Consider the following 71,637-nt stretch of genomic DNA (forward strand, 5'->3'; position numbering starts at 1 on the left):
TTCCCACCACCAGTGTACAAGACTTTCTTTTTTTCTCAACCTCACTAACATTTCCTGGTTTTTGAATTTTTGTTGATAGCCATTCTTTGTGGAATGAGATGGAATCTCAGTGTTATTTTGATTCGCATTTCTCTAATGGTCAAAGATGCTATATTTTCATGTGTCTATTGGCCATTTGCATTTCTTCCTTGGACAAGTGTCTATTCATTTCACTTGTCCAGCCTTTGATTGCTTCTGTCCACTTTCACCACTCCTGTTAAATATAGTACTTACATTATTTATTTTGTAACAATTTAATATTTTGTGGTGCTAACTGTGGAACTCAGAGCATTGCACATGCAAGGCAAGTGTTCTACCACTGAGCTATACCCCAGCTCCCCCATTTAACTTTTGAAATATAAAAACATCGTATAATTTAAGGTATACAACTTGATGTTCCGATAGATGTAGTGAAATGATGTCACATTCTAGCTAAATAAAACATCTCACCCCTGTGTAGTTAACATTTCTCTACCCTGTGAGTAGCATCATCCTATTCCTTCTCCCAGGCCCTGGCAAACATCATTCTACTTTCTACTTCTACAAAGGTTACACATTTGACATTTTTGATACAACATATAAATGAGAACATGTATATTTGTAATATTTTATTAGGAAAATTTTCAAATACATAAAAACGTACCTCTAGTCCACCTTCACTAGCTCATGGTCAATATTAGCTCACTTATCTTTTCTTCCACCCCTCATTGTACTGAAACATATTCTTTGTACATATCACAAATGTTTTAATGTCTATCTCTAAGGGATAAAGATTCTTTTTTCTACTAATAATTTCAATGATTTTATCATGCCTAAAGACTAATTCCTTCACAGTTTTGTAGTGCCAGGGAGTGAGCGCTTGCATTTTCTGTTCTCATAGATCAGTTTGTGTTCTGTTGGTGTTTATTACTGTTTTCATATTTTCATTCAATGAATACAGGCAATGGATACCACAGTGACAGGGCATACTTTCTCTGCCTTCATCCAGTGGAGAACAGGTACTAAGAAGGAAAATAAATATTTAAGTAATATTATTTCAAATGGGGAAAGGCCGTTTGCAACACTAGAGAAAGCAGCTTTATCCAAAGATACTTTTGAGCTATGTCTCAATAGTTTGCTCACCAGGAAAACTATTCCAGGCAGAGAGAACAGCATGGGCAAAGGTCCTAAGGTGAGAATAAATTTGTTTTTAGTGAACAGCAAAGAGGGTGGTGTGACTGGAGCAGAGAATGCAAGAGGGAATGAGAGATTTGAGATATCTACAAACAAAGTCTGTTCCATCTTGGAGGTTTCTCTTGTCTTGTAATTGTGATAAAATACACATAATTTACCACCTGTATTATTCATCTTCTCATTACCATGATGAAATACCTGAGGCAATTAATTTACAAAGGAAAAAAATTTATTTCAGCTTGTGGTTCTGGAGGGTCCAGTCCAAAATGTCAGCCGCATTGATTTGGGCACATCATGGTAGGAGTGTGTAGTGGAGCAGATCACTTACATCAATGTCAGAAAACAAAATAAGATGACCGGTGTGATCTCAACATCCCCTCTTGTGACTTAAGGACTTCCCGTGAGGCCCTCCTCCTAAAGGTCCTTCGCTTCACCCAATTGTGCCACCTTGGAGACCAAGCCTTTCACACATGAACAATGGACAGACTCTAATCCAAGTCTTAGTACCATCTTAACTACTTTTAGGTATACAGATCAATAGTGTTAAGTATCTTTACACGGTTGTGCAATTATTACCACTATCAACCCCCAGAACTTTTATCTTCTGAAACTCTAAATCCCAAACTCAGTTCTCGCTCAATACTAATGCCCTATTCCTCCTCCCCAGCCCCCGCTACCCACCATTCTGTTTCCTGTAGCTAGTAACTTGGTTCTAGGAACCTCCTGTGTGTAGAAAAATACTGTATTTGTCTTTTTGTAACTGGCTAATTTCACTTAACATGTGGAGATTCCTCAAAAAACTAAAATTAGAAATTCTATTTGACCCAACTATTCCCTAAGTGTCTTCCTGAAAGAGTTAAAGACATCATATTACAGTGATATATGAATACCCATGTTTATAGCACCACAATTCATAAAAACAAAATCTTGGAAGTGACCTATGTGTCCATCAACAGATGAATGAGTAAAGAAAATGTGGTATTTACACACAATGGAGTGCTACTCTGCCACAAAGAAAAATAAAGTTGAGTCACTTGTAGGAAAAGGGATGCACCTTGAAACCATAATGTTAAGTGAAATAAATCAGACACACAAGCTTAAATATCACATTATTTCTCTTATGTGTTATACCTAAAGTTTAAACAAAGAGCAAAATAAATGATAGCTAACCAGAAGTAGGGAGATAGATTGTTCACAAATGGGATTGGGATCAAGAGATAGGAGGTGGAAGGCAGGGAGAAGGGAAGGGGATGAAAAAAGAAACTCCACAGAAGGCATGTAAACGTTATGTGCTGCAAACGTGTACTAATAAAATTTTAATATACCCCCAAATCATTATCTCCTCAAGGTTTATCCATTTTGTAGCACATCATAATTTTCTCCCTTTTCAGACTGAATAATAGTTCATTTGTATGATAATAATACCACATTTTCTTATTCACTTATTGGGTCTTTGATTTTTGCATGGAGTATGCAAATGTGCCAGGTGGCAGGGGTTTGATATAACAACAGTGAACTAGACTGGTCCACTTCCTGCCTTCGTGTTCTGGATGGAACAAAAACAAATCATTTATGATTTCATAGAAAGTGACCAGTGTTGTGATAGGAGGAGGATGGGAAACAGTGGGGTTCAGAGGAGTCCCCTGACCCAGCATGGCAAGGTTCTTTGAGAAAGTGAAAAAGGAGGAGAAAGAGGATGTGAAGGAAGACGAAGTGGAGGAGGGGGAAGAAGAGGATGAGGAAAAAAAGGAGGAGGCGGAAGAGGAGGATGAGGAAGAGGAAGAAGGGGAGGAGGGAGAGAAAGAAAAAAGGAGGAAGAGGAGGAGGAGGAGGAGGAAGGGGGATGTCAGCCAAGCTGAGATCTAAAGTGCCTGGGAAGCAGCCCCAAAGGGAGGAAGGAGAGAAACTTCCAGACAGAAGACCTGAGATAAACAGTTTGATGAGGGCCGGGGATTTAGCTCCGTGGTTTCGCCACCTACTGCGCAAGCGCAAGGACCCAAGTTCGATCCCCGGTACCAAAAAAAAAAAAAAAGTATGATTAGATGGGGATGCAGCGCATGGTTCAACAAGACCAGAAGGCAGGCTATAAGGCACAGAGATGCCAGGTGGCCTCCATTCCCCAGGAGTACCGCTCTCCCTCTCCAGGTCTGTGAATAATGGTGCCCAGACACAGGTGGACATCCTCTGCACCTACCAACGGTCCCGCAGCAGCCCAGGCCTGTCTGTCAAGCAGGTGTTCCATGAGCTGAGCAGGCAGACCCAGGGCATCACCCGACTGGGTCCCTACTCTCTAGACAAAGACAGCCTCTACCTCAACAGTGAGTAACCCTCAGCCCTAGTTCCCCAGACCCGTGCAGCCCGTGAGTGTGCCCAGTTACCAGTTCTTTAGGGGTAGATTTGAAATTCACATCCTGCCTCCACCTACCCAGCTCTCTCAGCCATCACTCAAGGCTAGTCCTTGGTGAATCCCATTTTACAGATGAAGAAACTGAGGCTGAGATAAGGTAAGCAGTTTTCCCAGGTGGGTGCAGCATGAGCCTCCATTTCACCCTCCATTATCAGACTCTATTCTATGCCTTTAACTCACAGAAGACTTCCTAGAGAGCCCTCAGGGGGAAAAGACAGCTGTACCCACATTCTGACTTCTTCTCACTCCTTATGATGGATACTCTTGGGTGGGTTCCCTGTGCTGGGAAGGAATGAAACTCTAGGTGTCTGAGCTTCAGAATCACTGGGCACTAGCATCCATGTTGGATCAGGGAAAGCCAGCAGTTCCCAAATTGCTACCCTTCCCTTCTGTTGTCCCCAACCTGCAGTGGAACTCATATTCTCATCACAGCTGCCCCACGAAGTAGGCAGGGAGACATTCTGGGCCTTCATTACTCCTACTTTTTAGAAAAGAGGGAAACTGAGTCACAAGGTGGAAAGGGCACTTCCCCACATTCACAATAACTTTGTGGCCAATCTGGATCTTGATGTTGACTTTTTTTTTAATCTGGTTCCTTTGACTTGGCCAGCAGAAGGGGTGGTGTAGGATCTTCCACATCATAAACTGCACACATTATGTGATTCATTCTGTTTTAAGATCAGCTTTTATCAAGCATGTACTGTAATCCAGGCCTTGTACCTGGCATCAATGACAGGGGTAACTTACATATGTGTCCTGTCCTAATATAAATGCCAGTGGGGCAAAGACTGATTTGTTCAACACTACCCTAAATATAAATGAAGCCCTGCAAATAAATAAACAAACAAACAAATAAATAAATAAATCTAAATGAAGCCCTGAACCTAACAAATGTTTATTAAACATGCATTGGATAGAGAGATAGATTGGAGGGAGTGTGGAAAGACAGATGAATATATATGTAAAGGGAGAGAGGCGTAGGCCTCTCTCATAAATATTATGATAGCTTCTTGTTGGGGGCATCTTGTAGATGTGGGTAAGGAAGAGACAGACCTAATATCAGGACATTAGTTTTCATGGTGACATTGAAGACAGATCCTAGAAAGTGAGTTGACACTCACTAAGTACACACAGGGAAAGTAATCCAGGCAGAATCACGCACGTGAGTGAAGCATGGTGTATGGGACTGTTCTTCCCCCTTACTTTATGTGTGACTTTTGTTTTTCAGGTTATAATGAACCTGGTCCAAAGGAGCCTCCCACAAGTACGTGTCCACATCCAGTGCCCTTTGCAGCCTCTGTAGGTCTTGGGCCAATTCTTCTCTTCATTCATAGAGTTTGCCCCAAACTCAGACCATCTCCAGAGTCAAGCTAAGGTTTCAGTGAGAGGAAGAATGCTGAGTCCTTGGGCTGCTTTTGAATCTTCAGCCATGGTGTTGAATTTCTAAATTTTTCCATGCTCCTCTGGGATAGAAGTTTGAAAATAAATTTCCTATGAGGTTAAGGTTTGGAGTCAGATGATATCAAGTAACTTATGCCTCCTTTCAGCAAAAGCTACCAGAGTCCCACCAGGGGCTTCATTGTCAACCTGAAAACTAGTGACTACTCAAGTGGTTTTGACTAAAATTGCCCATTTTCTCATCTGCTGAGCCACTCAACTATTTTTGCAAGCCATCAGTTCGTCCGTATCTCCAGTGTTGGCTTTCCCCAAATATTATCTTTCCACCTATCCATTCATCTATATGCCCACCCATCCATCTACTCATCCATCCATCCACTCATCCATCCATCCACCCAGCCTTATACCCTCTTACCTATTTATCCTTTCTACCTTCCATCTGTCCATCCAGCCAACCACCCATTCGGTTGCCCACCCACCATCATGCCCATTCACCTTCTCGTCCTTCCTTACTTCTCTTCTTCCATCTCTTCAACTTTTCTTCCTTGTTTTTATTAATTCTGCCTTTTCTTTTGACCCTTCATTTATCCATTCTTCCTTCTGTCTATTCCTTTAACCTTTCAATTTCCTGCCAATTCATTCATCTGTCCTCTTTATTCTGCCTCACTTGTTCATCCACTTTCATTCTCTTGAGTTAATTTCATTCAAATGCTTGATTGTGCCTCTACTCACACATCACCCTTCCACTCAGTCTTGTTTATGTACCACTTATGAATGGTTGTTCTGGCTGGGACCACTGATGAGGACCTAAGTGAGATTAAAGGGGCTTCTCTTGCTTTGCGGGGTCTCTGTCCTTCCCTGATGACAATGCTTTCCACAGCTCCTGAGCCAAACACCACATTCATGCCATTGTCAACATCTGTGCAGCCAGAAACCACAACAGGTACCAAGGGACCCCTTTTCCTCCCATAAAATAATATTCCTCTGGAGAAGATGTCTTAGTTACTTTTTCTCATTGTTAAGCCAATGAGAAAGTTAAAGGAAGAAAGGTTTGTTGTAGCTCAGAGTTTATAGAGGTTTTAGTACATAACTGACTGGCTCCAAGGCAGTGTGGCATGACAGGGTCATCGCAGAAGAGAAACAGTTCATGGCAGGCAGAAGGCAGGAAAAGCAGCAAGTGATAGCAGTAGCCCTCTTTCTGTCCCTTATATTCTATCCAGGCTACATGCCCTTAGGGAGGGTAGCACTCACACCCAGGGAGAGCCTTCGCATTATCCACACCCGGAACTATGCCAAACCAATCAGTGGACTAATTTAGTAACCATACACCCTTAATCCCAGCATCACACACTCTAGATCCAGTCACCTCCAAAAATCCCCACCTATGACCCTATGAGAATTGGGGGGGACATCTAGACACAAGTCATACCAGAGGTGAAAGAGAGGGAGAAGAGGAGGGAGAGGAAAAAGAAATGGAAGAGGGGGATAAAGAGGAAGAGGAAATAGGGGAGGGGGAAGAGGAGGATCAGGAAGAAGAAAAATGAGAGGATCTGTCACATAAGAGCTAGGAAACCAGGATGCAAAGATCATAGTGTCAGCATGATTGTTACAATCACAGATTGGCCTAGCAATTTGGTCATATGCCTGCCCTCATAGAAAGGTCATCTTATAAGATAAACAGACCATTATAATGAAATGTGAGATTATGGGTACTCTGGCACAATCTGAAGAGGGGAGGATTTTCTGGAGAAAATTCCCCCTGAACTGAGTCTTTCAGTATGAGTAGAAGTGATTCCAACAGATGGGACATGAAAAGGGTTCCCCACAGAAGGGGTTGCATGAGCAAAGCTTCAACAGCATAGTGTGTGGGGAGGTTTGATAGAACTTTGGTTTGCCTGGAGCATAAGTCTCAGCTCAGAGTGCGTGGATACATGAGACTGAAAGGCCAAAGGATCCATATTGGGAAGGACATGCAATGCTAAGAAGCTTGAACTTAACGCTGAAGGCCATGGGGAATGGTGGGTGGTACTACAGCAGAGTCACCCCTAGTGAAATTTCCATTTCAGAAAGATTCTTGAGTGTTCCATGTAGAGAATTCCTCTAAATAGAGCATCCAGGGACTGCTGTGGTGTTCGTCTGGGTCAGAGGTGATAAGATCTGAGCTGGGATGAGGAAGGAGTGAGGATATACATAAAGAACATTTAGCCAGTAGAGTGCTATTCCATGGAGGTGAAGAAACAGGCAGGTTCTAATGTGAATGGTCACACTGGTGAGGAATGGTGCTGCTGGGGGAGAAGATAACAGATGATGAGCGCAGGATTCCACCTGCTGTCAGGTCAGCTCTCAGTCTCAGGCGTCTTCTCCCTTCCTGCAGCCATGGGCCACCACCTGAAGACCCTCACCCTCAACTTCACCATCTCCAACCTCAAGTATTCACCAGACATGAGCAATGGATCAGCCAAGTTCAACTCCACTGACAGGGTCCTGCAGTACCTGGTGAGACCTTGGTCCTGCAACTGCTGGGGGGATAAATCCCACCCAGCTCCTCCATAAACTCCTGTCTTCCTGACCTTCCTTTTCCTTCCTCCCAGCTTGAATCCTTATTCCAGAAGACCGTCCTGGGCCCTTTCTACTCAGGTTGCAGGCTAACCTCCCTCAGGTGAGCTCGCAACCTGGCCACTCACTGGCAATGACCGTCCCTTTGTGTGATCACTGCTTTTGCCATTTTTGCACAGCCCTTTTTCTGGCTGCTTCTTCCTTCTGGTTCCTATCCCCAATCAGAGCTCTCAGAACTTTGCTAGAGCCCCCATGTCCTTTTCTCCCAGGCCTGAGAAGGACAGAGAAGCCACTGGTGTGGATGTAATCTGCACCTATGGCCCTGACCCCATGGGTTCCGGGCTGGACAGCAAGCAGCTGTACTGGGAGCTGAGCCAGCTGACCCATGGCATCACTCAGCTGGGCAAGTACTCCCTAGACCAGGACAGCCTCTACATCAATGGTGAGCAGCAGCTCTCTGCGCTGGACTCATTGTAGAGCCCGCATTCTACCCTTCCAGGGCTCCTTGATTTCTTCTCCACCTCCCAATATCTCTTTCCTTCCCTTGCTCTATCTCTCTCTGCAGGTTACACACACCGGACTGCAGTAACAACCTCCAGTGGTGAGTATTCATTGACATCCCCTGCTCCCCAAGGACTGCCCCTACATGCAGGTAAGGAAGCATCAAGATGCCCACATCTCTAGCCATGGGGAAAAGAAGGAGTTAAAGACACAGGCTGAGAAGTTGTTGACATACAATCAGCTATGAATCATCTCCATGTTGTTGGCTGGACACAGAGAAATAGCCATTAAATATTGGTTGAGTGACTAGGTGTGGAGGCATGCAAGAGTATCACTTGAGCCCAGGAGTTTGAGACCACCATGGGCAACATAGCAAGACCCCCCCCCAAAAAAATATTGCTTGGGTGGATGCACAGAAGAAAATAAGTGAACAATTGAGTAGAAACACTGTACAAGAATTTTAGGCCTCTGTGCCTTTGTGTTTGCCCTAACTCTGTGTGGACAGGGGTGGCTTCTTTGTTAATGATGAGTGGTTGTGCTGAACATGGATTTAGAGTGACCATTACGTGCCCTTATTCTGTTTCCTGTCCTCTGTAAAACAGTCTGCCCAGGGCCTGAATGGGAGGCTCCCTTTCCCAAAATGCTGTGGGGACTGTCTTTCCCATTGTATCAGACAAATAGCATGGACTTCTTTGACCAAATTAATGTGTCATCAATTTTAATTTTTTTAATCAATTTTAATTTTTTAAGTCTTTGTCTCTCATTCACTTTCCTCCAGTGTTATTGAGGCGTAATTGGCAAATGAAATTGTAAATTTTTAAGATAAACAATGCAATAATTTGATATATGTATAACTTTTGGAATGATGACCACAATCAAATTATTCAATGTGTTCATCACCTCATATGACTATCGTCCATGTGATATATATGTATATATATTTTATATATATATATTATATATATATATATATATGGAGAGAGAGAAGTAAGATCCCTTCTCAGAAAATTTCAAGTATAGAATATGATATTATTAACTATAACCACTATGCTTTACAACATGGTGGTTATAGACTTCCATAACTTTTTCATCTGATGGAAACATTTTACCTTTTTAAACATTTTGCTTTATTTTTTAAAATTAATTTTATTTTAGCTATTAATAGGGTACCATGCAATGTTGCATGGTATACCTTTTGTAATGCTTGAATCATGCTAAACTTATCTCTTCACAAAGGTATAATTTATGGTAAAACTTCAAAATTTTTTCTTCTAGATGTTTTAAATATACAGTACACTGGTTGGTGTCAATAGTTGCCCAACTATGCAATACAGCACGTGAGAACTTCTTGCTCCTAACATAACACCCATTAATCAGCCTTCCCCCGTCATTCCCTCTTCATCTCCTCAGCCTTGGTTTTACCCTCAGTCTGCTCTCCACTTCTATGAGATTGACTCTTTTAGATTCCACATGGGTGAGGTCACATGGTACTTGTCTTTCTGTGCCTGGTTTATTTTCTTAATCTAATAATCTCCAGTTCTGTCCCTGTTACTGTAAATGTCAAGATTTTCTCCTGCATTGGACTTTCAGTTCTATATTGGGTAAAAGTGGTGAAAATGGACATCCTTGTTGTGCTCCATATCTTAAAGGAAATGATCTCAACTTTTCTCTGTTCATATGATGTTAGTGGTGAATTTGTCATAAATGGTTTTCATGGTGTTTAATCACAGTAAATACAGCACAGGTACTATTAACAGGATGCCATGAGTACTCGCTTATAGAAAGGGTATAATCAAGGTGGGCTTCCTATGTTCCCAGAATAGTACAAAGCACCAGAATAAGACATAAACAAGTAAGACACAAGCCCCTTCTTTCCTGGGGCTCCATTTCATTGGGTCCTGAAATTAAAAAGAAAGTAGAAGAGTATTCCAGAAAGCGAGGACTCTATAAGCAAAAGGAGGAAATCTCAGACCACAAGAACCCCTGTAAAATTGTTTTCACCCTCTTGGGGTAACTCTCCACTTGGGAGCCCCCTGCATTCCCCGCATGCAGGTTTCATTTTGGTGGATTCTGACAGTGTGAAGAGGTCTCTTAGGGTGCTAGGACTCTGTGCAGAAAACTAAGAGTCCCCATCTGTCTTTCCCTCCTCTCTGTGGTCGCAGGCTATGTAACCCAGAATGGAACCATCTGGAGTGAGTACCAGCTAAGTTTCCGCATCCTCAACTGGAACCTCAGCAACCCAGGCCCCACATCCTCAGAGTACACTGCCTTGCTGAGAGATATTGAGGACAAGGTGAGTCTCCCCCCTCTCCCATTTCTCTTGGGGTCCCCCTCATCCTCATTGTGCCGTCTGACTCACATCTATTAAGTGATTGTTTCAACTCTTCTCTTTACCTATGTGTCCTGGCTTCCCAGAGTTCTCAAGGGTGGCACCCCTGGCTGCCTTCCTCATTTCCTAGATGGTCAAACTGAGGCTCAGAGTGGGTATGCTATGCCTAAGGTCAGGCAGCAAGTTAGGGGAAGAGCCAGGATTTGAACTTCAGTCTCCTTTCTTCCAAGGCCTGTGTTCTTTCTGTAGGTTCCAAAGGCCCCTCCACCCTAAGAGACTTTCACCTCACCCATCCTCCCTACTCTTTTCCAGGTCACCACACTCTTTACAGGCAGCCAGCTACAAGATGCCTTCCAATCCTGCCTGGTTACCAATTTGACGTAAGTTTTGAAGGTTGGAAGCATTGTCTGAACTGGTGACTTATGACTCTAAACTTCTGTGGCATAGCCTTAGACTGCAAGTCCCCAAAATGTTTCCCATTCCTCGCCACATTCCTGTCAGCTACTCCTACTATCTATTTCTATAAATTTCATGGTAGGAAATGGGGATTCTCCATATGGAACCATCAAGTCCCAGCATCCACCTTTCTCCTCTTCTGGAAATGTGGGAGAACCAAATTTTTGAAGTACAACTCAAAATAGCAGCCCAGTAATAATATTTACCATTGATCAAGCTCCTCAATGAGTACTTCCATGCATGATTGTCTTGTTTCATTCTCACAATAGCTCTATAAGGTGGGTACAATGATCATCTCTTGTTTAGATGGCAAAACTGAGTGTATTAGTCAGCTCTTCATGGCTGAAACAAAATATCTCAAATACACAACTTAAAGGAGAAGTTTATATTTAATTCACAGATTCAGAGGGTTCAGTCAATGGTCAGGATGGAGGATCCAAGGCAGATACATGGTGGAAGGGCATGGTGGAGGAATGATGCTCACCTCATGGCAGCCAGGAAGTAGAGAGAGAGCCAAGAGAGAGAGACCAGGGATAAGAATACCCTTCTAAGTCATGTTCCCATCGATCCACCTTCTCCAAGAAGACCCCATCTCTTACTAAGCATTCAGCTATGAATTCATCAATAGATTAATCCAATGATGAGTTTAGCACTCCCATGATCCAATCACCTCCAAAAAGCCCTACCTCTGAGCACATGATACTTTGGGGAGGTATTTTAGATTTAACCTAATACTGAGTCACAGAGAAATGAATTCCTTGGGACTGTCAGAGTTGAGATTTGAACCCACATCTCTAAGAGCTAGGGGAAGGAGCTAAGACATGAATACAGAAGACGAGGATCATTGAATACAGTCCTGACAATATTTCCAAACTTCAGTTTCTTTGTCTTTAACATGAGGATCGTTATAAGAATACCTCCCTCCTCAGTGATGCCAAGGGAATATGTAAATCACTTCTCAGGAGGTTCTGATACATAGGAAGTGCTTAATACATCTTCATTATTGTTATTATCTTTATTACTTGTAGCTTGAATTTTTGGAAGTCTTCTCATTTTGATCAGTCTCTTCTATAGACTGAGTGCAGAGGCACCTAGACAACTTCCACTTCCTGCCCCTAGGCCACTGGCTCCTTAAAAATGACAACTTGATTATTGGGTTTTTTGAGGGCGTTGGGGGTTTTTTGTTTGTTTTTGTACCAGGGATCGAACTCAGGACCTTGCGCTTTCGAGGCAAGTGGCGGAACCACTGAGCTAATTCCCCCACCAAAAGATTGCAACTTGAGGAAAGCAATTTTCTGATTAAGTTGCTGGTGGTATTAACTAAGTGCTGTCTGGATTCTTGTGGTTTCTATTTCTAGGTTAGACTCCAAGTTGGTCACTATCAAGTTATTTTTCTCCACCTATCTGAATGCCAACCTTGTGAAGCAAGTTTTTCTAAATAAGACTTTGAATGCTTCGACCCACTGGCTGGGTGCCACCTACCAGTTGACGGACCTACATGTAATGGGTATGAAGTGAGATGGCTGGTTTTGTAGCTGGAAGAGCTGGGGCTATGAGGAAGGATGGGTCTTTTATAGAAGCAGTTAGATGGATGGAGGTTCAAGAAGGGAAAGAGGGATTTCTAGAATCCTGCATTGATAACCCCTGGCAATGGGACCTCCAGAAGAAGCAAGAAGAGAAAGGAAATGCAGCCCTTGCAACCCAAATGAGTGGTTATTTTTGCATGCAAATTTTTCAAGCCCAAAATGTGGAGGATTGAGAATTGCCTCTTTAGGCAACTGGTTATAAATACCTTGATTAGTTCATTCATTTAACAAATACTTAGTGAAAGTAAACAGGCGCTGATGATGCAGTGTGACATTTGCTACAGTAAGAGAATTTCCAGAGCCTCTAGGAACTCCCAGAGGGGACACACAGCTCTATTTTGGAAAATTCCCTGTAGGAAATGACAATGAAGAAGCTGAGATCTGGTGGATAAAAAGACTTAGCCAGGCAGACAGAAACAAAGAAGAATTGTATTCCATGTGTCCATAACCTAGCAAGAAGAGTAAGAATATGGAATATTTCAGGGGGATTTGTATGAAGTTTGGGGTGGCTGGAGTATGCACTTTGATATTATAAAATCTCTACAGTTGAAGCTAAACATATGGTTAGGGATCTTGTTGGGCTCTGGAATGGTTTGAGCAGGGACATCACATACTTGGAGTTCTGCTTTAGAAATTTCATCCTTTGGGTGCTGTGTGAAGGATGGGTGAGAAGGAGGCGGAAGACCAGAGGGAGGAAGACCCATCCATTAAGTATTTAGGGCATTAATCAGAATCTCTTTAAAAAGTAAGTGACAGATGCCCAGTGGGATAGTCAGCAACTCATTTGATGACCACACTCTAAAGAGAGGCATTCTCCTCTTCTCTACCCACAGTGAATTCATATTGCTTGGTGGGAAAAAAAAATGAGCAAGTAGATGGATGGGATGGATACAAAGTGGATGTGCTGATAAGGGGTCTTCTGTAGCCCACTTTCAAAACCTCAGCTTAGGTTTCATTGCCAGGAATAAGTAGAATGGCTTGAACTTTCTTTAAATTCCTTTGATGTTGGATTTTAATGACTGTTACATAATTTTTCTTTTAATTCTAGAAGTGAAGCCATCCATTCCTCTACCAACAGAAATGCCACCAGACACTTCCAGTTCCCAACAATTTCAGTTGAATTTCACCATCACCAACCTACCCTATTCCCAGGACACAGCCCACCCAGACACTACCCAATATCATCATAACAAAAGAAGCATTGAGAATGCGGTGAGCACGGGGTTGTATCAGCCTGTTCTCAGGCAGAGGCTGACTTGTGACACTGGATAGTTAGAGGATGACTTTTTACAACAGTTCCTGAAGAGTTTTTAGTTTGCATGCATTAGTAATACATAATATTCATGTATCACTGTAGTATGCTGCTGAAGACAGACTCTTGTTCCCATTTTGCCAATTAAGAAACAGGTACAGAGAAGTTCAGTCGAGTCCAGCTATGTCATACCTTGGAATGGAACATCCTTTGATACATACACCTGAGCTAGTGTTTGTAAAAGAAAATAGAAAAGATAGGGGTGTGTAATCAGTGACTGAAAATTCTCTTAGCAATTGGACTTGGAGTGCTGGCCTGAAAACTATTGCCCTGTCTTTCAGCTCAACCAGCTTTTCCGAAACAGCAGCATCAAGAGCTATTTTTCAGACTGTCAAGTTTTAGCATTCAGGTGAGTTCCAACTCATGACCTATTGACTCTAGGAGCTCCTGCTGTACCTGAAATAAAAGTGTCTCTTGCCGTAGTATTTCAAGTCCTGGCTATTATGGAAGACAGCCTTGGGATAGAGATCTATAACCTAAAATCCAGTTTCTTCCTAGACTGGTGAGCCCAGCTGGCTGAGAAACTTAAGAGATCTCATGTATCCTCTGTAGCCCAATGCTGGGAGCCATTGAGTGTAGAATCCTTGTCTTAAGAAATCAGCTACTGGAGTAGATACATGTATACACTAAAAGTAACGATATCAAACTAGTTATCTTTTATTTTACTTCAAATTTGATTTAGGAAAAAACGTGAATTGATTTGTACCTGTCCTCACCAAGAAGGAGGAAAACTTTCAAGAACCATCATAAAAGATATGACGCAAATATACGATGAATGTTTAAATAAATTTTTAAAATCACAGTAAAAGACACATTGCTGTTAATCCCTGTCAAAATATTCTCCCTCATTTTGAACACACTTATCGCATTGTTCATGCCACTTTCACAAGTGTCCTTACAACATTTAATCAAAAACTCAGTGAATGTTGCTGCTGAGTGTTGCCCAATAGAAAGCCAGCCTTGTAGAATTATTATGGTATGTCCTCATCCACCTTATTCATCAGATCTGACACCATGTAACTTCTGGCTCTTCCTCAAAGTTAAAATGACCATGAAGGGTAAATGTTTTGAATCAATTCAGAATATAGAGGCAATTGAAGAATATAGAGGTGATTAAAGAGACACTCATGAAAGAGGACTTCCAGAAGTGCTTCTGGAAGTGAAAAGAACAATGGGATAAATAGACGGGAATATTTCGAAGGAGATTAATGGCAGTGTGTCCTTTACTATAATACATTTTTTAAATTTAAACATTCACTGTATTTTTAGATAGCACCTCATATGTCCAAAAGTTTTGTTCCCTCATCAGATTAAAATAAAGTACCTTCAAAATGGCAGCATTTCACAAGAAAGGCAATGCAGCAGCTCAGGGGTGACCTGAATCCCAAGTGATTTCTTGTCACTAGCTGTTGACTACATTTCCCCTGAAATTAGATCTCCAAGTTTCTAAATTACTGTCTAACTGGATCTTTTTGCCATGCCCTTGTCTCTTTTGCATTATTAAACTATCTGCTCTATTTGCTAAATTTCAGGTTGTATAAAAGTGAAGAAAAATGATCTGGAGTATTTAAAAGTTTAATCAACTAAATGGTCCAAGAACACTGGAAACTATTAGGCTAGGAAAAGAAATATTTATTTAGTGTCAGTTAATGATGCTTTGCATAAGTAGTGATCCTGAATCATCAGTGCACATCAGCCTCACCCAAAGAGCTTTTATAAAATGTTCGTGCCTGGGTTACATTGAATATTCTTATTTAATATATTCTTGGATGAAGCCTAAGCAAGGATACTTTGTAAAAGCTCCCCAAGCAGTTCTGTGTTGAAGCCAGGGCTAAAATATTATTTCAAATAAAAAGATGTAGACAAGATGTATAGACTGGTAGAAAAACATCAACAACTAAAGTCAGGTCCATGGAAAATGGAAGGCTAGAGCCAGATGACTCAGAATCCTGCAATCCACCTCTGCTGTCCAGCAGGGTAACCATTGATCACATGAAGCAATTTAAATTTTTATACAGCTTTTGAGGTATAATTCATATACTATACAATTCATTCTTTGAAGTGTAACACTTAGTGGTATAGAGTAGTACAACCATCCTCATCATCTAATTTTCATCATCTACCAAAGAAATCCAGTACTCATTAGCAGTCAATCACTTCTCTTTGTCCTTGGCAACCCCCAATCTACTTTCTGTCCTGTGGATTTGGCTACTCTGAACATTTTAGATAAGTGGAATCATGTGGTAACGCTATCTGGCTGGCTTTGTTCATTGAACATAATACTTTCAAGGTTCATTCATGTTGCAGCATGTATCAGTACTTCATTCTTTTTTCAGACCAAACAGTGTTTTATTGTATGGGTTTAAGAGCATTTATTTATCTGTTTGCTGATGGACATTTGGGCTGTCTCCTCTATTTGGCTGATATGAACAGAGCTGCTGTGATCATTCCTGAATACAGTTTTTTGAGCCAACTTATGTTTTCAATTAGTTTGGACATATTGTAGTATGTGGTATTGTGGTTTCATATGATAACTTTGCATTGAAATCTTGAGAAGCTACCAAGCTCTTTTCCTCCGAGGCTGCGAAATTTCATATCTCCACCAACAATGTCTCAGAGCTCCTTTCAAATTCCCCACCCACTGACTATTGTCCTCTAGTATAATATTTAATTATATTTAATTAGTACAATATATGTAATTAGTACAGTGTTTAAATAATCATCCAAATACATGGGAAGTGATTTCACTTCCTGCTGGTTTTCACAGCTACTGAGGTTCTGAGATTGCTGGTTTCCATAATTACTGACCATCTTGGTTGAACAGTATGGGAACAATGCAAGTTCAAATGCTACAAAGCATGTTCTCTTTGTCATGGTCCAACTACTATTCCTAACTAAACCCTTCTTAGACCTTTGCAAGACCTTGGTTAATTTCTGGGCTTCTGAAAAACCTTGATTTTGACCATTGTGCCAGTGTTCTCATTGGTTTTTTGGAGATTCCACAAGTCCATTCTCCAATATTCCAGAAATGTTGCTTCTGTGGCTATGATTACATGTATTAAATTTAAATTAAATTGGGTCATTCCATCCCTCACTCATTCTAGTCACACTTTAAGTGCTGAATCCCAACACAGGGCTAATAATTACTGTGTTGCAGACATGCAGTAGATTTCTTGAAGACACAGAGTGTTTACATCATTGCACAGAGTTCTCCTGGACAGAGCCTGGCCACAGGGAGTCTGGAATCAGCATGGAGTTTCAGATGTGTTTGCTCTTCCTTTGTGTCCATGTAGATCTGTCTCTCACATCAACCACACTGGGGTTGACTCCATATGCAACTTCTCACCCTTGGCTCGGAGTCTGGACAGAGTTGCCATCTATGAGGAATTCCTGCGATTGACCCAGAATGGTACCCAGTTGCAGAACTTCACTCTAGACAAGAACAGTGTCTTTGTGGATGGTAAGACATTCTGGGCTGTGGGGCTGGAGCAGGGGCTCCACATTCCTTACTTAGACTCCCCAGGGAATCTCGAGCCCTAGGCCTGGGGCATCATTGAACTTCCCCAGATGTATACCAGGTAGCGTGGTTCCTCCAGGCTTTACTCACCATCAAGAGATAAAACAAGTTACCCTGTGTGGCACAGGAGGCTTTCTGCCTCTCCTGGCAAGCTCTGTGAACTCAGACTACTTTTCCTCTCTGGACGTTTTCCTTGTGTCTCACTGCAAGCCACTTATTTGGTGAGATACTCATTGAAAGCCTCCAGCTTGAAGTTATGTATGATCTAATCTCAATAAACATGACAGGATGGACATGTTTCCTGACAGCCCAGGTCCCTCCAAGGTAGCTGAACCTTGCACATCCAAATGTACTAATTCGAATATCGTATTGTGCACCAAGAATATCCCTGGACAGAGTGGCTTTGTGTGCTTGGTCACTCTGAAATTCTAAGAACTTTAGATTCTTTCTGGCACACAATAAATATTCAACATATTTATAGAAGGAATACTGAACTTCATATGACATCTCTTTTAGGTCCAGTGTGAATAGCAGAGGGGACCACTCCACTATCTTGTGTGTGCTGTCCTTGGTTCTGAATTGTACAAGACAGCACTGCTGATTTTTTATGTCAGAAATCAGCAGACCTTTTCTGTAAAGGTCTAGATAATAAATAAGTATGTTGGGCTTTGTGGGATCTAGATGACCTCCACTGTGTTATAAATTCTTTTGAAGTACAGAAACAACTTCCAGATCAAATCCTGTCAGCCATGGGCCTGAAGCTTGCCAACCCTACTCTAAATCAGTACTACCCAATAGAACTTTCCAGTGATGTTCAAAATCAGCACTACCCAATAGGACCTTCTGCAGTGATGGGAGTTTTCTATATTTGTGTGTGTTAGTCTATTTCCTGTTGCTATAACATAATAACTGAGTCTAGGTAATTTATAAAGAAATGAGGTTTATTTTGTCCACAGTGTTGGAGGCCGATGCAGCCTCGTTTGTTTAGTCTCTGATGAGGTGTTAGGCTGGAGGCATCACAATGGCAGGAGTACATGTGAAAGAAATCACACAGTGAAACGGGATACCAGATGGATTCAGGAGCCAGACCTGCTCTTCTCATAACAGCCCACTCTCATGCAAACTAGCCAGGGTCCTATAAGAACCACATTAGTCCCTTCTGAGGGCAGCCCACCAAGGATCTAATCTGCTCCCCTAGGTTCTACATATTAAAGTTCCACCACCTCAGCATCTCCACACTGGAGACTAATCCTCCAGCACATGAACCTTTGGTGGACATCTCACGTAAGCCATACCCAAACCACATAGCACTATGCTGTCTAGTACAATAGCCACAGGTACCTAGTACTATGACTTAGGTGCTGGAGTTTTAACTTAATTTAAATTTATAGAACTATTTTCTGTTGGTCCTGCTTGTATTGCACAGCACATCTTTAAGAATTTGGCTGGGGTGGGGTTGCGGAAGTAGGGAGCCCATCTACCTTTACCTCTATGCCTGAGGGTTGCTATACACCCCAACTCTGACAAAGTCTGTGCTGTAATTTCCTAACAAGAATAGACTCTGTAGCCAGGCACAGTGGCACATGCCTGGAATGCTAAATACAGCTAACTCAAGCCCAGTCTGAACAACTTAGTGAGACCCCATCTGAAAATAAAATCTAAAACACTGCAAATATGACTCGATGTTAGAGAACTTGCCTAGCATGTTGAGTCCCCAGCACTGGAAAAAAAAATAGGTAATTGCTGATGATGCATTATATAATGAGAATCTATCTATACTTGAAAGTGGTCATCAGCGAAGGCTTTCTGGAGGAAATTACATAGAAGGTGAACCCTGAAAGGTGAGACTGAAACATTAGGGGAAAGGGGAGGAGTCGAGTGTGTTTCTAGGTAGAAAAAAAAACCTTCTGGAGTAAAAATTTACAAATTTAGAGAGACCTTATGGTTTTACAACTGTGATGATCCATGAATTACACCACTACCATGACACAATTCCATCCCATTTAGGTATTCCATCCCCAGAGATATGGATTTCATTTGCTATATTCTTGTGGTATGGTAATGGTTCCATGATTATGTAACAAAATTTACTTCTTCTTGAAATGCAAACTAAAGTATTCAGGGCAAAATGTTGTGAGGTATACTTGATTTTAAAATTTCAGTGAAAATATCAGATGGTGTAAGTGAGGACAGTGTCACTTATTCAGAAATCAAATGAAATATTGTTTAAGTGGCATGGAACATGGATGGTTAAATCTAAGTGGTGAATGGTGACTTTACTATTCTCTCATCTTTTCTGTGTATTTGGAACATTTTATTAAATGGGTGAGTGTGTAGGTCAAGAGCTCAGAGCACGTGCCTAGCATGCTCAAGATCCTGGGCTCAATCCTCAATACCACCAAAGAGAAAAAAAAGTCCTATTCACATGCCCTTTCTATTTCATTCATTTTCAGGGTATTCTCCACACAAAAATGACGCTGTGATTAGAAACTCCGGTAAGCCTCAAACAAGTCTGGGCAGGGAGGGGACAACCTGATGCTATGCATACTCAAAGAGCACCATGAACAGAGGGCTTTGGATCACAGTGACAGTCAGCCCCCCCCACCGTGACAAAGACTGTTGAGACACAGTGGAAAGAAGCAGGAGTCCTGGCCTATAGGAGCCCTATGTTTAGGGGGTGGTACTTCAGAGCCATGAGGTGTTGAGGCTAAGCTCCCCTCTCCAAGTTCAGGCTCATCCTCTGGCCAGACAGGGTCCAAGAAAGAGCCCTGGATGTGGTAAGATGTGGCTCACCCCAGCATTTATTTCCCCAGATCTCCCTTTCTGGGCCATCATCCTCATCTGCTTGGCGGGACTCCTGGCCCTCATCACCTGCCTGCTCTGCTGCTATCTGGTGAGTAGAGAAGGGTTGCTTGTCTTCTTACTCTTGAGTTATAAAAATCATTAATACAGTTACACCATGCAATGTTTTGGACATAGATGATGTGGTCTGTGGTCATCGATCCCATAAGACTATTGCCTAGTGATATCATGGCCATCTCGGTTTCTGTAAGTCCAATCTGCAATGTTTGTACAATGACAGAATCGCCATAACTATGCATTTCTCAGACTTAGCCCTGTCAATAAATATTGTATGTCTGTACACTATCAATACCAGTCCTTTGCTGAGTATATGTTTTGCAAAAATATTCTCCTGGATTGTGTGTGGCTTGCCTTCTTTTTTTCTTTAATTTTATTTTTAACAAATCATAAATGTATATGTACATGGACTACCAGGTGATGCTTCGATATATGTATACATAATGAAATAAATCAGGTTAATTGTTATATCCATCATACTTTTGTGATATGAACATTTAAAATCCACTCTCAGCAATTTTGAAATAGACATCACATCATTATTGACTACGGTCACCCTGTTGTGCAATAGATCTCAAAACCTTAACATTAGTCATTAGCATAAAATTGTCCATGGAAATGACAAAGATATAGAACAACCAGAATTCTTGTGAAGAGCTTGCAGAACGTAGCTCAGCCGTTTCCTGGAGAGTTACATACACTTGCTATGGAACCTAACATCCCATTCCCAGTAATTTATCTAAGAGAAAGAATAGCATATATTCACAAAAAGACTTGTATGCAAATGTTGGTTACAGATTTGTTCACTATAGCCCCAAACTGAAAACATCCCCAGTGTCTGTCAACAGGTATATCCCAACACTGGAATATACTATCCAGCAATGAACAAGGAAAGAATTATTAATACAGGCGATTGCAAAATAATTATGCTGAGTGAAAGAGACTGGGCAAAGAAAAGATTGCAAACTCTGTGATTCCATTTATAGCTGTAGAAAACATTAACTAATCTGTTAATGATAGAAATCCAATCAGCAGTTGCCTGGGAATGGAAATGTGTGTGCAAGTGACAGGGAAAGAATATAAAGAAGAGGAAGTAAACTTTAAGGAATGATGACTGGGGTGTTCCTTATCTTTATAGGAGTGATGGTTCAATAAGTTATAATCAAAGCCTATCAGCTCACTCATTTTAAATGTGTGCAATTTATTGTATAGCAGTTATTCCTTGGTTAAGCTGAAGTAATGTGGAGGAGGGAAGTAATGAGGGAGAAAGATAAGTGATAGACAAGGTAGATAAGATAGAAGATAGTTACTAGATAGAAAGCTATACATGATTAAAATAGATATATAATTCATTAATAGGAGATAGCAGATAGACAGTAGATGATAGTAAGATGATATATGAATAAACAATTAATGCACAGATGATAGTCAATTGATAGTTCATTGATAAATATATAAATGATAGATGATAGGCAACTTTATAGATAGGCGATTGCTGGATGATTAAACTATAGGTAAAGATGGATGACAGGCGATTAATAGAAACATGAATATTAATAAACTGAGAGGGTAAGAAAGAGAGAAATGAAGGGGATATTGGAGGATAGCTTCTAAAAATGAGAGTGAAAAGGGTGAAGAAGGATTAAGGAACAAAACCAAGTGGAAAGGAAGAGGAAGAGGGGCCTGGGAAACTTCAGGCCTGTGACTTGTCTGCGTTCTCACCCCTGTGGTCTCCGCTACCAAGACAGCTGACCAGTCCATCCTGATGCCTTCTCTCTACCCTTACAGGTGATTGTCTGCCGACGGAAGAAGGAGGGAGACTACCAGGTCCAGCACCACCGCCTGGGCTATTACTTCCCACACTTGGACCTGAGGAAGCTGCAATGACCCCGTCTGCCAGGGGGTTCTTTTATCCTACCCTGGGTCCAAAGAAGAAATAAACCACATTGGACAGACACAGCCTATGGGCCTTGCTTGACTTTGTCCCAGCCTGGTTCACAGGGAACAAAGTGAGATCTCTTCCTCCTTCATTATGTCCTGAAGGCAACTGTTAGTTGTCTTGGGGTTTCATACTGTGCCATCTGGCAGGGACACCGGAATCGGTGAGACTTGTATGGAAATTGCCATTGTCCAAAATCAACATCCCGCTGAAATGTGAGATTTCCCTCCTAGTCACCCACCACCTATCTGCCCTGACTTTACTGCCAGCCATCCCATGGAGCTCTTTCTCCATATCCACCCACATCCTGGAGCCCTGGCTCTCTCAAACTTTCTCTTACATTACTTCATTCTCTGAGTTTATCTTTACCAGGACTTTCAGATGAATCCTTTCCTTACCCACCACGTGATTCCTGAAAGATGGGAAATTTCTTTCGAAGAAAGAAATGAGTGGGTCAGAAATGACTCCACAACCAGCCTTGGAACTTGGGAGCTAAAATGACCAAATATCCAGAAAACTTGAGTCCAGGAGTAATGCTAATACTGTGTGAAGATGTCTGTTTTGGAGGTAAGAAGAATAAAACTTGAGGGGGGTTCATCAGAAGGAAAAATAAGATTTTCTTTTTTACATCTTTCCCTGCACTGAATCCAAGTAGACAATCACAGCCAAGCATGCCAGGTGTGAGGCCAGCTGCACTGTCCTGCTTTGTATTTGCTGGAATCGGTGGCATGATCTATATATTTCTCAGACCACAGTGAGTGATGGTACCCAATTCTTACCCAGGGCTAAGAATTAAAATTAGAGTAATGACATCCATCCAAACTCTTTTGATGTGAGCTTTGCACCCTCACTCTTAAGCAGTATGTCTCTGAGAATGCACTCTGACACTGACAGTAATGATGTTAATAGCTCTCACATATTAATGACAGTCACATATGGAATAACAACAAGGGTACATTCAAAGAGCTGCACCATCTAATCCTATGAGACTGTGGTTGTATATGTGGCCTGTGGTTGACAGCATGTCATCATGTAGCACTGATGTCTGCTAAGCACTGTGGTTGGCAAGCTCTGCGCGCATTAACTCTGTTCTGCTCTCCATTTGCTGTGATTTGAATGTGTCCCCTCCAAAATTCATGTGTTGGAGACTAAATCCCCCAAACAGTAATGGGAGGTGAGGGGGCCTAATGTGAAGTGTTTAGGTAACGAACCCTCTGTCCTAATGAATGGATTAGTGCTGCTATAAAAAGGGGCCTGTGGGCATGGGCTTTCTCTTGCTTTCTTTTCTTCCCCATGAGGCTCAGCATTTTTCCTCTTTTGCCTCTCCGCCTTCTGCCATGGGGTGTTGAAGCAGGAAGCAAGAAAGCCCTCCATAGAAGCTAGCACCTTGATCTTGGAATTCTCAGCTTCCAAAACTGTGACAGAATAAATTTTTGTTCTTTATAAATTGTGCAACCTGTGGAATTCTGTTACAGCAAAACAAAATGGATTTAGACCATCCTTGAGGGCTTCGCTCCCACTCAATGGCTAAAGGGATGGAAGCTCAGAAATGGAAGACAATCAGCAGAGTCGTGCTCCGTGATGTGCAAACACCACATTTTCTTTATCCATTCTTCTGCTGATGGACACATAGGCTACTTCCAAGATTTAGTTGTTATGAATTGTGCTGCTATAAACGTGGGTGTGCATGGATCACTGTGATATGATGTCTTTAGCTCTTTCAAGAAGATACCTAGAAAGGGAAGAGCTGGTAGAAGGATAAACTTGTCATTTGTAGGAAACTGGATGCACCTTGAGACCATAATGTTAGTGAAATAATTTAGACATACGAGCTTAAATATCACATGGTTTCTCTTATATTTAGAATATAAATGAAGAGCAAAATAAAAAGATCATAGGAAGCAGGGAGACAGATCTTTCTCAGATAGGAAGGGGATCAAGAAATGGAAGGAGAATGGAGAGAGGAGAGGGGAAGGAGAAGAAATAAAGAATGAAGAGGTCTTCTGTCCATGTACCAATTCCCCACAAGGAATGTAAACATTATGTGCTACAAACATGGACTAATAAAAACTAAAAGAAATAGATAATAATTGGACAAGGAAGGGAAAGAATTACCTAGAACCTGAATTATGAACTACGATCCTAAACTATCTATTAATGAGATAAAAGACATTTCCAGACCCAGAGACCAACTCAAGCCAACCTTGAGCAGGGCTCAGTGAAAGAGTGAGTAAAGAATGTATATTAGGAAGAACTGCAAGCCTAGAAAAACATGTTGGAATGAGAAGAATCGAGTTAAAAAGAAAAAAAGTAATGTATCTAAATAAGTATTCATTTTAAAACAAGCCATTAATTTTGTTTAATTTTCTATAGTACTGTGCATGTTTGCAGTCCATAATGATTACATTTGTTATGGCAAGTTTGTACATGTATATAATACATCTTTTTTTTTTTTTTGGTACTAGGGATCGAACTTGGGTCCTTGCCCTTGCAGAGCAGGTGGTGAAACCAGAGCTAAATCCCCGGCCACTGTTTGTTTGTTTTTACTTTTTTTTGGTACTAGGGATCAAACTCGGGTCCTTGCGCTTGTGAGGCAGGTGGTGGAACCACTGAGCTAAATCCCCAGCTGATTCTCTCTTTTTTAAAACTTTATTTTCCCTTTCTTCCCTCCCTCTCCCTCTATCTCTTGTTCCTCTTTCCATTTGAAAAAGATCTCCTACTTACCTTTTATTTTGCTTATTATTTATACTTTGGGTTTCTCATATTAAAGAAGTCATGCAATATTTAAACTTGTGTGTCTGATTTATTTCACCTAACATTATGGTTTCGAGGTGTGTCCGTTGAAATAAATTTTAATAAAATTCCAGATGATTACCAAATACAAACAGAGAGGATAGATAAAGTTTCAAGATGATTCACTTTAGGAAAGATGTAAATAGTATAGGTACTCTATTATTTTTAACATATTGCCCTCAGAACCTGACAAGTCCAGCAAGCAAATGTGAGCAATGATAAAGAGAATTCAAACTTTTTAGCAAACTCAGGGATCAGGCAAATAGGCAAATAGATTTAAATTCTTGAATTACAACAAACAATGCCCTACTATTAAATTAATGCTGAAAAACATCTGTATGCCATTATCTCCCAAATGTCAAGTTAGTTTTCATGAAGCAAATTTCAAACACATATAGATCAAGAAAATTAGAGAAAGTGTGGTGTTTCACTAAAAGCAACTATTAGCTAGTAAGAAATAAGGAAGAGATAAATAACAATAGGTAGATATCTTATTTGAGGACACAGACATAAAAACTCTGAAATGAGGGCTGGGGATTTAGCTCAGTGGTTCTAGCTCCTGCCTCGCAAGCACAAGGTCCCAAGATCGATCCCCGGTACCAAAAAAACAAAAAAATCTGAAATGAAATGTTATTTTAGAATCTCCTGATTATATAAATAATAATCCATTTCAACTATGTAATTTCATTCTGTGAATGTGAGGAAAACTCACTGAACAATTTCATGACTTTGATAATTCCCTACTGACTTTAACTGAAATAAGTCTGACCAAGAAAGAAAAACACTGTATGATATCACATATATGAGGAATCTCTAAAAAGTCAAATACATCGAAACGGAAAGAATGGTAGCTACTGGGGTAAACAGGAGTGAGGAGGTGCAGATTAAAGGGTACAAAGTTGCAGTGATGTAGAATGAATAACTCTAGACATTTAATGTGCAGCGTGAGGTGTTATACTCAATGGCATTACATTGTATAATGGAAATTGGCTGAGAGGGTAGATTTTAGGTGCTCTTATCATACAAAATTGTAACTATGTGAATGCCAGATATGTTAATTTGCTTGACAGCGACATGTATAAGTATATATAATATATATATATTTAATGCCTTATACATGAAATATATGCAATAATATTTTGTGTGTATGTGTAGTGCTGGGAACTGAAGCCAGCATCTTGCACCTGCTAGTCAAGCAATCTGCCACTGAGCACATTCTCAGCCCTACATAATTAAAGGAAAATAAGTAGAAGGGCCAGGGATTTAGCTCAATGGTTCTGCCGCCTGCCCTGCAAGCACAGAGACCCGAGTTCAATCCCTGGTACCAAAAAATAAATAAATAAATAAATAAATAAATAAATAAATAAATAAATAATAAATAAGTAGAATGCAAATAAATCGCATAAAAGCAAGTGAAAATGGGAGTGTAACACAAAAATGAAAAATCTTACCCTCCTCACCTGAAACCCAACCTCTCCCTTTGAAAAGAAACTACTGTTCATATTCTCTTGGGGTGCACCAAGGAGTTTAATAAAGAAAAGTATTGGTGTATTTTAAAGTTCTGAGAGATCAAAGCAAAAAAAAAAATCAAAGCTATGATCACTGCAAAGCGGTGCTAAAATAGGATCTTGTCCTGTTTCTTCTTTAGCATCTTCTTTTTCATGGTGTTTATCAAGACACCTTTTGTGGCCCCTTCACTGTCTCTCCCTCACTAGCTAGTCTGTGTGCAATCAGTGCTATGGCCAGTCTTTCTCTTGCTGTCTCCACTTTTCTTTCCTGTTTCTTAATGTCTTCCTCCGTGACCAGAAATTGTTCGCAGAGGAGCTGGGGCACACCCAGACCCATTCCTGGAATCATCTCCACTGCATGGGAAGACAGGCCAAGGCCAGGCAGAGAGCTGGACCGCACACCACCAGCCAGAGCCTCTGACAGGGATGCACTTGTGCAACTAGGTACAAGTGTGCGCAAAGTTTTGGCAAGGTCTAAAGTACTTAAAAGTTCTCCTATGCTACTGGAGGCCTGGAGTCCTTGCAGTCTCTTATACAAGCAGACCTGCTGGGGTTTGTCTAAGTTTGCCTCCCATTGATGGTATCTGACCTCGTTGTCTGGATGGGATGTAATTCTTGTAACTGGTCTCTGGAATGCGTAACTGGACATTCTCAAGGGAATTGAGATGCTTAAGCCAGACTTTGGTTTTGATTGGTTTACGCAGTCACGTTGTTTCCTTTGTGAAATCTTGGCCATCATACTTCTTTTCCTCTTACCCTATTAAACATAAATGGTGAAATTGGATCAACTGTGTGACAATTATCAGAGGTAATTCTCTCTGCTCTTTCCAACTTCCATCCTTCCTCTCCTCCTCTGGGGCTAAATCTGATTAAGCATCTTGGGACATCAATAACCCAATCTGAGTCAGGTGCAGACAACTCAAAATCCAAACTTTCCTCTGTCATCTTGCAGAGCACTCTCCTCTTTTCCTTTTATTTTCCCTTTGTCCCTATCAATCTCAACTATGTGAAACTTGGCCCTGTCTCTCATGACATATGGTCTCCAGTCTTCTTCTAATTCCCCAATGCTGCCCTTCTTCTGCTACTTGACTATTCAGTCAGTCGGCCCATTGTCCTTTTGGTTTTCACAGCTCCTTCAGCACAAAAGTCAGAATGAAATTTTCAACTACCCCACTCTGTGAGAGTCACTCCCAACCCCTGACATTTCATCAACCCAAACAGTCATGCTTAAAATTAATAATTTAGAAAACATAGTTGCCAACCACAAGTTTCTGATTTCTGGCTTCTTCATGCAAACACCTATAAAATAGATACCTCTCCTTAAGAACAAGAGTTACTCCCAACTATATATCTCCATCTTCACCTTACACTTTCATCTTTTTTCTAAATTAACATACACTAATTATGCATACAGTACTTATATGGTACATCATAAAATTTAATACATATATACATTTAGCCATGACTGAATCGGGGCAATCAGCAGTACCACCTCCTCCAACATTTATCACTTCTTTGTGTTAGGAATCTTTACATTTCTCTCTTCCAGGTTGTTGTGGGGTTTTTTTGGGGGGTTGCATTGAGACAGGGTTTCTCTCTGTAGCTCAAGCTGGCCTCAAATTCACAGTCCTCCTGCCTCAGTCTCCCAATTGCTGGGATTACTGCCATGCGCCACCAACCACCATGCTCAATTCTTAGTTGTTTATAAAACATTTAATAAATTATTGTAAATTGTAGTCACCCTGCCGTGCTGTAGAAAACTGGAATTCATCCTTACTGATGAAAGAAAACAGGGGTAGACGTTGACAAACTTACTAAATATGTAACAGGAAATCTCAATAAGAAAGGCTGTGTACATTCCCATCTTACTCTTTTTTTTTTTTTTTTTTTTTTTGAGACAGGGTCTCACTTTGTGGTTCAGGTTGGCCTCGAACTCGAGGCAATCCTCCTGCCTCTGCCTCCGGAGTGCTGGGATTACAGGCGTGAGCCACCATACCCGGCTCATTCCCATCTTACTCTTCCCAAACATACCACTGACCCTTAAATATTAAAGACAGTTAATACTGAGATCACTGAAACACACATCTAGAAACAGAACAAAAGACAAGAAAGGTTAAGGGAAATTTTAGTGGAAAGAAATGACACCTTCTGCTGGGCTCTGGCTATGGTCTTAACTTAGACTGTGCTTTCTCCATTCTAGGTTGTGAGTTGAAACAACTAGCCTGTTACCACACCAAACTATCGAGCAGATAGCAAACACCAAAATGAGTCAACCAGTTGTTTTTCTCCTTTGTACCAGACTTCAGGTTGTAAACATTATTTTCTTCCTTAAATTGTCTTCTGTTACCACTTATTAGCAATGTAGACTATGTCTATGTTTTGGGCAAAATAGATCAATCAGTTTATATGCCATTCCATCAATACTAGCACTCTTTCCTGGGTGACTGTTGGACAACAGGAAGGGGATTTGGGTAAGGAGGAGGAAGGGAGGGAAAAGGAGAATAACGGAGCCCTGGAAGTGATCAAAATATGTTACATGCATGCATGAAACATGGGCCAGGTGAGGCAGTGCACTCCTGAAATCCCTGCACTCTGGGAGGCTGAGGCAGGAAGATCACAAATAGACCCCAGCCTGGGCAACTTAGCAAATTAGTGAAAGCTTGTCTCAAAATAAAAAATACAAAAGGACTGGGGATATAGCTCAGTGCAAAGGTCCTGGGTTCAATCCCCGGAACACAAAGAAAGAAAAAGAAAAGAAAATGCCACAATAAAACCAAATATTCTATATAATTAATAGGCATCGTTAAATATATGTGTATAACGTGTGACCAAAATGATGAATGTTTAAAACTAAAACTAATTCATTACAGTAACAGACCTGTGGCCATTAGTCACCATCTAAACACTCCGCCTCACTTCCAACACATTTATCCCATCCTTCTTGCCACTTTCTGACAGAGCTCAGAAGTCCTCTTTTGTGAGTGTCTTTTCATGCCTGCCTAGAAGTCCTGACTTGATTCCAAAAGTTTATGGAAATTTATGCCAAATAAAAACATTATGGTGCATCCTCATCCACCTTATTCACTGGGCATGGCACCATATAACTTCTGGCTTTCTCCCAATAGCAAAATAACCATGAAAGGTAAATATTTTGAATGGATTCAGGACATCCACAACAACGCAACTAAGGACACTCATGAAAGAGGATTTCCCGAACGGCTTCAGAAAGTGGCAAGAATTATGAGATAAGTGTCCTTGATGTGAGTGGAAATATTTTGAAGTAGATAAATGACAATGTGTCTTTTATTATAATACATTTTAAATTAAATATTCATAGTATAGCTCATATATAACTTATTCCTGTGTATAAGAATTTCACTACCCAGTATCCAACCTTCCCCCCCCATCCCTGTAAGCCTTGGATTCTATGGTCCATGGCCTCAATAATGCCCTTGGAATAATTCAGAATTCCTTACAACTCATCTTACCTGCCTTGTGAAGCTTCAAACCTGGAAGGTTGCTATCTTCTGCCATTTCGTAGTTACTGCCATTTTACGGCAATCACTGAAGAAAAAGCATATAATATGAGATTTTGGTACCAGTATAAAATAAAATATTCAGCATCAACTGGGAAAGATGCATAATACCTGGAAATGTCACTTTCTTTTAATGTGTTGGCATATTGGCTCTTCAAGGTTTTCCCTAAAGACTGTTTCAAATGTTCTCATTTCCTTTTTACTCATATATACTCCAGTTTCCATAAAACTTGCCTGATGTTTCACAGGGAAATTGCAAACTACTAGCTTGAAATTTTAGGCATCTCACTGAGGTGATACTCTTAAGTGAAATAAATAGGACACACATGTAAATACCGAATAGTCTCTGGTGTGAGAAACTGGAAGTGTAAATAAGGACTAAAAGGTATAATAGATAATGTGAAATAGGAAGAAAAGGGGCGAAGGGGAAGGGGAAGTGGGAGGGGTAGGGGAAAGGAAAGAAGGGAATGGAATTAACATGAGAAAATGAAAAAATAGAAACAAAGTCTTTGTAAATAGGGAAGGATGGAGGGGTTGAAGGGAGGGCAGGGGAAGGGGGAAAAAACAAGAATCAAGAGAGATTACATAAAGGTACAAATCCCCAATGATGAATGTCATTATACTGTATACCTAAAATGTACCAATAAAATTAATTTTTTTAAAAAGAAATCTTAGGCATCTAGTTGCCAAATCTACAAGCTTCCATTGTTGTAAAATGTCCTCTAATTATATTGAAAAACCTTTATTTCATCCTCCAATCAGAATCTCATTCTTTTCTTCCTTAGTAACCCTATGCCTCTAATATCCCAGCACAGTCCCTGTATCTTCAGTGTCCCTTTTTCTACTAAATCCTTCATCAGCATTTAAATATGTTTAAATTTTTCTCAGCTACACAGAAACCTCTTGCCTCACCTTCTTAGGATCTCTCTTCAACTACCACTTTCTGTTTCTTCTCCTTAGCATGAACCGCTGAGAAAAACATCTGTACCGTATTTCTCTAACCGACTCCTCAACCCATGCCAAAGTTCTAACTTCCTTCAGCATTCCACAGCTGCTTCCCTGGACAAAGTCACAATGACCCTTTGTTATTAGTCCCAAAGGAACATTTTACTATTCATCTGATAAACTCCTGAGGTAGAAAAACTTCTACATAGGTTTGGAATAACTTTAATATGTGAATGTTATTTTATAGCTGGAAATTTATAAAATCTCACTGAGAGTAGGTCTATCTGACCAAATTCGGCTGACAAATTGAGATGTGGGGTAATTGGAAAGTATAAATTACATTTCTGAGTGTAGTACAAAAACAAAAATAATATAAATGACTGTAGATAATGATAATGCACTGTATGTCTCAAAAAGCGAGAGAAAGCTGGGTATGGTGGCACACGCCTGTAATCCCAGCACTTGGGAGGCTGAGGCAGGAGGATCACTGTGAGTTTAAGGCCAGCTTGGGCTACATAGTGAGTTTATGACCAGCTCAAACTACACAGTGAGATCCTGTCTCAAAAAACTGTGACAGGGACGTGCTCACCCCACAGGGCTCTGGGGTCATCTGGCTGGATTCAGATCCTGTCGCTACTAGGACACAGCAAAAGATGGAGGTAGTGAGGCTGAAGCCAGCAGGCTCGGTAAATTAAGAAGGACAGGAAAGAAAGTTACCAAACCACACCTCTGCTCCACTCAAGCAGCAGAAATGAACACATCCACGTCAAATGAGAGGAACCTGCTGAATCCCATCTGTCACACAATGACAAGGATGCCCAGGATCTGACTATAACCACAAAAACATCACCTCCTAAACTAACAACCCTGGCTGGTGAATTTCACCCAAACTCCGATCGTGCTAGGAACAGCACTCAAATTTTGACTCCACCTCAACTTTCTTCGAAAACGAAGCATATTAAGCAAGAGATGACCAAAAATCACCTCCAGTTTGTGTGTTTTGAAGCAACAGACCTACATGGTGGGTCTGGATCCAAGACTATCCCTGCATACTTCTTCCAAGTGAGTTTTACATACAGTTTCAACGGAATGTAATTTCATGATCATTAGCAAGCAAATGGTCCTTATTATTCATCCTTATATTCTTGTAATCTACGTAGCAATTCAAGCTGAAACACAATAATTTATCTTGTTTTTTCCCTGGTCCCTCTCCAAACACATTATTGCTCCCCAAAGAGCTTAAAATGTACTCCCAGCTCTCAAATGACAATTCGTGTACCCAATAGAAATAGAAAACCAATTAAGACTGGTAATTTTAGTCCTCCTGCCTTGAATAATTTCCCTCCACAGAGTTATCTTCTCTCTTATTGCAATTATGAAGATTACATTTCATTTGACATGAGGAAATTGCAGCAGAAGACCCAAGAGCAAATATTAAAGGGAAAAATGATTAAATACAAAGAATTTGCTAGACAAAAAAGTATATCCCTGTCAGCTCTAATTCTGATAAGAAAATTCCCTATTGTTGTTGGATCACTTAGTGAACATTAAATTCTTGAAAATAAAAAAAAGTGACAGGATTTTTAACATTTTCACCATATACAATTGTACTGCATGTTTATATGTGAGTAGTCTGCCAAGAAAATAATGGGATGGAAAAACAAAGTAAGTGAGACCAGTGGATGGGAGGGAAGCACTCCATGTTGAAGAATCAGAAAAGGTACAGAGGCTAGCTTATGATAGGAAACTTCAGAATGGATACAATGAGTCATAGTAATATAAACACTGCATATGTATTGAATAAAACTGATGCAAGACCACAAGGGTAAGAAGGTGTATTGTGGTAGAAAACTGAATTATGCTACTTCAAATACTATGGTAATTGTTATGGACTGAATTTTTGTTACCTGCAATAGTCCTATATTGAAATCCTACCCCCACAATGTTTTGGTATCAGGAGGCGGGCCCTTTAGGAAGCGATGTCATTACATCATAAATGGAACGTTTATGAATGGGATGTAAATGTGAACCTAACCAGTCTTCCAGGGTGAAAAGCTGAACAAACATTTAACCTTGTAGCAGCTGCACTAAAAAGGAGTGTTTTGAGGATTTGAAGGACTACTGGACACGGACAAGCAGGTCTCTGTGGTCATCGCTTTTGTCTGAATCCAGCTCCGCTGTGCACTTTGACCAAAGTCATTTGCTTCTCCAGGCCCCTCAGGCTGTAGGTGAGCATGGGAGTAATAAGGTTGTACAAGAGGGACATCGTGTTGTCCAGGTGTGGGCTAAGGTAAGCGCCTGGCACCAGGTACGTGAGCACTGATGCACCGTAAAAGCGCCCCACCATGGTGGTGTGCAAGGAGCGGGTGGTCAAGGCCTCATTTCGGGGTTCCTCTGAGCGCATGCGTAGAACAGCCCTCAACCCATGGCCATAGGAGGTGGCGACTAGGGATAGGGGAAGCAGCAAGATCAGCACCACAAAGGTGGACAGCGCCACCTCATCCGCAGAGGAAGGCACCTAGAGGAAGAAATAGTCCATGATGCAGGAGGCACAGGAGGGGAAGTGCAGGGTGATAGGGATCTGGATGGAAGCACTGCGCACACCTGCCAGCCAGGAGGAGCCCACGATGAGCAGGCACACCTGGAGCCTCATGTCCAGCGAGTAGCACGTGGCAGTATAGAAGAATATATGAGCTGCACAATCCCCAAAGGAGAGGGAACTTTCTCCTTGTGGGAAAATCTGATACCACCTTGGGGATGGTGACCAGAGGGAAGACAACGTCAAGGTTAAGCAGAAAGAGGCCCGGGGATTTAGCTCAGTGGTTCTGCCTCCTGCCTTGCAAGCGCAAGGTCCCGAGTTCAATCCCCAGTACCAGAAAAAAAAAGAAAAAAAAAGTTTAAGCAGAAAGTGCCTGGGAGTGTGGAGTCAGGGAGTCTATTCTCATGAAGAACAATAAGAAGGTGTTGCCCAAAAATCCGGTAAAGAATTTAACAACAGCAGAAAGAGGAGCCACTGATGTGGCCCAGAGAGACTGAGAACCCCACAAGAATGAGGTTCAGGGCCATCAGTTGATTTACACCTCCCATGGTTCATGCAATATACCTCCACTGCAGGATAAACAGAAAACCTTTGGTAAGGAGCCTGCGTGAGAAAGGCAAAGATGTCCCACTTTGTGCCAGCTACCAGTGCTTGGAAATGGTTTTCTGATTTAAGTAGAAAAATATGCCATGATCATTTATCTTCTTGTTAGATGAAATCATGCTACAAAATCCTTTGTTTATTCTATTTACTCAGTCCAGAGCTCTCCACTGGGAAATTGAGCAGCCTCCCACATCTGTCCTTGCTGAGTCTTTGCAGCTCCCTCTCCCGGGGCTGCCACAGCCCCCCACCTCCATAATTCCAGACCCCCCTCTCCCCATAATTAAAGCAGGCACTGTGTAGTGAAAGTGGAGAAGGCTGTGGCTGGTGCTCTGTCCAGGAAGGTCCTGGTAAACCGTGCCAGGGAAAGAGACCTCGTTGCCTGAAAAACTAGAATTGGGAGGCTTTGTGCTTCTTCAGGAAGGATTCAGCCAACAGGAAGATCACTAAAGACTGTTCCCCTCGTTCTCCCCTCTGCACTTACCACCATGTTTTTCCTTTATCACATTCATTCTTCACACTCCCTGCTCACCCTATAATTAAAGTCCATGCCTTCCAAGTGCAGGGAATTTCGTCTGCTTTGTTCAGTCTGTACTCGCAGATATTAAAACAGCACAATAAGCATTTATTCCATGAGTATCTACAGCACTCGTACACATGCACACACGTACATACATGTACGCAGTACATCTGGAAGGATGGGAAGGAAACGATGTTATCTCTGGGCAAAAGAACTGAGAAACTGACAGGAATGAGAACATTTTACTGACCTCATGCCACTGTTCGAAGTTTTCCGATGCACTAATCTATGACTTAATCCCCTCTTATGCCCCTAAAGCTCTTACATTAAGATATCTTCTGCCTTGGGAAAGCCAAGTTGTGGAAATGTGCATATATAATCTGATTTTATTGGGCTGTGCGATCAGGACAGACTGAAGAAAAGTTTGTTAAGCGTACGTCTAGGGAGCCAAGGAGTCTCCCCTCCACCTTCCCTCAGCTGATCTCTAATATTCCCTCCCCCACCCCCACCCCCAGGACTATACCAACCCCATCCCACAACCCACAAGTTCTCACCCCTAGAATTGGTCTCCACCTCCTGCCCCACCCCCAGCGCTGGTCTCTGCCCACGTCTAGTCCCACCCACAGCCTGGTTCCAGCCAACCGCTCTATCTTCAGAACTGGTCTCCGCCCACATCCAGCCTCACCCAAAGTCCCGCCTCCAGAACTGGGTTCTTCCTATAGTTAGCACTGTCCACGGCTGCCCACGCCCACCTCCCCGCCCTCACAACTGGTCTCCGCCCACTGTCAGCGCCTTTAGGCCTGGTACCGCCCACATCCTTGTCCCTGCTTACAGCCGGGTTCCTTGGCCTGGTCCTCGCTCCTAGAACCGACCCCGCTCCTCGCGGCTGACCTAGCCCAGAGCCCAACCTCATAAGTGCTAAGCGCCTAGAACACCTTCGCCTGAGAAGGGAGGGGGCGGTCACCTCTCCCGCTCCTCCGACGCAGCCCAGTTCGAACCCCACCCTCCGCAACTGACAGCCAAAACCGGAAGTAAGCTGCGGGCGCCCCGCCTACGACCGGAAGCGGAAGCGCGGAGCCGTACTGTGGGAGGAACCGAGGGTCCCGCGCAGCCCGGCGAGTCTGTTCTGTCCGTGAGTCTGAGCCTTTGGCCCCGAGGGAGGGGCGGACGCGGTGAGCGGAAGGGGGATCGGGTAGGAATCTGGAGAGGGGCCCCAGACATCCCGGGCCACGGGCTCGGCATCCTTCTGTCCTTTAAGGAACCCTGTTCCCTGCCGTGAGGCCTCGGACTCTTCAAGGGTCCTCTAGGTCGGAACCCAGCGCTGGCATCGCCACTGCAGGGACCCCTGTCGCCCTCACCGGGCGCCAGCCTGCATCCCAGGGGACTTGGCCGAGTCTGGACAGTTATGCTTGTCACAGACTTGGGGCGGGGACCAGTGCTGCTGTCATCTAGCGGGTGAAGGCCAGAGATGCTGCTGTGCATCCTATAATGCACAGTGCACCGCCCCACAAAAAAAGAATTGTCTATAGTGTCGAGGTTAGGAAGCCCTGCTGAGGGGCTTTAAAATCTCTGAAGTTCCGAGTGAACTATATAAGCTCAGTCACTTAGAGGACCTCACAGAACATGTTTGCAGTGTCTATAGTCATGAAAAAAAAAAACCAAAAACCTCCAGTCAGTCAAATGAGCAAGTCCAACATCAACTTGCTTTCTCCCATGCCTGACTAGGAATCAGGTAAATCCAGTCCCAGCCAAAAGTCTTTATTACATTGAATTGGTAAATACAAACACAAAAAGAAAAGCTTTTCTATATTTAGCAACAACCACCTTACTCCCTGTAAAAGGCATCAAAAACAATCTTTGTTCCCCTTTTTTTTTTTTTTTTTTTCAGACAGCAAGAGCATCATTGAAGCTTAGACTTGGGTGGAAACCAGTATCAGAATCTACCCACCCCTTCTCACTGATTCGTGGATTTCTGTGTGACCAGGCGAGTATCTTGTGGAATTTGACAACACCAGGGTCCCAGCAGGTTGCTTGCATTGTAACTACAAGGAGCCTTAGTGGGGGTTAAGAAAAATTTCAAGAAAAATTTCGCTTATATTCAAGAGAAAAGTACTAAGGTGTGTATGGTTGTGTGTGTGTGTAAATAAGTAAATATAGTCAAATGCAAATATTCAAAACAGTATTATGGTAAGTAGAGAAATAAAAACTTTCTTGCATGCCATAATACTAAAAATTTCAGGATTTTTGAGGAAACATATAAAATACTTACCTATATTTGTAGTATTACAAGTCTTCTCATTAAATACTAACAGTATTCTTCAGGCTCATTCCATTTGACTACTAAACACCTATAATCCTCCACGAAATTTCAAAAGAGATTATTTAAGTGTCTTTCTGTTAGAAGCAGAAATTTAAAATAGAATTGACGGGGATTTTTTTTTCTAATAAAACTTAAAACATTTGGAAAAATCTGAAGCAACAGTGTGTAGATGGAAGGGTAAAGCATTAGTTTCCAAAAAACATTGTCCTCAATACCTTGCCTTCTGTAGGAATTAGCTTTCTCAGATTTTTTCTGAAATAGCAGTGTAGATAATGGAGAGAATCGTAAGTAATCTTATGTGTAATTGTGGGGTTTTATTAATTATCTGCATGTGTGTCTTTTTCACTCTAGCTTTCCTGTGAGAGTACTGAAGGCATGTTTGCTAGTTACGCAATAGACCCTCTGAGTACACCATTTAGGGTGACCAGCCAGACCTATTTACTCAGGACTGAGGGCGTTCCAGGGCACAGGACATTCAGTGTTCGCACCAGGATGGTTGTTCTCCTCTGAGCCAGGCCTTGGGCCAGATGCATGGATACCCTGGAGAACAAAAACAGACCTTGTCCTACCTCCTCCATGACATGTCCACTCTAACAGAATTAGTATTGATAAGAGTATTGTGGGATGCAGGCTAAGGGGACAGGGAAGTCTCTTGGGAACAACTAATATTTAGCTTGCGAGGAAAAGGTAAGGTTAGATCTAGCTAGTTGTAGGGTTAGACTGGGGCTCCAGGGAACTGTACAAGAGAGGCCCCTGAGCAGGATAGAGCCCAGGGAAGACAAGGATGGCTGAGGTCAAGATGGCAGAGGGGAAAAAGTGTGCTCCAGATCCTAGTGGGAGGCAGAAGTCTGGATTGACTCTAGACTCTGTTCTCAGGCCAGTGGGAGAACACCAAAGATACGGGAACAGGAAGATGATGTGATGCACCATTTGATTTAAGCCCATGGGTAAAACAGACCTTAGGATTCCAAATGAAGAGTTTTTAAGAGGCAAGATAGGGGGCCAGGGATTTAGCTCAGTGGTTCCAGCGCCTGCCTTGCAAGCTCAAGGTCCTGAGTTCGATCTCCAGTGCCAAAAAAAAAAAAAAAAAAAGAGGCAAGATAGGCAGTGTAAAGAAGTAGATTAGGAAGGAGAGGATAGTTCCTGAGCCTGAGTGATGATTGTGGAGTAGGAAAGAGGTAGAAAGATGAGATCGGGAATGTAGAACTGAGAATGATGATGCTCCCATTCCCGTGTGTGTTTGGCAGATGGCACAGAGTACTCGTGTGCACTTGGCTCCTATCTGTGCAAACCTCGGCCTGCCCCTCACCCACAGCCTGTGCCCACCCTCACTTTGCCTCTCCCAGAACCTTTCCCTACATCCTGAAGTTAAGTCAGGCCCGAGTATGCCTAGTGCTGACCATCCACTGTGGTAGCCACATGGAGCTATTTCTTTTAAACCAGTGAAAACTAAATACAATGAAAAAGTCATTATGTCAGTCACATGAGCCACATTGCAAGGCTCAATAGCCACATGTAGCTTGTTAGTGGCTACTGCGTAGGACAGAGGAGAATCAACATTTCTGTCACCATTGAAAGTTCATTGGGCAGTACTGGAAAAAAGTGGCCCATCTTCTGTGCCTGTCTTCCAGCATCAGCATATCTGGGGCAAGGTAGGTGTCAGAAAATCTGTAAACTGACTAGGAACCCTTCCTGCCTTCAGCACAATTTTCAGCTACCAGACAACCTTGAAAAGGACTCAGAGTCCAAAGATGTCCTAGCACCTCCTCCTCTGCCGGCTTCTCTCTTAGGGCACAGTGAACTGCCTGTATCCCAACCCCCTTTCTGTGCCTCAGCCAGTGACTAAAACTACCTGACTGCATATCCATCCTTAATGAGGAGAAAGGAGACATCCTATGCTGGAAAGGGCAGGGAAGTTTGCCAGAGCAGTCTGCGTCAGCTGACCACCCATACAGTCCTGGTTTCCCTGTTTGAGGAGAGAGACTGTATTATTTTTCTGTGGCTACTATAACAGACTACTACAGTGGCTTGAAACAAAACAGATTCATTCTTTTGCAGCTGGAGGTCAGAAGTCCCAAGTGAGTCACAGGCCTGAATTTCCTCTAGTCACAGGGATACTGGCTCTAGGGTAAATCCATTTTTGCCTTTTCCATCATATAGAGATTATCTGCATTCAGTGGCTTGCATTTCTCCATATTTAAAACCAACAAGGTAATACTGTGTTGTCTGATCTCTCTTTGTCTGTCTTTCCCTGTCTTCTCCCTCCCTCTCTGTCACCACTTCCTTCACCTTCACATGATTCTGTCGTCACATTTCCTTCTCCAACTCTGACTCTCCTGCCTCATTTTTTAGGGAACTATGTAATCCAGCCTGTATAATCCAGGACAATCCCCCCATCTCAAAGTCCTTTTTTTTTTTTTTGGTACCAGAGATCAAACTTGGGGCCTTGCTCTTGCGAGGCAGGTGGCAGAACCACTGAGTCAAAGTCCATATGTTAAATGCATCTGCAGAATTTCTCTTCCAAAATAAGGAAGCATACAACTTCTGGGGATTACAACTTGGACAACCCTTTTCTCTTTTGGTGGCTAGAAGTTATTGATCTGTCTTCCTCAAGGCCCAAGGGTCAAAGACTCCCTATAATCACATTTTTTTCACATGGCACAAACTCCATGTCTCTGTCCCCATTTCTGCCCATAGACACCGTTCACTGCTTTCTTTTGAGTACAGGGAGATCACACATAGAAATCTCAAGAAGCTGGTTTTATGGAGTTATATTATTTTGTGTCTATAAGGAGGAGACCTTCCCTTCTCATAAAAAGGAAACATTCTGTAAACCCTGCCTTGTACCTTGGTGTTTTTTTTTAACTTAAATTTATTAGAGATAGTAATTTCTACCAGTACCTAGAGATCTTTTCGGGTTTGTTTTTTTGTTTTGTTTTGTTTTAATTTTATTGGTACATTTTAGGTATACAATGTAATGACATTCATCATTGGAGATTTGTACCTTTACATAATATATCTTGATTCCTATTTTTCCCATATCCTGCCCTCCCTTCAACCCCTCCCCACTTGCCTATTTACAAAGTCTTGGTTTCCATTTTTCGGATGTGTTTTTATTTTGTTTCTGGCTGCATGCTTTTTCCTCATGTAGGTGTCCCATAGTTTATTCATCTGGTTTCCTTTTGATGGTTGGTTGTGTTATTTTCAACCATTTGCTGTTATAAACAATGCCAACAGTGAATAATTTTCCAAATAACTTTTACTTTTTGTGTATCTTTGAGCTAATCCCTGGAAGTGGGATCAACAGGGAAAGAATAAATGTGTTTGCACCTTTGCCTGACACTGACAAGCTCTTCCCATAGGAGCCACACCCAGCCAGGTGGAAGAAAGCCTCTTTGTGCAGCCTTGTCAGCAAAGGCTGTGGTCCCTGGTGTCTTTGCCGATCAGACAGATGGGGACTATTACCAGTAGAGCTGCAGCTTGCATCTCTTATCACCGTTCATGAACCTCAGTGATTCCATCAGGGGTGTTGTCCTGGAGACCATGGTGGTGGACACCGGACGGTGCTCTGCGGGAGAGAGTGGATGTGAGAAAAGGAAACAGTGAAAAATTTTAGCTGGGATGAGGGATGGATGGAGACTGGCCAGTAACTGGAAGAAAAACTGCTCAGAGCATAGGTGTATTTCACTGCCACAGATCCTGGACCTAGCTTGAGTGGCGAGAGGAAACACTTAAAAGGGAAGGCTGGAGATAGACAGTTTCTAGGAAGCCGGAGATGGAACCCGGGGCAGAGTCACCCCAGAGGGGAGGCAGCACCTTGTCCAGTAGAGGGAGAGGGCAGCAAGGCCCGAGTGGAATTTGATTGGTAAGACTGCAAGGTGGGTTCCTTCTTTTTTTTTTTTTGCAGTATTGGGGATCTAACTTAAGACCTTGCGCTTGCAAGGCAGGCACGGTGCCACTGAGGTAAATCCCCATCCCTAAGCTAAATCCCCAGCCTTGGGTTCCTTCTTGAGAAATAGGATGTGGGACTATCTCTGAGCGTGAGGTGATTCATTATTTGTTGTCACCTGACAGCTGGCTCCAAACCCTAGTCATGTAACAATTTATCGTGGCTCATGGCCTGTGGTTCGGAGATTCAGGAGTGGTATGGTCAGAAGGCTGTGGCTCAGGACTCTTGGAGGTTGCAGGAAGCCACCACCTGGGGCTGGGCCATTTGAAGGCTCAAGGTGCTCCAGGATTTGTTTCTGACTCCTCACTTGCTTGGTGGGAGGCAGCTAGAATGTCTTCCCACCAAGCCAGTCAGCTTCCCCTGGACGAGGCATCCACGAGACCAAGGTGGAAGCTGCAGTTCCTTCTGGGACCTGGCCTCAGAAGTCCTCCCTGTCACCTCTGCAGCAGTCTATGGGTGCCCAGGTCACCCTCCTTCTGAGTGTGTTGGGGCTGTGCAGTAACCACCAGGGGACTGGGATCTGCTTAGGAAGCTGGTTGCCATTGGGAGAAGACGGGTGTAGAAGACCCACAGAGATTATACGTTTGAGGACAGGGAAGCTACGTGGACCTGTGGGACCTTCCCCCAAAGTCAAGTGCTCTTTTCATGTTGATGCCTTGCTTGTCCAGAGGTAACCACGTCACAGTCCTTGCGCAGATGTGGCCTTGACCAGGGCGGTGATTAGAATCTGCCTGGCTGTAGTTCTGCTGGCTGGCTGGGGGGGTCTAGGCTGGGGCCAGAACATCCATTGACATTAGGGATGAGGAAATCTGAGCCTGCTAAGTATGAAATAAAGAAAGGAACTGACTAATGACAAACAAGGAAATAGGAGAGAGGGTAGAATGTGGCCTTCGTGTAGTCAGAGAAAAAAGATGAACACAGAAGAAAAAAGAAGTTAGAGGGAGGAGAATTTCTGAATGTTTTGCCCAGCAGTGGGGTAGTGCCAGAGATGACGTGGGCAGGGTGGGACCCATGGGAATGTGGGGCTGAGGTGGGGTAGCCAGGACCATTGGAGTTGACACTCCCCATACCCTGAGGCTGCCTTGTCATCTGAGGTGGGCATGGAGGTTGAAGGAATAATGAGAGTCAGGAGCCAGAGTCTCTAGGGAATGACAAGTTGTTGACAAGAGTGTGACAACAGCTTGGATGGGAAGAATGTGCCACGAGATTCAGGGAAGTCAAGGTTTTCACTGGACCAGTGAGTATCGGTCCCACCATTGGTGACACAAGAAGATAAGCTTCACCAACTATGACATACAGTATACATTTTGGGTTTTCATCTATGGTTCCAGGGTCAAAACTTCCTCCTCTCAGCAGGCCATGGAGACTAAATTTCTTTTCCCTGAGGTAGGTCACAGGGACTCGAGTCATCCCCGCCTTCACCTAGCCATAAGCAGTACTCTGATCTACCATGTCTGATAGTTGTTCATACAGCCCTCCTCACTGAAGAGGGTCCTGCCCCTATCTTCAAAGAAGGGACGCTGTACAGAGACTGAACAGACAGGCCTTGCTGGGTCTCCCATGCAGTCTGTGTGCAGTCCTTCCCGTGCAGTGAAGTCTCCATAGAAACCCAAAGAACATGGTACCATGAAGGAAGGCAGCGTCTTATCCAGCTGAGGGAGACAGGAGCAGTCCTGAGTAGAGAGCTTCCAGACAGCTGCATGGCTGAGGGTCCTGGGAGGTGGAATCTCCACATGCCTTCTCCCATACCTCACCCTGTACATCTCTTCAACCATCTCCCTTGTCATATTCCTTACAATGGAACAGTAAGTGTGTTTGCTTGAATGATGTGAGCTGCTCAAGGAATTTAATCAAACCTCCAGAAGGGGTTGAAGGAACCCTGATTTACAGCCCTCAGTCAGAAGCACAGGTAGAACGACCTGGGGCTGACTGCCATCTGAAGTGGTGGGGGTGGCCTTGGGGACTGAGCCCCCAGCCTGTGGAATCCAACGCTGTTTCCAGGTAGGTAATATCAAAACTGAATTCAGACAGAGGACACCTGGCTGTTGTCCACTGTGGAATCGATTGCTTACTTGCTGACAGGGAGAAGTCCCCACACGTGTGAAGTCTGTGCTGATTGTACTGTGAGAGCAGAGAAGAAACAGACACTTTGCCTTTTTCATGATGCTTAGCCTGCTAAACAGAATAAAGGCCCGCATGGAAGACAGAACTTGCATTTGAAAGGAGGTGTGATGGATGGCTGAGGAAGACGCATCCTCAGCAGCGTGAGAGGGAGCACACCATGCAGACTCTGTGTCCTATTTATTCCAGAGTGCTGCTGCCCCACACCCCGAGGGAGTACGAGGTAGAGTGTTGCTGTTCTTCCACTGCCCTAGTGTGCAGGAGCTTTGCTGTCAGAGTCACAGGATGGCAGCTGCTGTCCTGCCCCCAACTTGTGGTGAGTCCTCAAGTCCTGGCAGCCCTGGGAGTCAGGCTCAAAGGCCCATCCCCAGAGAGGCATGGGAGGGGGCCAGGCAGGTACAGCAAGTAGATTCTGGGAGCCCAAGAACCTGGATCTGATGGGCGCCTCTTGGCATGTGGGACTCTGAGGTTTGGGTGTTGCTGTGTGTGTCACCTGTGTGGTAGAATTAGGCTTAATTCTTCTGTAAAAACAGTGATGCCCTCCAGACTTCACTTTCCTCATCTATGACATGGGAATACTCATCCAGACCCTTGAGCCTTGTTTTCTGGCTGGGGCGAGACAGGGCTGGGTCCTGGTTTCTCATGGAAGCTGTGGGTATCTCTGTGGGGGTGGAGGTTTGCACTGAGTGTGCTCAGTGAGTGCATGTGTTACATGTATGTTTGTTGGTCTGTGTACAATCAGGTGGATGGAGAAGTCTCCAGGGCATTGGAACATAGGGCAGCCTGGATTCTTGTGACTCATTTCTTCTTCCCCAGCTCAGTCCTGCATATACCCAGCCTCTCCTCAGAAAGGACGAACGGGGAAGGAAAGGCTGGTCAGTGAGTTCCTGACATGCTGGTTGCAGGTGAGTCTGAGCTCCCTGTGTCCAAATCATCATTCCCCTGGCAGAAGTTGGACTTGTTCCCTTCAGTGGCCTGGAGCCTCACAGCCAAACCAGGTGCTTGGATATCAAAGGATCCCCAGGCATCTGATGGGGCTGAGGAACTGCCCAGAAAATGTCCATGTATCTCAGCACTCACTGCATTTTCAGAACTCTGCAGAGTCCCTAATGACATCTTGTGCTGTAAAGACTTTAAAGGAAAGTCACATGAAGATGTGACTGTCCTTAACTAGTGCAACTCATGATTGCTTTGGAGAAATCATTTTTCATTACCAGGTATTTCTTCTACTTCCACATTATCTCAGGCCAATTTTAAACCCTCAATACTGTGGGAAATAAGATTTCAGGAGCTCAGTCAGTACAGAAGGCCACCCTGTGTTGAGGGCACTGGACCTCAACAGTGGTCCAGTGAGGGAGTGGGCCCACTGGACACTGAGACTGAGCCCAGAAGCCAAGGCGAGCAGTGCTAAGAACCCTCGCAACATGTCTTGTGCTCTGGTCCCTTCCTGTTCACATTGAGGGGATCCTTGGCTGAGCCATGATGTTTGCAATGGTTTAGGACCTGGTGACCTTTGAGGATGTGGCTGTGGACTTCACCCAGGAAGAGTGGGCATTGCTGGACACATCCCAACGATCCCTGTACAGGGAGGTGATGCTGGAGAACTGCAGGAACCTGGCCTCGCTCGGTAAGCTCGACGCCGTCCTGCGTTTACTTTGTGGCTCAGGTGGCAATACCTGCTTTCACTTTTATTAATTTTAATGATGTAAAATTCACAGAACATAAAGTTCAACATCTTTACATCATTTAAAAATGCATAGTTCAGTGGCTTTTAGTGTGTTCACAGTGTTGTGCAACTCTGTAATCTCAGAACAGTTTCAACACTTCTGCTGTGACTTGTCTATGGTTTACGTGCTGGGAGTTTGATCTCCTGTGAAACAGTATTGAGGTAATAGGGCCTTTAACAGGTCAGGCCCAGTGGGAGATGATTTGATCTGGAGACACCGCCCGCAGAAAGGATTCATATTGTCTTTCTCCAGTGGGTAAGGTCTCCCAGGACCAGGTTAGTTCTCTCGAGAATGGGTTGTTAAAAAGGGAGACCATGATTTGTGATTCAATTCTCTCTATGCAGCTGATTCCCTTTCCTCTTCTGTTCAAAGTTGTACTAAAACCGTCTTCTCAAGATGCCGACACCGTGCTATCTGGACTTTGCAGAAACCAGAATCATGAGCCAAAATAAAGCCTGTTTTCTTTGTAAAGTATCCAGCCTTAGACATTTTGTTATAGCAACAAAAGTTGGATTAAGTCAACCCCTAGAAAACAAAAAACACCCTAGCCCTGTTAAGCGTTCACCATCCAATTACCTCCCCTACTCATGGCCACTGGAAACCACTAATCTGCTTCCTTCCTGAGTTTGCCCATTCAGAACATTTCCTAGGAATGGAATCAAAGAAAGCATGACCTTTTGTGTCTGACTTTTTTCATGTACATAGTATTTCCAAGGTTTAGCTCTGTTGTAGTACGTATCACTGCTTCATTTCTCACAACTAAAGGGTATCCATTATATAGAAAACATCAAATTTTGTTGATCCAGTCATAGGTTGATAAACATTTGAGTTGTTTCTACTCTTCGGCTATTATGAGTAACACAACTGTGACTATTTCTATACAAGTTTTTTGGTTTTGGTTTTGGTTTTTTTTGGCCTGCTGATATCTGATTTTGAACTTCTTTTGAATTTTTCATTTCAGTTGTACTTTTCAACTCCAGAATTTCTATCTGCCATCTTTTTCATGATGTTTTTCTTTTGATAAGAATTTATTTTCTTGATTTCCTTCCATTGTTTTTAGTATATGTGCTGCCAAAGTGAGCACTTGCCATTCTTTTTAAACATATTGAAAATAATTGATTTATTTTCTGTGTCTACTAAGTCCAGTGTTTGGACTTCCTCTAGGACAGTTTCCGCCAATTTATTCTGCTAATTGCATCCCATGATTTGTACTGCTGATTGTATGACAAAGTATTCATGTCATGTTTTTGTTTATTTTCCTGACTCACTATTTTGTTGAAAACTGAAAATGTGGAATATTACAATATAGGTTAAGTATCTCTTATCTGAATGGTTGTTACCAGAAGTCTTTCAGTTTGGGGACTTTTTTTGGACTTTGGAATATTTGCATAAACTTTACTGATTAAACATCTCAAAATTTTTTTTAAGGGGCATGAAAAAGATTGATTAGAGGGAGATATAAGATGCACTCAAGAGCAGAGTGCAGGTGCTCAAAGAAATGAGGCACAACCCAGTTAGGGACTGGGGATCTTTTATGTACCTTGGGAACTATAAATCTGTGGGATTTGATAATCTGTGGTCTAGTCTCAGTCTCAGAGAGCAGGAGAGGATGTCCCACCTTTAGTGAGCTTTTCCTATGGGAAATGCCAAAAGGGTAGTCCCTTCATGGATGAAAGAGGACCATTTACAACTAAAAGGGAGTGGACAGACCTGTTTGCAGCTGAAAGGGAGTTCCCCAGGTGTGCTGTTTTGGAAGAAGGAAAAAAAGTAAATAAACCGAGGCTGTGTTCTGAAGCTGCAGTTTTTCTTTAAAATTCAATTTTTTAAACTTTGATTTCCTTGTCTCTTTTCTACCTAAGTTCATTTCTTCTGGCCTACTTCATCTTACCCCTGGAGACTTCCATCCCTTATTCTTAAAGGATTGCACTTTCCCTCTCCCCTCCCATGTGGTGGGAGTCACTAGGCTCCTCTTCCTGGCAGCTCCCCACTTTTTTGGAAAGCAGCAAAAAAAATACATTAAAGGGGTTTGAGTTTTCTGACAGATGAAATCCTGAGTGGGAGACAGAGGAAGAAAAACAAATTACTGGGAAGTTATGCTTCAGAGCCAAAGAGATTGGGAGAAAATAACTCTTTAGAGAAAACACTTCAGAGGCGCAGGGGATTGGAAGAAAGTGGGAACAAAAATAAAATAAATCGTGCCGGGGATTTAGCTCAGTGGTTTTGCCGCCTGCTGCGCAAGCGCAAGGACCAGAGTTCGATCCCCAGTACCAAAAAAAATAAAATCAATAAATGAAGCCATTTGGCTGGAGTTACCAAAGGATGCCTCTTCTTTTACCTTCTGCCCACTGGCTCGCCAAGAAAGATGTCATGGGTGGGTCTGAGGGCCCCTAGGCCGAAATAAGGAATTTAACACACCCCTTAAAATGAGTATGCTGGGCCGGGGGTTTAGCTCAGTGGCACTGCCTGCCTGGCACGCACAAGGCCTTGAACTCAATCCGTGGTACCAACACAAAGAGTAAAATTAGTCTGGAGGTTTGCTGACTCCTGTCACAGAAAAAAAAAAAAATTTCAGGAAATGTTAGTAAAAGAGGCATAAGAAAGATTTATTAGGACCGGGGATTTAGCTCAGTGATTTTTGCCACCTGCTGCGCAAGCGCAAGGACCCAAGTTCAATCCCCGGTACCAAAAAAAAAAACACAAAGATTTAGTAGAGGGAGATATAGGACAAACTCAAGAGCAGAGTGCGGGTACTCAAAAGAAATGAGGCACTGGCATCCCAAATTTGAAGTCCAGGATGATCCAGAAGATAAAACTAAGGTCAGTGCTCAAAGAGTTTTGGGTTTGGGAGCATTTCTGATTTTGGATTTTTGAATTAGGCTTACTCAACCTATGCAGCAATTCTGGAATAAGATTTTACTCCCATGTTTTACAGTTTGTTATGGATACATATTGATTGTAGGTATCTTTAGTGATGCTTTAGAACTAACTTTGTAATTCCTGTATTTTTCACGTGTGGCCACTAAAATCTCTTTTTCATCAGCTTTATAATCATCTAGTGTTTTGACTGAGTGTTACAGGGCCAGGCAAGTTCAAACTATAGAGATGCGCCACACTCTGAATTAAATTGATTCCTCTATTATCATAGCTGGGGATCGAGAATGGCTCATGCTAGAAAAGTTCTTGACAAAGGAAAGGCAGTTTGCAGGGTCCTTTTAAGGGCTCTTCTATTTGGGGAGGGCGCAGGGAGGGGGGGAGCACAAGAGGAATTTCACAAGAGCAGGACTTTGCTAAGTCAGCGGGGCTCAAGCAGTTTCACACAGTTAAAATATCACACAGGTCTTCTATCCAAGGTAGGAAAGATAACATAGTTACAGACTTAACACAGGTACAGAGCATCCTGTTTGCAAGGCAGTAAAGTTAACATAGTTGCAAACTCACATAGGGTGCAGTGGTCTATCATGCATTAACTGAGGGGATTCCCAAGACGCGGAGGAAGGGGAAGGCAACCCCCCAGAATTACTCGACTTGACACAAATGCAGTCAGGTGCACAAATGGAGTCAGGTTAGTTATCACAAGAGATTTCTTTAAAGGCTTATAACCATAAACCAAAATCCCCCAGTCTCTCCAGATAGGTTCTGTCTATATATAGTCATGTAAATACTAAAAGTAAGCTAAGCAGCTTACCACTTTTCTTTGGCTTTGACTTCTGTTTGTGTAGAGCCTGAAGGTCAGCCAGAGGTGAGGGTTTAGTGCCTTCTGTCTTTTCTGAGCACACAGCCAGTCGTGGGTACATGCATGGCATTCTGGAGTCCTAGGAATATTAGGGAGATTTTACAAATTTTTCCCTACCTTCCATCTCAGACTTTTGGTTAGTACTAGTTTTGTTTGCTTCTATTGCTTTCTCTTGCCTTTGGCAGTATTGATTAGTACATTGGCCTTTAAATGTGTGCCTCACATGTGTAGCAGGTAGGCAGCTCAGTCCTCAGAGTTTGGAGTCAGGTAAATAAAGGAAACCCCCTGAGCCAGTCAGAGACTTCAGGAAGCCCCAGGACAGGCCAAAACAGGCACAGAATATGTTTCATTTTGTTCCCTTCAGGACTAGCAGTGCTGACTGTAGGCTTCAAAGCCATGGTCAAAGCAGAGGAAGGGAAATGGGCCTGAGCCAATTAAAATGTAATAATGGTCTCTTACCTAGATTTAGCTTTTTTTCTTTACTAGACATTCTGATTGCTAGAAACTTTTTTTTTTTTTTTTTTTTTTTTTGGCTGTAAGCTTTTGAGAAGTTTCCAAAGTACAAGTTGAAAGTGCCCCTGTCTTTGCAAGTTTATTTCTTGCTTTTGTGGAGGGATGGGGTTTTTGAGTTCGCTGTCATCATTTTTCAGAAGTCTCTTAAGGACTTCTATGTTCCTAGGTCTGTACAGGGACTTGACAATAAATTGTAAATGAGACGTACTGTCTCCATTCTCATGAAGTAGCCTGTATATCACATGTAGTTTCTCTTAAATAGGGTGTCATGTTGGTAAACCCAGTCTGATCTCCCAGCTGGAGCAAGAAGATAAAGTGATAATAGAGGAAAGAAGAAATCTCCCAAGGACCTGTCCAGGTGAGCTCCAGGTGTATATGAGCCCTTGTGAGAAATATCTGTGGTGTGGCCAGGGACTCAAGAGTTAGTAATATTGCATAAGTTAATTTCAGTCAGGAAACTCTGTAAAGTGCCTTCTTTTTCTGACAAAGATGAACATGGGGCTGGGGATTTAGCTCAGTGGTTCCACCGCCTGTCTCGCAAGCTAAGGACCCGAGTTCAATCCCCGGTACCAAAAAAAAAAACCAACAAAGATGAACATGAACATTTGGGTTGAGATTCTCGTGTTCCTTCCTCTTTAACTTTTTGTTTATCTCATATTTTAGTCTCTTGAGTACATTGCTTTTTAAAATTTGAGTCCCACTTTTCATTCCTGATTATTCCTTGTCAATCTCAGTGTTTCTAGTATCTTGCTTTTTTGCCATAAAGATAAACTTGAGTCCTTTGTAGGAAAAAGGATGCTCCTTAGACCATAATGTTAAATGAAATATATCAGACACACAAGCTTAAATAATCTCATGGTTTCTTTTAAGTAAGAAACCCAAAATATATATAAAGAGCAAAATAAAAGATGGATAATAGGAAGTAGGGAGATAGATCTTTCTCAAATGAGAAGGGGATCAAGCGATGGGGGAGATGAAAAGGATGAAAAAAAGGAATTGAAATGTTATGTACATGTACCAGCTCCCCACAAGGAGTGTAAACATTACGTACTGCAAACATGTACTAATAAATAAGTTAAATTCTAAAAAGAAATTAATACCTAAAATTTTCATAATTACCTTTCACTGCAAAAATTCTGATCTCTTGACTCCACCTTTGCTAATTTCTGTACCTTTCCATTTCTTTTTTCCATGAACCTAAGTTTCTTCTCACTTTGTTTCAGATTTGGAGACTGTACTCAAAGCCAAATGGCTAACTCCTAAGAAAGATGCTTTTAGAAGAGAACAAGTAAAAGGTGTAAAAACGGTAAGACCAACATGGATGATTTGTTTTTCTACAGTAGAAAAATGTCATAAGTTAGAAAAGACACAAAGTAACCCAAAGTTAGACTTGAGAAATAGTGTCATTGAATAGACTCTGTGAAACTACTGTGATTTGGGAGGAAAGTATAAGTTAGCTCCAAACTTATTTCTTCACTGAGACTTCACACATGAAATACTTAATGAAATAAATATTTCATTAAATATGTGACAGCATATTAGCTATTCAAAACATTAATTAGTCTTTAAATTATTAGAAAATAATTTTATGGGGCCAGGGATTTAGCTCAGTGGTGCCGCTGCCTGCCTCACAAGCTCAAAGGCCCGAGTTCGATCCCCGGTACCAAAAAAAATAATTTTATGAATATGAAAAAGACTTACAGCCAAACATTTGTTGTTTTTAACTTCTAAGGACTTAAACAGGGCAAAAAACAGTAGCCTAAACATCAGTTTTCATGATGTAGAATTCCTGGGAGAGACAGTTTGTACAACATGAAATGTCAAAAATATTATAAATTAATTTATTCATCTCTTAACAGGAGAGAAGTCGTCATGGAGTGAAAATCAATGAATGTAATCAGTGTTTTAAGGTATTCAGCACAAAGTCTAATCTTACTCAACACAAGAGAATTCATACTGGAGAAAAGCCCTATGACTGTAATCAGTGTGGGAAATCCTTCAGCAGTAGATCTTACCTTACTATTCACAGGAGAATCCATAATGGGGAGAAACCCTATGAATGCAATCACTGTGGCAAAGCCTTTAGTGATCCCTCATCCCTCAGACTGCACGTGAGAATTCATACCGGAGAAAAACCCTATGAATGTAACCAGTGTTTTCACGTCTTCCGCACTAGCTGTAACCTCAAGAGCCACAAGAGAATCCATACAGGGGAGAATCACCATGAATGCAATCAGTGTGGAAAGGCCTTCAGCACAAGGTCATCTCTGACTGGACACAATAGCATTCATACAGGAGAGAAACCTTATGAGTGCCACGATTGTGGGAAAGCCTTCAGGAAGAGCTCCTATCTGACACAGCACGTGAGAACTCACACAGGTGAAAAACCCTATGAGTGCAATGAGTGTGGCAAGTCCTTTAGCAGTAGCTTTTCTCTAACAGTGCATAAGAGAATACATACTGGAGAGAAACCCTATGAATGTAGTGACTGTGGGAAAGCCTTTAATAATCTTTCAGCTGTTAAGAAGCACTTAAGAACTCACACTGGAGAAAAACCCTATGAATGTAACCATTGTGGAAAATCTTTCACTAGTAACTCTTACCTTTCTGTGCACAAGAGAATACATAACAGGTGGATATGAATTGGGATGAGAAATTACTATGAGAATGTCTAGGAAAGCCCTTGTTGACCTCTCAACTTGAGAGAACTCACAACAGATATACAGGTTATCTGTTGCTGCCTAAAAAATCATCCCCCAAAACTTTGTGGCTGTAAACAATTCATCATGTCACAGTTTCTGGAGGCCAGGAATTCAGGAACAGCTTAGTTCTGTAGTTCTGGGTCAGGATCTCTCATGAGATTGTAGTCCAGATGTCAGGTAGAGCTGCAGTCAGCTGAAGTCTTTAGTCTTTACTGATGAAAGGTCTACTTCCATGTGGCTCCCTCCCGTGTCTGGAAACTAAGTGCCGGTTGTTGACAGGAGACCTTCAGTTCCTCATCATGTAGGCTTCTCTACAGGGTGAGGTATTTCCACACTGTGGCAGCAAGTTTTTCCCAAAGCAAGTGCTGGAAGGGAGTGCCAGTAAAGAATCCACAGTTTTTTTATGATCTATCATCAGAAAAATGTATTTTCACCTCCATATTATACTGGTTACACACAGACCAATTCTAATACAGTGTGTTAGAAGATTACAGCAAGTGTGAGTACTAAGAGATCACTGGGAACCATCTAGGAAACTTGCCATGAAATTGATGAAGAAAAGCCTTCAACACACCTTATCTTTCCAATCAGTGTGAAATGGTATTTAGTAACTCTCCTGTTAATTTACTTAGGAGAGAAACCTACTGAGTACAATCTCAGTGATAAAACTTCCAGCTCAAATTCACATTAATATTCTTCAGCAAAACCTGAAGAATGAAAGGAAAGCCTTCAGCTCTAGCTCCTGGGAGTTATGTAACAGCTCCCACTGGGAAAAACCCTATGGAGATCATCAGAATGTAAAAAGCCTCCTATGATGATCACCCTTTCAGAGGCACACATGAAATCAGATGTGGAAAACTCTATAGCACAAGTGTTCATGTTACTGAGTACATGATGGTGGAGTACTCTGCAGTGACCATAGGAAAGCCTTGAACATTCTTTACTTTTAAAAAGATAGGAGAATTTATTGTGGAGAAAACTGTTGGACATCATTGGTATTGGAAGACTTTCCATTTTCCCACATTGGGTAGAAGACTTGTGAATACAAAGAAAGGGGGAAAGCTTTCTAGGATGTCACTTAGGAAAAACATGAAAATTCTCCCTGGGTGTAAAACCTATGAGTATTTTGAAAATTTTTCAGTGATTTCTCTTCTGAACACTTACATGGTGGAACAGCCTAGGAATGTAATCTATAGTAGAATGCCTAGCCTCCACTCTTCACTAAGGGACTACAAGATAATTGATACTGGGAATAACAGTATAAGTGAGTCTGGAGTTAGCATTACCATTGTCTAATCTGTAGGTTTGACCACTAAATCATTAATTTTAGTCTTTGGTTCATACAAACATGTATCTGTTCCTCAAAATAAACCCTAAGTTACCTTCCAAAGTTTGAATGCAATCTATTTATTGTAATTTGCTCTTTAAAAACGTAAGTACATTATATATCCAAAAAGGTACAGAATTTCTAAATATCTCCTGAATCCTTTTACTTATATGAAATTAGATAATACCTTTGATACTTTTTTTCCTGTTAGTGATATTTTTGTCAGAATGTGTGGACTTCATTGTATTGATTCTTTTTTCTGTTTCTATACTAGTATGGCAAATACCATTAGCTTCTTTTGCAATGCTTGTACTCCCCTCCGTATTTACTTAAAGAAACATTTCCTTCAAGTTGTCTGAGCAATATTGAAAATAAGCCACCAGGCTTTCTTGAAGCCCAGAAAGATGATGTTCCATTCTGCTGACTATGAGAATTAGATAGAAGGCTCTTTGAGGGCTTGAAGAGCCATCTGACTTGTTTTCTATTTACCTTACCCATCCCTAATGGAAAGTGGCCTTGAGGTCTGGAGAATAAAGAGCTACACACACACACACACACACACACGCACACACAATGAAAAGATCTATAGTGAGGCAGAAAAACCAGAATGATTTTAATTTCCCCAACGCTGCTGATAGGCTATGTCAGCTCTGCACTGCTTATTAAGACTTTCTCTTTGTGTGAGTAAAAGTAACCCTTAACTGGTTGAAGCCAAAGTGATTTGTTATTTTTGAGGTGTTTTGTTAACTTCCAACTGAATACAGTATTTTTAACTGCTAAACTTAGCAGTTTGCCCAGTGTTATCCATGTTATATGTTTCTTTCAAAATGCTGTATATTATCTAATATGTAGATACAGGGTATAAGGATATTAATTGTGTTTTCGTTGTACAGACTTTTTTCTTTTAACTTCAGTGATAATGGTGTAGTAAAATCTTCCGTTATGAATATGGGCTAACATTCTTGTAATTCTGTCTTTTTTTTTTACTTATTTATTTTGATAATGCTGTAACTGGATGTATACAGGATTAGATATTTTCATGTGAATTGTTTCTTTTTATGGAGGTCCCACATTTTTATATAGCTAAGGATTATAGTGCCTTCATAACAAATAGTCAAATATATACCATGTTTTGTACACAGGCAAAAGTACTTTATAAATCTTAACTATTGAGTACAGTAATACCTCAGTTCACGAATGCTTCTATTTGCAAATAATTGGGTTCACAAACAAAAACATTCAGCAACATTTTGCTTCCATTCCCAAACTCCGCCATGGGTGACAAACACAACTGCATCCATCTTCCCCACACAAACACAAATCCAGCCATCTTCCCCCAAATTCTAAAAGAAATTAAGTTTGTAAACTGAGGTACCACTATACTCATTGTTCACTTAAATTATGTTCTATTGTCCACACAGAAACTAGTTGCCTGAGTTCACTGGCTAATGAGAATAGAGCCCAGATTTGAACCATGCTGTTAACCACTATCCTATTTATTAAATACATTCTGTGGGCCAAGCAAGATTTTTAAACACCAGAGCACTTCATTCTAATGGGACAAGAGTTGGATTTTAGAAAAATCAAAACGTTATGTGCATTGTGCAGAAAGACAAGCTTTTTAAGACATGTAAGAGATTAGTGTTGTCATTTTTTGTATAGTAGTTAATAATTATTTGAGCAGAGATCTTGATTAGATGGGATGGTGAGATGAATTTCTGGGGCAAGAGCAGTCTGGGCGTTCAAAGGCCAGTATGATGAGTAGAACTGGTTTGAGGGAGTGGTAGAAACGGATGTCAGAGATGTGGTAGATCCTGCTCTCCTGTCTCTGTTAGGACTTTTTCTTCTATTTTCAAGAAGTCATATTACTGTCAAATGTCCCCGATAGACTCATTTACTGAAGGCTTGACCTCTGGTGCAGCAGAGTTGAGGTTTTGGGCAAGTAATTGCATCATGAGGGCTGTACCTTCATCTGTAGATTAATCATTGATGGATTCAAAATTGTATGGCATTATGAGAAAGTAATGGATACTTCAGAGACAGGGCCTAGTTGAAAGTAACAAGTCTTAAGGGCATGCTCTTGGAAGACTGTCTTATCCCTGAACCCTTGCTTTCATACTCTGCTTCCTGGTTGCCATGAAGTCAGCAGATTTCCTTTGCCATGGCCTTCTGCCAAGATGCTTCTGTGTTGCCACAGGCCTAAAAGCAATGGAATCAATTGATCGTGGACAAAAACCATGAGCTAAAATAAACCTTTCTTGCTTGAAGTTGTTATTCTTAGGTATTTAGCCACAGCAATAGAAAGCTAACCCACCCAGTATTCCACAGTGTGAACACTCACTATAAGAGCCCCATTGGACTTTAAATTAGGTTTCTAGTGAGAGGACGGTACATGAGGAAAGAAATCATACTAGTATGGTTAAATAATTCTATGCAGACTGTGTGTTATACTTTGAATGCAGAGAGGAAAACACTTGGCACTCAGTTGAATAGAATGTCCCTTAATATTTTTTGGCCAAGTTTGATGGTAAATAACCAAGTGCATCAGCTATGTCCTCAAAAGGAAATGGTGACCAGGCCAGGGATTTAGCTCAGCGGTTTCACTGCCTGGTGCGCAAGCACAAGGACCAGAGTTCGATCCCCGCTACCAAAAAAAAGGAAATGGTGACCAAGTCCAGACCTTGTAGACATAAGGGTCTGTTTCAGCCTTCATGAGACCTAGACCAGCAGAGGTGGTAGTCAAGGGAGAAGGAAAGCTAGAATGGGGTAGCAAATGAGTGTAGTGATGAATATCACCTACCCCTGTGAGGCTAGTCCCTGCAATCAGAGGATGTTGTCCATAATTTGTTTCATTGATCTTCCTCTTATAAGTCCCTCCAGGAAACGACCATCCCAAAGCCTGGGTGTACTTACACTGGGAAGCAAGTCCTTTGGAATGGCATAAGTGGTGCTCTGTAGTGGACACAGTGCTGTGTTTTCCAGATTCTTCCTTCAGGACAAAAGCACTCTTCACCTGGAAGCATTGGCTGCTAATGGCTTGTGCTGCCATGCACCCTGGGAATTCTTTAGGCCAAAGGAAAGTACACCTAATAGAATGGCATCCTCCCAGGGTAGCCCACTTCTAATGACTTGTTGATTGTGGTAAGGGGGAGGTGCAACATACAAAGGCCCAGTTCCCTTGCCTTAATATGGGACATGCCTCAAGGACTGCCCTGCCTCCACAGCTCCCCATGGGACCGATTAACACCTGCATTATAATTTACCACAATTTATGTTCCTACTCTTCCCAATCCTGGTATTCTCCTTTAGATGTTACGTCCCCAAGAGGGTTCAATAAAGTCTATTAAACAAAAATCTCCACCCCACCTCAGAAAAGATCACACTATTAGATGTACAACCTGATTTGGATGAGGACCTGGCAGAGATGAGGAGGAATATGAAATGGGTTATAGAAGAAAGCTCCAAGAGGATTAGCAAGGAATACCTACAGAAAGCTGAAGAGTTGTTAAGAAATTTCACAGGTCAAGTCCTTGGCATTTGAGGTTGATTTTTGGACTCATTCAGAGTAGAGTAAATTTGGAGAAAGCACTGGGTTTCATTTAACTTTCTGGAAATGTCACATCCTGAAACTAAGTTTTATGTACTGAGAGTAAAAAGCACATCTTTGGAATAAGTTCAAAACTGAAATGCTCAATTAACAGCTGAGCTCCATTCCTGTGACAAGGTCATTAAGTAAATTGGTCATTGAATGAGGAATTGTATGTAGCATGTACATGACATTATTCAGAAGAAATGGTCAAAGGAAACTCCAACCTGATGACTTTGCTTTTATTTGCCTAATTTTTACATTCAGTATTTTAATGTATAACAACATAAAACCCCTGTACTGTACAGTACAATCAGCAAAACTTACAGTACTGCATAAACAAAGTGTACTGTATAAAAAGGACACTGAGGCCCTATTAGCACCTGTACAGAACTGCCACCACCTCCCCCCCAAAAAAGACCAGCCATAAATCAAATGCCACACCTTTGTCATCAATCTGAACAGTCATTAATCAGGTGGGTCAGTAAACAGAATGTCTGTATTAGACATCATATTCTCAAAATAGTTCAATGAAGATTAGTGGTTATATTAACAACACTTATTCTCCAGTAGCCTTAAAAATACAGAAGCCAGTGCCTGGGGCCCACTCCCCTGGGGCCTCCCTGCCATCAGCAGCCAGGCCAACTAGAGCAATGGCCAGATGGAATGGCAGAAAGGAGAAAGACCATCATTCAGGAAGATGGCAGAGTGGTGGGCAGCAGAGAGAGGGCCTCTCTGAGGCCTGTGGCTGAGAATTGAAGCCCACCAGGAAAGTGAAGACAGCCACTGCAATAAAGACCCAGCAGACTACAGTAGTAGGTGAGTGTTTGGGATCAGCAACTTCTACCAGAACCCACATTTGCTGTGAGGAAGGGGGTGCTCAAGCCTGCCATAGAACTGTGCAGACTTTAAACCCACAAGCAATCAGGGAGCTCACTCCTGGCCTTGCAACCAGAAACCAGCCTGAATCTCAGTGGACTATGGCTGGCTTGCTGAGAATAAGTGACTTGGATCTGCACACTGCTGCCTACTTTGTCTACCAGTGACAGCAGAGACATACCTTGAAAGGAACGTTTTTCTTTCTTTTTCTCTTGTCCTCTTTCTTCCTCTTCTTCAGTTCTCTCCTTTCCTGTTTCTTGTTTCTCCTTTCTGACCCCAGCTTCATGGGCCCATAGGCCTCAGCCAAAGACCCACCTGGAAAAGAGCTGCACAGATGCACAAGCAACAGCCAGAGTCCTCCTGCCCTGATAGCATTGGTAAGGGAGCACAGATCCCAGCCAGAAACCTGCTCAGACACCAGCAACTGGGGTGCACAGACCCCAGCCAAAGACCCTCCCAGACACCAGCTATGTAGGAGGGTAGGCCCTAGCCAGAGACACAGCTAAATAACATCCCAAGTGTGCACAGGTCCCAGTGAGACCCCGATGGACAACAGGACAGTACAGGGATCCAGAAGGCCAGCACTCTGAACCCAAGAATTGGTGCAGTGATGAGCAGCAGAGAAAAGGCCACTCCGTGGCTTGCTGAGAATTGAAGACCACTGGGGGAGCAAAAAGGTCTCCTTAACAAAGGCACAGCAGCTGCATCTGTTGAAATGAGAAGAACTGTAAACAAGTCTCAAAACCAGACTTCCAGATCACCTAAGGCAACCCAAAAGTGCAAAAAGATGGAACAATCTGATACTCAACCACCTGGACTCCCTGAACTGAAAACAAAAGAGGATCTGGAAAAAATGAATTCAGAAATAATTTCTCAGATAACAGAGATTGTGTCCATAGTGCAAGACATGATTAATAAATCTAGAGCAGACACAGATTAGAAAAATAGAGGAGCTGAGGAACATGATGAAATCCCAGCCAGGGAAACAAATGGAATCCATAAAACAGATGCAAACAGATTTCCAGGAGATTAAAAACTCCATTGAAAGTTTACACAGCAGAATGAGGCAATGTGAGGACAGAATTTCAGATATAGAAGACAGGATTGCAATTAGTGACCAGTAAAAGAAAAATTCCTTTAAAATAGTGAGGAACAATGAAAAATCAATCCAGCAGCTGCTAGATGATGCAAAGAATAACAAGACTGATCAAAGTCAATGAAGAAACAGGAGAGAGTGCAGATGACTTTAAAAAAAACTGTTCACAGAAGTAATGGCAAAAAACTTTCCAAGCAGGGAAGATAAGTAAGCCATATAGGACACCAACTAGCTGTGATCAAAAAAAAATCTACATCTAGGCATATAATAGTTAAGACTCCAGAAACCCAACAGAACAATAAAGTTCTACAAGCAGTTAGAGGAAAAAAAAACAAATCACATACAAAGGAAAGCCCATCAGAATCACAGCAGACTTTTCAACACAAACCCTCCAATTAAGAAGAGCCTGGAGTGAAGTATTTCAAGCCCTAAAAGAACACAACCTCCAACCCCCATTGATGTACCCTGCAAAACTATCTTTCAAAATTGATGGAGAAGTAAGATACTTTCATAACAAAAACCACTTGAGAAAATTCCAAACCAGCATTCCAAAAAATTTTAAACAATATCCTAGGGGAAGACAGTAGGGATCACAACCCCGGGAAGCCCAGGAGAATGAATCCATCAGGCATGACAAGAAATTAAATGTAAAGGGGGAGAATCCAACAAAAAGAAAAAGACATGATAAGGATAAGTAACCTCAGTTATAACCATGAATGTTAATGGTCTCAATTCATCAATCAAAATAAATAGACTGGCAGAATGAGTCAAGAAGCAAGATCCAACAATATGCTGCATACAAGAAACACACTTAATTGAAAAAAGAAACTCATAGACTGAAAGGTAAAGGGTGGAAAACAATACTCCATGTGACAGGAACCCAAAGAAAAGCAAGAGTAGCTATCCTATTTGTACATCAAATGGATTTCAAACCAACATTGACCAAGAGGGACGAAGAAGGACACTACATCCTTGGAAAAATACAAGAGGCAGAGACAACAATTATAAATCTATGTGCACCAAATACTAGTGCACCCAGCTATATAAAACAAATACTAACAGACATGAAAAATCAAATAAGCACTAATACAATAGTAGTGGAGGACCTCAATAGAGGTCCCAATAGATCACTGTCACAAATAGATCAACTAGACAGAAAATAAACAAAACACTAGAACTCAAACTCTTGAACAAATGACTTTAACAGATGTTTACAGAGTGTTCCAACCCACAAAATCAGAATAGACATTCTTTTCAGCTGCATATGGGTCATTCACCAAAATAGATCACATACTTGCTCATAGAACATGTTCACGTAAGTGCAAAGGAATTGAAGTTATCCCCTGTACGTTATCAGACCATAGTTCAATGTAATTGGAGATCAATGGTAAAAGAAACCACAAGAATTTCATAAACACATGGAAATTGAACAACACACTTCTGAATAATCAATGGGTCACAGAGAAAATTAAAGAAGAAATCAGACAGTTTCTATAATTAAATGACAATGTCAGTACAACATATCAGAATCTGTAGGACACAATGAAAGTAGTCTTATGAGGGAAATTCATAGCAGTGAATACTCATACTAGGAAACAAAGCAAGCTCAAATAAACAACCTGATGCTGAACCTCAAACTTCTAGAAAAAAAAGAGCAGGACAAACCCAAAGCTCATACAAGAGAGGAAATTATAAAGATCAGAGCAGAAATCAATGCAATGGAGACTAAGAGAATGATACAAAAAATCAACAAAGCAAAAGTTGGTTCTTCAAAAGAATGAGAAAATTACAAACCCTTTGCCAACCTTATCAAAAAAACTCAAATCCATGCAATTAGGAATGAAAAGGGTGAAATTACAAGGGACCCAGCAGAAATCCAGAGGATCATGAATACCTACTTTGAGAACCTTTACACCAATAAGATGGAAAACACGGAAGAAATGGACAGATTCCGAGATAACGCATGAATAACCAAAGTTGAATGAAGAAGACCTACAAATTCTAAACAACCCAATATCAATCAATGAAATTGAGAATGTAATTAAAAACTTACCAACTAAGAAAAGCCCAGGCCCTCGATGGTTTCACTGCTAAATTCTATAAGACTTTTAGAGAAGAACTATTGCCACTACTGTTTAAACTCTTCATTCCTGGAAACAGGCATCACCATGATCCCCAAAGCAGAGAAAGACCCAACCAAAAATGAGAACTACAGGCCAATCTCCCTAATTAACATAGATGCAAAAATCCCTAATAAGATACTGGCAAACAGAAAGCAGAATATCATCAAGAAGATCACACACCCTGACCAAGTGGGATTCATCCCAGGGATGCAGGGATGGTTCAACATATGCAAATCAATAAATGTAATACAGTATATTAACAGACCCAAGGACAAAAACCATATGAACAACTCAATAGATGCAGAAAAAGCATTTGACAAAATCCAATATGCATTCATGTTTTAAAAAAAAAAACCTACAAAAAATTAGAATAGACGGTCTCTACCTCAACCTGATAAAAGCCATCTATGAAAAACCAATAGCCAACATCATACTAAATGGTCAAAGACTGAAATCCTTCACACTAAAATCAGGAACAAGACAAGGATGTCCACTGTCACCACTTGTATTCAATATAGTGTTGGGAACATTAGCCACAGCAATTAAATAAGAGAAAGAAATAAAAGGAATAAAGAGAGGAAACAACAAAGTCAAATTGTCATTATTTGCAGATGACATGATACTCTATATAGAAGACCCAAGAACTCCACCAAAAGTCTTCTAGTCTTAATAACCAAATTCAATAGAGTAGCTGGATACAAGGTCAACACACAAAAATCAATAGCTTTCCTGTACACAAACAACAGACTCACTGAAAAAGGAACTGGAGAAACACCTCCCTTCACAAGAGCATCCAAAAAAATGAACTACCTTGGAATCAACCTAACAAAAGCAGTCAAGACCTCTACTCTGAAACCTATAGTACTCTGAAAAAAGATATCAATGAGGATAGCAGAAAATGGAAAGACATCCCTTGCTCCTGGGTAGGAGGAACCAATATAGTGAAAATGGCCATACTTCCAAAACTGCTATATAGATTCAAAGCCATCACAATTGAAATTCCAACAGCATACTTTACAGACCTTGAGAAAACAATCAAAAAATTCATTTGGAACAAGAAGAGACCTAGAATAGCAAAAGCAATTCTAGTCAATAAAGACAAGGTAGGGGGTATCACAACCCCCAACTTGAAAATATACTACAAAGCTACTGTGATAAAACAGCATGGTACTGGCAAAGAAACAGACCAGAGGAACAGATTAGAAGATGCAGAAACAACTCCAGACACACTCAGCCACCTTATCTCCCAAAGGAGCCAAACACCCTCACTGGAGGAAAGATAGCCTCTTTAATAAATGGTGCTGGAAAAATTGGGTTTCAAGTTGCCAAAGACAAAAACTAGACCTATATCTTTCACCATGCACTAAAATAAAATCTAAATGGATTAAAGATCCAAATATTAAATCAGAAACACTGAACCAGCTGGAACAGAGGTTAGGTAGAACTCTTGAAGACATTGGTGTAGGAAAAGATTTTATGAACAAAACCTCAGTTGCCCGTGAACTAGCACAAGCAGTCAGAAAGTGGGATCTCTTCTTATTAAAAAGCTTCTGCACAGCAAGAGAAACCACCAACAGTGTGAAGAGACAACCCAAAAAAATTTCACCTGCTGTTCTTCAGACAAAGGTCTACTATCTAGATTCTATAAAGAACTTAAAAAATCAGACCTCCCAATCCAAAATTGGGCATCTGAAATAAACAGACATTTCTCAGACAAAGAAGTAGGAATAGCAAACATATGAAAAAATGTTCAACATCACTGGTCATTCAAGAGATGCAAATGAAAGCAACGCTGAGATTCACCTCATCCCAGAAAGAATGGGTGCTATCATGAAATCAACCAATAACAAATGCTGGAGGGGCTGTGGGTGAAAAGGAACCCTTCTCCACAAGAATTAAAAGAATCATACCACAGCACTATATGTGCACTCATGTTCATAGTGGCACAGTTTGTAATAGCTAAAGCTTAGAAACAGCCCATTTTCCCATCAACTGGATAAAAAAAAAATGTGTTATTTTTTAATAAAATGGAGTACTACTCAGCCATAAAGAATGAGAAATTTGAGACATTTATAGCTAAATGGATGCACATTGAGGCAATACTCTTAAGTGAAATAAGTAGGACACACACCAAATAGTTTCTCTGGTGTGAGAAACTGAAAGTGTAAATAAGGATCAAAATGTATAATAGATAATGTGAAATAGGAAGAAAAGGTGCAACAGGGAAGGGAAAGTGGGAGAAGTAGGGGAAAGGAAAGAAGGGAATACTATTAACATGAGAAAATGAAAAAATGGAAACAAAGTCTTTGTAAATAGAGATGGATGGAGGGGTTGAAGAGAGGCCAGGCATATGGGGAAAAAACAAGAATCAAGATATATTATGTAAAGGTACAAATCTCCAATGATGAATGTCATTATATTGTATGCTGGAAATGCACCAATAAAATTAATTTTTTAAAGTTGCCTAATCACCTGCAGACATGATAAAGCTTGTGCGTCTGAAGGTTCCCTAGGCAAACAAGACCTTGAAGAGATAAGCTAGTAAAAAATGCCTGTGTTGAGAAATGTAGGCATGAATGGGGAAGGGAGAAAAAGGCAGAGAATAGTCTATTTTCATGCTAAAATATCTAAGGCTAAGTGAAAACATATTAACTGCAAGTTAAAAGTTGTTAAAAGTCTTGCCTATTTTAAAGTGTTAGTTATTTTTCAGATTTATGAGTTCTGCATATATTGTACATATTGCATCCTTATGAGGTATATGTTTTGCAATGATTTTATAGATTGTTTTCACACTATTATAATCTATTTTGATGCAATAATATTGGCAAATCCAATATTTGTATTTTTTCCATTACTTGTCTAATTGGTGTCATGGTTGTCTATTGAAATTTTGCTTGGTTTTTTTTTTTTGGTGCCAGGGATCAAACTCAGGACCTTGCGCTTTCAAGGAAGGTGGCAGAACCACTGAGCTAAATCCCTGGCCCAGTTGTTTATTGAAATATCCAAGATCATAAAGTTTTACTTATATATTTTATTCTAACAGTTTTATAGCTTTAGCTGTTACTTCTAGGTCTTTTAACCCACTTTAAGTAAATGTAGTTGTAACCGTACTATTTGTTGAAGAGTTTATTCATTCCACGTTGAACGGTTATGCCACCCTTATCAGAAATCAAATGGCATAGATATATAATTTACTTATGGGATATTAATTCTCTTCCTTGTTATTTATATGTCTATTCCTCTGCTACAATTGCACAATTTTGATTACTTTAGCATCATATGTACCTTTAAAATGGGAAGGTATTAGCCTCCTATGTTTTCTTGTTCAACATTATTTTGCACATTCAGGATTCTTACTACATTTAAGTTTTTATCAATATTTAATATTGCTGTAAAACATTATTGGAATTCAATGGAAAATATGTACATTTCTTAGGTTGTTCTTTTCATTTTAACAACATTGAGTCTTCCCATCCCTGATCATAGACTACATTTCTTTATTCGGTGTTTTCAATTTTTAAAAAATATTTTGTAATTTACAGTGAACATGTCTTGAATTTCATGGGTTAACCTTTTAGAATCTAAGCTATTGTTCTTACCAAGCTACAGCAGGATTTCCTACGCCAAGTTTTGTTTCATAGGACAAATTAGCTCTTCAGTTTAGTCACATTGGTCTCAACCTTTCTGTACCTCTGCCATGCTCCATTTAAACTTCTTTCTTTTCTTTTTACTTACATCCCCTCTCACAGCCTCTCAAAGTCCTCTCTTCCTTTCTTTTGTGATACACAAATAGTATCAACATAATATATATTTTTTGTCTTTTTTTCTCTTTCATCTGGTATTGCTGTTACTACCCACTAAGGGGTTTGTCTGTATGTAAGTAATAGCAAAAGACTAAAAGGAATTCGTTTATCTCTGTAGTTCCTTCCCCGGGCACATTAGACTCCCTCATGCCAAGGACTGCTGCAGACAGTGAGCTAAATACGGATTCCGGCTTGGTCATAAATCAGGCCCCAGAGCAGACAAAGCTCTCTTTGTTTCTTCAGTCAGGAAAAAGAATGGAAGTGTCAGGAGATGGGGGATACCTCAAGGAGTGTAGAAACCTTTGGTCCTGTACACTGACACTGTACACTGTACACTGTACACCATGTTTCCTACTTACTGATGGAATTTGTTGTCAAAATTCTTTTATTAGTATGATGTAGGCATCATCACTGATCACTAATTATAGTTTCACACCTCTGTCCCTTAAAAATATATGAAACCATTGATTTTAGATTTGCTCGGGTCATTACTTTTACCAGAGGGTTTACTTTTGTCATTTTTATTTGATAATAAAGTACTTTATAAATTTGTGACATACATTGCAATGTTTTGATGTAGTTTTATATTACAGAAAGATTCTAATGAACATAAACATCAGGTCAGCAACCATCATATCCTTGTGGTGAGAACGTTAAAAATATGGGTTTTGTAAAAACGCAAATTAGTAGTATCCAATACATCCTTGTTCACTATGAAGTGTATCACTAAATCTTATTCTTCCAAAGAATGTCTGATTTTTAATGAATATGGGAAGGAGGAGCAGACTAGGTCCTTGCTCTATACAAATGAGGGCCCAGAGCGAGTTGTTCTGATTCCCATACCAGGCATATTCTCATCTCAGGTGGCTTCTCACTCAGGCACCTAATGCTATACTGTGCCCTCCCACAGTTCAACCTCCCTGAACTCCATGGTTGGCAGGAAATAAATTTTGTATAAATCTCCCACTCCAAACTCTGCTCCAATAAATGGTCCTGTGCCTGGATCCCACGGCTCAGAGAGGGCCACTTGGTGTTTGATGACTCTGCTCCTTGGGCCCAGAACATGGTCAGCTCACAATGAGCATTACAGCCGCATTGGACCTGCCTGGATTTGGCACCACACCAAGCTGCAGGCTCAGATATGGGACTATGCATTCGTGAAATCCAGGATCTGGTGCAGGATGCACAAGGCCCAGCTGACCATCTCTCAACTGATTCTGTGACCCTCTGCCATCAGGCTGTTTCCCTCAGTGCTATCACACCAGATCTATCCATAGGTTCCCAAGGACGTCCACAAGGTGCTGAATCCTTCCAAATTAACATGGATCCTTTTCCTTCCTGATGTTGTGAAATACTCTCTCCTCTGACATCTGTTGTGAAACCAATTATTTCATCGATAACTCATTTATTACTGAGGGAAGATGAAAAGGGTGATTGCATTTGGCCAGTGGTGGGGATCACCAGAAGGAAAAGGGAAAAGAGATAGGATGGTAAAGCATTTTGAAAGTAATAAGGTATGTGAGTATATATATATATAATATATATATATATATTATATATATATCCAATCTTCCAAAAGAGATGTAAATTTTATGTATTGCAAATGTGTACCAATAATAAAAATGGTGAAATGTGTTAGGTGATATCTGTACTTTTAAGTTTTTAATGGAAACTGCTCTGCCCGATGAGAAATGCATTGAGTAGAGATAGTAAAAGTATTTAGAGTTTACTGAAGAAAGGATCCATGATTTAGTCATTAGCATTTGTACCTAGATATGTATGTGATTCTACCTAACAAGATGAGAGCCAGGCATGGGCCCACGCCTGTAATCCCAGCACTCCGGAGGCTGAGGAAGGAGGATCGCCATGAGTTCAAGGCCTGCCTGAGCTACATAGGCTACCTTGTCTCAAAAAAAAGTTTACAGAGGAAAAAAAAAAGGATATAATAAATTACTTAATTCAAAGACACCAAAAGGACAAAAAGTAACATTAATCACTTAAATGACAGAGTCAGGAAAGTAAGATGATTGAAATAATTTCAAATTTACCAGTAATCCCATAAAATGCTAATGCATGAAATAATAATTACTCTTCCTTGGCTGTGTCAGATATTATAGAGAGGTGATAAAAGTAAAATTTTAAAGTCTCATTTTTATTACATTAACCAATTATGAAGAAAAATTTACACAAAAACTGTCATTTCTACTTTTGTAAAATGTATTTAAAGCTACTGAAGTAGTATGGTAGAGCAGAAGTGTATTTAAGCCATGGAATTAGCCAGGCTGGTGGTGTATGCTATAATCACCACACTCTGGGAGGCTCCAGCAGGGAGAGAAAAATTTCAAGCCTAGTCGGGGGATTGAGGGACTTAGGAAAACACTGTCTCAAATTTAACAAATTAAAATCAAAATTGTATATAGCAACTGGGGGTTTAACACAAAGACCTTGGGTCCCATCCCAGGCACCACAAAAAAATTAAATGTCGGGCCGGGGACTTAGCTCAGTGGTTTTTGCCACCTGCTGCGCAAGCACAAGGACCCGAGTTCGATCCCCAGGACCAAAAAAAATTTAAAAAACAAAAATAAATAAATGTAAAATATTCTGATATTAGTGATACATTGATGAGTTACTGGATATAAGTAGCTTAATTGAATCTCTATACAAGATATCTCATAATGACAAAATCAGATTGAATCATACAAATACACACAATTGTTATTTGTCAATAAAAAACCTTAAATACTCCTGTAAAATATAATGTGGATTTTAACTGCAAATGTAAATTCTCCCTACACAAACTGAATTAAAAATTCATTCATGTAGAGTTTATTTTTTTGGTTTTTGGGTTTTGGACTTGGGGGGTTTGCTGTTGTTGGTGAGTTTTGTTTTGTTTTTGAGACAGGTTCTTGCTGTGAAGTTGAGGCTAGACTTGACTTACAATTTAGCCCAGGCTGGCCTCCGAATCACAGGACTCTCTGGCCTCAGCCTTGCAAGTGCTGGATTAAAGCACGTGCCACCAAACCTGGCCTGGTTTTCGGGTTTTTGAGACAGGGTCTGGCTGTGTAATTCACACTGGCCCTGAACTCACTCTATACTCCAGGTTGACCTCAAATTAGCAGCGATCCTCCTGCCTCAGCCTCTCAAGGGCTGGGATTAGAGGCGTGCACCACCAGCCTGGCTCACACAGTTCTGACAGTGTCAATAACTCCACCTACTTTGTTCTTTCTCCCTCGGGATATGAGAAAGGCTGGGTCCTTTCTCTGCAATCCACAGAGCAGATAATCCCAGATGAGGAGCTCTGCAGCCTGGATTATGGGTGGGTGGACCAGAACCCACCAGGGGTTATCTCTGTCTGCCCAAATAAAAGGGGGTGTAGATGTGGAGCTGCACTTTAGAGCAAGCCTCAGCCTGTCTGCCTCTCAGGAGGGGAGCCAGCAAGACAGAGCACTGACCATGGGGGACCCAGAGATGAACCCAGCTCCAAGCCAGCCTTCCCTGGTGAGTGTGGAGACTGTAGGGATGGCAGGCGGGTGCTTGGGGCACTTTCTCCTTCAGTTCGTGCTATCAGAGGTGGGTGTGGAGGCTGGAGCCCGAGGATTGCAAGTTGGAGCCCAGCCTGAGAAAATTACCAAATAAGTGAGACTTTCTGTTACATTAAAAATAAAAGTTTACAAACAGCTAAAAATGTACTATGAAGGAAAGATACTGGGTTCAATCTCTAGTACTGAAAGACAAAAAGCAAAAATGAAAATCCACTTTCAATAGCACAGGTTCACTCTTAAATGGGGTGTTAGAATATCTCTCAGACTTGTCTTGGAGGTTTCCTAAATGTTGGTGTCTATTGAGTGAAATTAAAGATGCAGCCATGCTTCACTCAATAACGGTTTTATCCCGAGAAAAGCACTGTGTGCTGACGTTGTCACTGTGTGGACACCGTAGCCTGTGCTTACACACGCTCAGGGCTCCCAGGTCAGTCACTGCATGTGACACTTGTGATGCTGGTGTCTCAGGTCCAGGTGGGCTGGGGCAGCAGCCTGTGACTGCAGTGACAGGGAAGAGAAGCGACTCACATCCTCGGAGGAGGATGCAGGGACAGGGTCTGAAACCGGGGACCCAAGCCCAGACCTCCTTGGGTTCCAGACATCTGAGTTGTAACAACCTTCCCGGGTGAGTGTGATGCACTGTGATTTCAGACTCCCTTCTCCAGGGAGAGGGGAGGGGGGACACCAGGAGCTGAGGAAATTCTCCAGAGCTGAGAGCAGTCTTCAACCCCACTTTGTTGAGATTTCGCATTTTATACTGTCTCCAAGGGGAAACTCAAAAGAAGCATGATAGCCCCACATTTACAGAGGAAGCCACACGTCCGGGGCCTCAAAGCCAAGCGCAGAGCTGCTGGGGGCTGTGTCCTCCCCGTGCGACTGACCAGCTGCATCTTCCCCAGGCCCGTGACGCTCATCACCGCCCACCCTGGCAATGAGGTCAGGTGCGGGCCCCACGAGGAGAAGCTGGAGAAGCCCCAGCAGCTGTGTTCAAGCTGGAGGCTGCAGGCACTCAAGCACCAAGGCAGCGAAGAAGAAGGTTTAAGCCAATTGGATTTCACAAACGCCTTCCCAGCCATGACTTCAGGAAGCCGAGGAGGATCCTGGGGCCAGGCTGCTGCTGAGAGCTCGCAGCCCGCCCCTGGCCTGTCTCCCTTCTGGAAAGAGATGATCCCGGAAGCTTTTCACCTTGTCCCTCCCCCTTCCAGCCAGCAGGTCACTTCCGCAGACATCCAGAGACAGGCTCGGAAAGTGAAGAGGGCCAGGGAGAGACTGGCCGAGGCCTTGAGGGCAGACAGCCTGGCCAGGGAGGCAGAGAGGCTGAGCAGCCAGGAGGAAAGGGCTGAAAACCAGGTGGAAACAGGAGCAGGAGCTGCTGGAGACTCGGAAATGTGAGGCCGCTGGGGAGGGCTCCCCATGAGGGACTTTGTGATTCCCCCTGAGTCTTTAACACCAATCCTGCCCTCACGGATGATCTTGTAACAGCCAAACTGTTCTTTATTAAACTCTTTAATAAACAAAAGTGTGAAGTGTTGATGGTTTGTGACATTTTCAAGAGCAGAAACATGTTTTACTCTGTCGCTCTTGCTGTTTTCCAAGTTAACACCTCCTCATTCACATTTTGGAGCTGTGAACCCCAGGACCTCAGAATGTAACTGCATTTGGAAGTTTCACAATTTTTTGTGAAAGTGGAGATGAAACCCAGACCCTCTGCACCAACGTACATCCCCAGACCATTTTATCATTTTTTTTTTAATTATGGGACTGTGTCTTGCTTGGTTAATCATGTGCATCACCTGGGCTTGATCTTGCAGTTCTCCTGCCTCAGCCTTCGAGACTGTTGAGATTATGGGCTTGTGCCACAGCACTGTGCTTTGCTGCTTTCATTTTAAATTGGTCACCAAATTGGACTGCGGCTGTCAGGCTGGGTCCTGACCCAATCTCACAACTTTCCTAGAGAAGAGGAGATTCAGGCAGCTATGTGTAGGGGCCAACAGAAGCAATTCTGCAAATCAGGAGAGAAGGACCGAGGCCCAGGAGAAGCCAGCCCAGGCAGCACTGTGACCTCAGGCCTCCCGCATTCAGGACCCTGGGAAAATGGGTTTCTGGTGTTCGGTATCCTAGTCTGTGCTATCTTCTTGTGACAACCCTAACAAACTTATAAAATCGGTCACGTAAACTTCTTCAGTCATACTTTCAATACTTCCTCTACCACATCCATTCTTCTATCACCCATCAGTCCATCCTGTTGTTAATGCATCTCACAGTACATCCACAGAGCGTTCCGTTTGCCCTAAACATCTTTGCCATCAGATCACGAACCACAGCTGAAAACCTGACTGAGGTGAGAAGATCTCCTTCCAAGGTTGTGCACTTCACAGCCCACAATTTAGCAGCAGCAAGGGACTCTCCACATGGCTCCCTGGGAATCCTCAAGGCATGAAGGACGGCTTCTCCTGGAGGACACATCCAAGAACTCTAAGGAGGATGCATTCCTGGGTGCTGTGACCTGGCCTCAATGCCACACGGTCCCTACTGCACCAGCGCTTTATGCATGCCATGGGTGGTTTCTGCTTCAGTATGGAGGGTGGGGGTGCACAGCACGTGAGCGCCAGGTGCTAGGGACTCTCAGGGTCGTGGGGGACAGCAGCATCCTGGATGCTCACTCGGGAGGACAGACATCGCATCCTGTGCTCCAGAGGACCGACATTGCTGCAGCCCAGAGTAGCTTTTCCTCTGCTCCAGCTGCTCCCAAGGGTCTGCATTTGTGGAAGTTGTCTGGGGTCTCTGAATGTCACAGATGGGCTGGGACACAAGGAAAATGTCTTCTGTCCTCTCTGTCCTAACCTGACCCCGCTCCAGCTCTCCTTTTCCTCCTGTTCCCCTTTGAGCAGTTGATGTTTGAAGGCCTAGGTGGGAATGCAGCCCACAAGAGCAGATAGAGGCTTCCGTCATCTGTGCCGGAGCAGCCTGGAGTATCGCCTGATGGGGGCACTATGGTTGTGCTCTGAGCTCTGAGACCAAGGCCCTCAGCGTTCTCTGGGCAGAAGGCACAGGACCTGAAGGGCCGCTGTCTGCCCACTGTCCCGTGGGGACTGACACACACACACACACACACACACACACACGAGAGCAGAGGGTGAACGGCTGCTGGTTGGGGCTCAAGTTGTGGGTTGTGTTTGGGCTATGTGGCAGCTCACCTTGGGAGTAGCTCTTTCCTGTTGGGAGAGGTGAAGAATTTGCATTCTGCACTCCCCTCCTCATTTCCATTTCCAGTGTTGCTTGCTGAAGCTTCTGTCAACTGTTAGTTCACCATAATAGAATGAGAGGTCTTTTTATGAGGATTTGTTTGACATGCATGTTGCAGAATATTGTGTCTGCCTGCTGAGACCCTGGTGATTGTCTTGGGATGACTAGGGAGTCCCTGCAGGACACTCGCCTACCTAGCACTAGGGAGACAGGAGAGGCAGGGTGGGGCTTGTGTTGAGTGAGGGTTGGGTGACATTTTCTGGAGTTTGGAGATAATTTCTGCACATTTTCATCTGACAGAACCCTGTGATGTTGTAGGGAAGTGGCCGTCCTGAGGCAGAGTCCTGCTGTCTCTTGTGCTGGGAGTTTTGAAAACTCTAGCTTTCCAGGTTTTGGTGAAAGAGGGTGGGATAAACGGGTGGAGGCCCCATCATCTCGGGGTTGAGGAGAGGGCTAT

General features: G+C 42.0%; 3 protein-coding genes and 1 pseudogene across 14 annotated transcripts; 2 read left to right on the forward strand and 2 right to left on the reverse strand.

The window, feature by feature from the left end:
• Nucleotides 1-26,290: 26,290 nt before the first annotated feature.
• On the reverse strand, nucleotides 26,291-35,524 carry Mbd3l1 (methyl-CpG binding domain protein 3 like 1). Of its 3 annotated transcripts, none has more exons than XM_021245256.2 (3): nucleotides 35,346-35,524; nucleotides 29,862-29,937; nucleotides 26,291-27,130 (listed from the first exon to the last, which is right to left on the reverse strand). In XM_021245256.2, the coding sequence occupies exon 3, from the start codon at nucleotides 27,110-27,112 to the stop codon at nucleotides 26,537-26,539; it is 576 nt and encodes a 191-aa protein (XP_021100915.1). In that variant the 5' UTR covers nucleotides 27,113-27,130; nucleotides 29,862-29,937; nucleotides 35,346-35,524; the 3' UTR covers nucleotides 26,291-26,536. The 3 variants fall into 3 exon arrangements, with proteins under 3 accessions (XP_021100915.1, XP_021100914.1, XP_021100913.1); XM_021245255.2 differs by lacking the exon at nucleotides 35,346-35,524 and adding an exon at nucleotides 34,764-35,203; XM_021245254.2 differs by lacking the exon at nucleotides 35,346-35,524 and adding an exon at nucleotides 30,822-31,017 and having other exon boundaries at nucleotides 26,292-27,130.
• On the reverse strand, nucleotides 31,150-33,634 carry Or2z1 (olfactory receptor family 2 subfamily Z member 1; annotated as a pseudogene).
• Nucleotides 35,510-53,852, forward strand: Znf558 (zinc finger protein 558). 10 transcript variants are annotated; one of them, XM_013065836.3, is made up of 9 exons: nucleotides 35,538-35,685; nucleotides 36,402-36,497; nucleotides 43,093-43,219; nucleotides 43,720-43,808; nucleotides 44,404-44,530; nucleotides 49,139-49,234; nucleotides 50,100-50,182; nucleotides 50,736-50,786; nucleotides 51,053-53,852. In XM_013065836.3, the coding sequence occupies exons 3-9, from the start codon at nucleotides 43,189-43,191 to the stop codon at nucleotides 51,056-51,058; spliced, it is 483 nt and encodes a 160-aa protein (XP_012921290.1). In that variant the 5' UTR covers nucleotides 35,538-35,685; nucleotides 36,402-36,497; nucleotides 43,093-43,188; the 3' UTR covers nucleotides 51,059-53,852. The 10 variants fall into 10 exon arrangements, 8 of the variants coding, with proteins under 8 accessions (XP_087057933.1, XP_087057932.1, XP_012921290.1 ...); XM_021245241.2 differs by having other exon boundaries at nucleotides 50,736-53,852; XM_013065835.3 differs by having other exon boundaries at nucleotides 35,544-35,645; nucleotides 50,736-53,852.
• Nucleotides 53,853-67,845: 13,993 nt separating this feature from the next.
• LOC101703466 (methyl-CpG-binding domain protein 3-like 2B) lies at nucleotides 67,846-69,657 on the forward strand. The gene is made up of 2 exons (XM_004866048.2): nucleotides 67,846-67,890; nucleotides 68,703-69,657. The coding sequence occupies exons 1-2, from the start codon at nucleotides 67,846-67,848 to the stop codon at nucleotides 69,324-69,326; spliced, it is 669 nt and encodes a 222-aa protein (XP_004866105.2). The 3' UTR covers nucleotides 69,327-69,657.
• The last annotated feature ends 1,980 nt before the right edge of the window (nucleotides 69,658-71,637 follow it).

The sequence above is a fragment of the Heterocephalus glaber genome, unplaced genomic scaffold, assembly GCF_053883595.1.
Source record: "Heterocephalus glaber isolate CG9 unplaced genomic scaffold, H.glaber_assembly_v1.0 deba00001761, whole genome shotgun sequence".
NCBI lineage: Eukaryota > Metazoa > Chordata > Mammalia > Rodentia > Bathyergidae > Heterocephalus > Heterocephalus glaber.

Bases quoted from the DNA above. Each gene is read 5' to 3' on its own strand.
- Mbd3l1 (XM_021245256.2), bottom strand. From the start codon at position 27,112: ATGATGGCCAAGATTTCACAAAGGAAACAACGTGACTGCGTAAACCAA.
- Znf558 (XM_087201803.1), top strand. From the start codon at position 43,189: ATGGCAGCTGCTGTCCTGCCCCCAACTTGTG. The intron at 44,531-49,138 runs GTAAGCTCGACG...TCTCTTAAATAG, and splicing joins CAGGAACCTGGCCTCGCTCG to GGTGTCATGTTGGTAAACCC. The intron at 49,235-50,099 runs GTGAGCTCCAGG...ACTTTGTTTCAG, and splicing joins TCTCCCAAGGACCTGTCCAG to ATTTGGAGACTGTACTCAAA.
- LOC101703466 (XM_004866048.2), top strand. From the start codon at position 67,846: ATGGGGGACCCAGAGATGAACCCAGCTCCAAGCCAGCCTTCCCTG. The intron at 67,891-68,702 runs GTGAGTGTGGAG...ACTGTCTCCAAG, and splicing joins CTCCAAGCCAGCCTTCCCTG to GGGAAACTCAAAAGAAGCAT.